Source organism: Erpetoichthys calabaricus, chromosome 6 (genome assembly GCF_900747795.2).
Source record: "Erpetoichthys calabaricus chromosome 6, fErpCal1.3, whole genome shotgun sequence".
NCBI classification, from domain to species: Eukaryota; Metazoa; Chordata; class Cladistia; order Polypteriformes; family Polypteridae; genus Erpetoichthys; species Erpetoichthys calabaricus.
In genome coordinates this window covers 160,963,174-161,035,262 of record NC_041399.2, presented here as the reverse complement: position 1 = coordinate 161,035,262, position 72,089 = coordinate 160,963,174, and positions in this window count along the sequence as shown.

Genomic DNA, 72,089 nt, shown 5'->3' with positions numbered 1-72,089 from the left:
TTCGCCTTGTGATACACCATATACAGTAAATCTGCAATCTGTTATACTTTTAAACCACATAAAAGAATGCATTCTATTGTTTCAGCTGTAATGTCAAAGGATGGATATCCAGGGCTGGTAACTTAGCCTAGTCACTTTCACCAGTTCTTCGATGTTTTCAAAAATAGTTTCATCGATATTTTAGTCTAAAAGGGCCGACAACATTGTAATTTCATCTAATAAATTTTCAGTTTTCTCTCTAAAATACGTGATTACTTCGACAGAATACATTTAATTGGCAGTAGTAAGCATTTTTCTAATGCTTCTAATTTTTTCATTTACTACCATCTCCCGCACTAACATATTGAATTAGGCATGGGCAATCTACAGGAGACTCAAAACACAGTATATGCTAGAGCCCACCCTCTCAACTTTGACGAGTGAAAATGACAGTTTTATTTCAAGCAGTATTTCACGAAGCATTTGGAGGAATATTTCGGATAAAATTAAATAAATAAGCAACAAAAAACATCTTTTGTGACACATTTATTTATTTATGCTCATATTTCATGACACATTTATTTATTTTTGCTCACATTTCATGACATATTTATTTATTTATGCTCACATTTCATGCAGTTTTTATTTGCACATTTATTTTTTAAGTTAATTAATTTTGTCTGAAATATTCCTTCATAGACCAGAACCAAAGAAAGCTAATTTGACCTATATACTTTAGTCATCAATCTGTCTATTTTCATATCCTGCAGTTTAATATTAAAAGGTCTCAAGGAGCCAGCAGCTATATGGACAGCAACACCCTCAAGGCAGGAACAATTCGGTCAGTATATTACAAAACAGTGAACTGCGTATGTTTGTTCTCACCCCAACTTAGAGTCAGCAATTAACCGAATGTCCACATCTTTGGGAAGTGGAAGGTAACCAAAATCTACAGAGAAAACCAATACATAGAGGAGAATGAGAAAACTCCACATTGACAGTGACCAGCATTGGAACACCAGGTCCTCCGAAGTGAGACAGCAGCATTAAAAATGGTTCCACCATAGTATGATGTGTAAGTGACACTACTGTGACAAAGTTTGCCTGTGAGTATAGCTGTTTATGGATTTAATGGTTGGTGTAAATAGTTACACGAGGTGGCGCTAACCATGATGGGTTGAAAGGTGGTGCTGTTAGAGCTCCAGTTTTCGGGGAACTGTGAGGCTGCTGCACGGGGTGCCCACGTTTGAGGCAGTGTGATGCCAGCTCGCAGTGTGCTACATGGGTCAGCCACTCCTGGACAGGAGGAGACATTCTGGTGCAACGTACCGAGCTGCAAGCAAAAGAATAAGAAATACTGAAGCTGTTTCTGTGTGAGTTAGGGGCCCAATAATTAGAAAGAAGAAGCTACTTACTGAAAAGTAACTGTTACAGAGTCCGTGTCTGTACACGTGTGCCCAAACATAGATTTTTGAAGGCTTCCTTCCAAGTTGCAACATGTACACCAACCTATCTGGTGGTGTGCTAGGTGATTGGAAGAGGCTACGTGAGACATCCAATTAAATTGGAGGAAGGGGTCCTATGGTGCATGTAATAGAGGGGAATGGACAACAGAGGTGGTTAGTTCATCTTTGTGAGTGGCATGGTGTCTGTCTCTAGTGGAGGGATGCACTGCAGTACTCTTGAGTAGTAATTTTAATTAAATAATCATAGCCAAGCGTGTACAGGTTCAGAATCGGGTGCAGGTGTGCGCAAACGCTTTTCGTTCTGGGGACAGTTGGAGTGCCTGGCTGCAAATGCTAGCGTCAGTCAGGTGTCTCATTATTGCCTTGGAGAGAGAGGCACAATCACACCTGCTTCCAATTGGGCAGGCGATATAAGAGGAGCCTGCATGGCAGGAGGAGAGGAGACTGAAAAAGAAAAAGAAGGGGGAGGTTAAAAGATGGAGAAAAAAGAAGAAACAAGTCAGGAAAGAAAGTGAAGAACAGACAGAGAGATGGAGTTTAAGGATGCTAGAAGAAGGCAGGAATGGGATAGAGCTAGTAGTGTGTGTGAGAAGAGGTAGGCAGCCAGGAGGAGAGTCCCTTGTGGGAGCATGAGGCCAAAGCTTAGTGGCAGAAGTGGATAGCTCCAGTTTAGAGGCTTAGGGAGCCAGAATGACCCACTGGCGCAGTCGGGAAGGTTTGGCGTGGTGCCCTTTCAGTGCCATAGATGGCTGCAGGAACCAGAACCTGGCAGAGAAGGTTGGTTGTACCAGTCAGTTAGGTGACTCCTCTGCAGCACGGTCCCATGTGGGGAAAGCTGAGGGGATGTCAGTTTTAGATGAATGCCACAGGGCTAATGAATTTTAAAGGACAGATTCCTGCCTGTGTTTTAAAAACTAATTTTTAATGGATTATTTATGGATATTAAACAATGTCTGCACAGCACTTTGGACACTGCTTGGTTTTTGTATTTTAATTAAAGCACTACTCACTTCTGAACCTACACCTTGCTGTAAGTGTGCATTCTAATTTTGCCTGCCTCATCTCAGTTATGACTATTGACAGTGGTCGGTTCGATATGCTCCCAGAATACAGCAAGGAGCATGGAGCCAACCAACACCATCCTGAGAGAAGTGCACATACTGTTGGTTTATCTCCTAGAATATGATTATTCAATTACAAATTCAGTTGGGCCAGATTTTCAAACCAAGAAATTTAGCTGGGCCAGACATTTTCAGCAGTCGCTAAGCAGCAGGTAATTACAAATTTTAAACCAACATGAATGTAGTGAGAAACAAATAATGTTTATTCATTGATTCCCTTTTAAATTTGGTCACATCTGACACCGGCACAACAAAAAGTACATAACAATACAATTAAAAATCTATAACTGAACAGAATCTGAGGTAGTAGTAATACTTTTCCACTTCTGAAATAAAAAGTAATCATTTTGGTCATATCTGACCTAGTCATTTATATAGCGCTTTACTCACTACAAACTTTATGCATGGAGGACCCAGGATGCAAACCCAGCATCTCTATTGCAAAGGCAGCAGCGCTACCATTACACCACCTGCATAGGCATATTGTACTGCATATTATTGTGTTTCCATCCATCCATCCATTCATGCTCTTCCGCTTATCCGAGGTCGGGCTGCGGGGGCAGCAGCTTGAGCAGAGATGCCCAGACTTCCCTCTCCCCGGCCACTTCTTCTAGCTCTTCCGGGAGAATCCTAAGGCGTTCCCAGGCCAGCCGAGAGACATAGTCCCTCCAGCGTGTCCTGGGTCTTCCCCGGGGCCTCCTCCCGGTTAGACGTGCCCGGAACACCTCACCAGGGAGGCATCCAGGAGGCATCCTGATCAGATGCCCGAGCCACCTCATCTGACTCCTCTCGATGCAGAGGAGCAGCGGCTTTACTCTGAGCCCCTCCCGGATGACTGAGCTTCTCACCCTATCTTTAAGGGAAAGCCCAGACACCCTGCGGAGGAAACTTATTTCAGCGTCTTGTATTCGCGCTCATTCTTTCGGTCACTACCCATAGCTCATGACAATAGGTGAGGGTAGGAACATAGATCGACTGGTAAATTGAGAGCTTCGCCTTGCGGCTCAGCTCCTTTTTCACCACGACAGACCGATGCAACGCCCGCATTACTGCGGATGCCGCACCGATCCGCCTGTCGATCTCATGCTTCATTCTTCCCTCACTCGTGAACAAGACACCGAGATACTTGAACTCCTCCACGTCCCAAGAGCCAGCTTCTGTAGCCGAGGATCGGACCGCCAAGGTCCCCGCCTTCGGCCACCACCCGACCTCCTTGGCCCCTCTCATAGGTGGTGAGCCCATGGGAATCACTGTGTTTCATAGTTTAGAATTACAAATATAAAATTTCCAGACTCAAAGAATATTAACCACAGAATAATAACGAGCTCTACATTCTATAAAAAGTTATGTAGTCCCGCAAAGCAATTAGTGCGTAATTTGAGTTTTAAAGAAAATTCCAAACTTCTTGCATGTTTTCATCAAATACAGTTGTTCTAATTCATGCTTTGCTTTGAGTGTCAATGACTGATCATCATCCTCGTATCACACATGAATCCCCAGGATTGAAGCGTGTGATTGGAGGGACAAACAATCATATGAAGAGAAGTGCGGAAACAGTACTTGTCAGTAATGTGGCACTCATTAGAGTAATAATTAGATTCATTTGTGAAAAGTCAAGTTCGCGCTCACTTGATGAAACTGGAATAAAACTAAGACTGAGCACACAATTGATTATAAGAATCATTTAATATGTAGTCGATGCCACGAACAGCTATCATGGCCAAGGTGCCAGTATAATGTTTTGCTGCATACCATAACAAAAAAAAATCACTGCATCATAGACTACTACCACCACTTCCAGACATGCGCATGCATTGTGGGTTGAATGTTGCTAGGCTACGCAAAGTGTTACATTTATGTACATTTATTAACTGTTCTTATCAGTTTAATATCTGATACGTCCTGATAATGTAAATACATCTGATAATGTAAATATTATTTACATTTAATAACAGTTACATGGGAGTAGATTCATACCTAGTGGCATGGATCGTGGACTATCTTACAAACAGACCTCAGTATGTGCGTCTCGGGAACTGCAGGTCTGATATTGTGGTCAGCAACACAGGAGCGCCACAGGGGACTGTACTTTCTCCAGTCCTGTTCAGCCTATATACATCGGACTTCCAACACAACTCAGAGTCCTGCCATGTGCAAAGGTTCGCTGACTACACTGCTATCGTGGGCTGCATCAGGAGTAGGCAGGAGGAGGAATATAGGAACCTCATCAAGGACTTTGTTAAATGGTGCGACTCAAACCATCTACACCTGAACACCAGCAAAACCAAGGAGCTGGTGGTGGATTTTAGGAGGCCCAGGCCCCTCATGGACCCCGTGATCATCAGAGGTGACAGTGTGCAGAGGGTACAGACCTATAAATACCTGGGAGTGCAGCTGGATGATAAATTGGACCGGACTGCCAATACTGATTCTCTGTGCAAGAGAGGACAGAGCCGGCTATACTTCCTTAGAAGACTGGCGTCCTTCAACATCTGCAATAAGATGCTGCAGATGTTCTATCAGACGGTTGTGGCGAGCGTCCTCTTCTATGCGGTGGTGTGCTGGGGAGGCAGCATTAAGAAGAAGGACACCTCACACCTCACATCTATCTATCTATCTATCTATCTATCTATCTATCTATCTATCTATCTATCTATCTATCTATCTATCTATCTATCTATCTATCTATCTATCTATCTATCTATCTATCTATCTATCTATCTATCTATCTATCTATCTATCTATCTATCTATCTATCTATCTATCTATCTATCTATCTATCTATCTATCTATCTGTACACTCTGTACTACTGCCGGAATTTATTTAGGAATTTCTGAAGGATCGCAAAATACATTTTTCTCACTTATTCTCTGCGTATCTGACAGGACTACAGGCTGGGCCCGTGGGCCACTCAGAGGTTGCTTGTGGGCTGCCATTTGAATAGGCAGGCCCTAGACCTTATCAGAGTGGAGATAAACGTGGTAAGACATGGGTTCATTTGATTTATTTTTATTTGTATAAAGAGCCTTTATTTCACTTGAACAACCTGGGAATAGGGATGAGGAAAAAAGCCTGAGATTAGTTTTGTGTTACTTTGATTTAGAAAGTCCTTCTTGCCCTTTGAACAGCCTGAACAAGGATGGAGGGAAAAGGACAGGAATTTCTGTGCTTTTTTTTTCCTGTTTTGTTTTTTGTTTTTATTTTTTTATCTTTATTTAAATATGTGAGAACTGTGAAATGAATGGCCTTGATTTTGTGATTTTTTTCACAACGTTAACATTACCATTATATTGTCTGTTTTTAATAAAGAACTTTATTTTTGTAACATCATGTCTATGTGTCTCTCACTCACTCTGATTTATCCTCGTTACAACTACTTGATGACCCATAGTTGGGATTGTTTTAAGGTACATAGTGGATACAGGGCATTACAAGCCAAACGTTCAGTTTTTCTTTTTACATTTACGTTTACTATGGAGATGATTTCCTCAGGCTTCCTTCCATATTGGCATTTTTTTTTGAAGAGAGACAGATTAGATGTGATTTGGCAGGGATGAAAAGATCCTATAATTTTATACGCCTCTGTCACTTGCAGTACGCATTCAATCTGCCAACACCCATAAGATACCCATCCTCCGCCAGTGAGAGTCACAGATGGAATTCACAAATCTGAAAATACGAGCAGCTTTCTGCATTTTTATGTTTTTGCACTTCATTCTTTGCAGAAAATGCTTGAACGAACTGTGTCTGAATTCATATTCAAAATGATATTGTGCATGACTAATAATTCAATTTTTCTCGCCTGCTAGATTTTAAAAATTTTAATCTGGTAATTACATATATGGATTATGCATCTGACTCCAAGAATTTGGTAATAAACTCAGTATGGGGGGGGTTATTCATATTTTTTATGATATGCAGCACTGTGTTATGTGCTAAATCTGATATAATCACATTCTTAAAGTAGCAACGCATGAATATCATTGACCAGTATTGTTGCTAATACAATGAAGGCAAACCCCTATTTTAAGTTATTCAAAAAATTTTAGTTACTTTGTGATTTTTTTAATAGATCTTTAAAGCAATATACAGTACTGCATGTGTGGCAGTGATGGTGCAATATTTCAGAGGGCCTCTTGTCCAAAATAGAGCAAAAACTATATTTTGCTTTTATAAATACAATACTTGTTTCTTTATCTCCTGCCCCGCCCAAGGTTTCATCTCTTTCTTCCCAGACATATAATACTGCTCGTGTTGTGAAGGGTGTTGTGGCTGAACGTACGCTAAGGATATGCCTTTGGATCATTTGCTGTCTTTTTGCTGCTTGCTAGCTGCCTCTTCTGCCTGTGACATGTCGTTTTAAGAGCTCGGAGCACATGATGCTTGCCTATCAAAAGCAATCCAACAACTGCTAGCTTAGAGGTCTGTTGACTTGTTTTAAATGATGGCTCACTGCCTGGTCTCGCGTGACGCTGTAAAAGCAATACCTGTCTTTTATTTCTGGCCGCGGGCGTGGCTGAATTCTTTCTTGCAGGATGTATAACGCTGCTCGCGTTCGGTTGGGGTAGCTGCTGTCGCGCTTTTTAAAGCCTGTACAGCCACTGTCCTTTTTGCTACGGCCCTTGGACAATCTCTTGGCACCAAGTCCCATGTTTATGGTCCCCGCGAGATGCACCGTGGGAAGTCTCCTTGGTTTCGCGGGTCTTTAAAATGTCTTTCGAGATTATCACGTATCGTAGCCTTGCATTTGCTTTCCATTCCAGGATTTTCTTTTATATATAGAGATAGATTGAATAAGTATCAGTTCAGTACTTAGAAGATGTACCTGTGGCAGCAACTTCAGCATTGAGTCTGTGTAGACAGGTCTCTCTCTATCAGCTTTGAACATTTGGACACTTAACATTTTTTCCCCATTCATCTTTGCAAAACTGCACAAGCTCTGTCAGGTTGTATGGGGATTGTTATTGAACAGCCTTTTTTAAAATTCAGCCACACATTCTCAGCTGGATTGAGATCTGGACTCAGACTCAGACATTCCAGGACATTAGCCCTGTTTTAAGGTCATTCTTATGTAGCTTTGGGTTAAAGTTGGGGTTGTTGTCTTGATGAAAAACAAAATCATCTCCCAGGGAACATGTTTCTTGCACACTGCATTAGTTTGTCTTTTAGAATTTCCCTATATTTTCCTACATTTATTTCACTGGGGTCTGCTAAAGAAAAGCATCCCCACAGCATGATACTGCTACCACCATGCCTCAAGGTGGATATTGGGTGTTTCTGATAATGTGCAGTGTTTGGCTTACAACAAACATTGACAAATAATCTCAATTTTGGTCTCCTCAAACCATACAAAAGTTTTCCAGCTGACTTCAGATTCTCCTATGTGCATTCTGCTGAGATGTCTTGTATGTTTTTCTAAAATGGGATTTCTCTTTGCCAGTCTCCCATAAGGTTGTGACTGATAAAACATGCGGGCAACAGTTGTCTGCAAAGTCTCTCCAATTTCAGACAGTGTAGCTTGTAACGCCTTCTGAGTTGTCAGAGGTCTTTTGGTGTCCTCCCTCACTACTCATCTTTTTGCATGATCACTCAGGCAGATGTACAGCTATGCCATACTATTTCCATTTCTTAATGGTTGATTTAAATGGACTTCAAGGGATATTCAGTGACTTAGATATCTTCTTGTGTCCATCCCCTGACTAGTGCTTTTCAATCACCTTTTCATGGAGTTGCTTAGAGTGTTCTTTTGTCTTCTTCAAATAAGTTAGACCACGATACTGACTCATCACAAGCTGGACCTTCCAGTTACAGGTTCACTTATACTACAATGAATCGAAACCCCTTGACCACAGACAGGTGTTCCCCATTTAACAAATTATGTGACTTCTAAAACCAACTGGCTGCAACAGTAATGAGTTATGTATGTCGTATTACATATACCTATGAATGTGTATACTTATGCAATCATTTTGTGTTTTAATTTTGTAATTAATTTGGACCACTTTGCAGAGATCTGTTTTCTCTTTTTCTGTTGCTCAGTGTCAATAAAGTTGATTTAAATCCTCTATGATTCAGTTTTGCATAACAACAAAATGTGAAAACTTACAAGAGGTAAATACTAGTTATAGGCACTGTACATTATTAATACCAGTTCTTTCATCCTTCACTTTTCTAGGACCTTGACTCTGCATTGTGCCACCTGTTCTGTTTTCCCTCTCCCCATTCACTGAGTCATCCATCACATATGTCTTCATTATGTGAATTATTATATCTATTATTGTATGATCTGCCAGGTACCTTTAAATTTGTACTTGAAGGGCCTTGTACTTGTGTCTATTACATTTCCACAAAGATATTAAAAACATTATATTTGTTTTAGTCTATGTTCAACATGTTGAATAGGACAAAGCTTTACATTAGATTTAAAAACAGATGGCCTTGGGCCATGTATCTTATAAAGCATAGCCAAATAAGAACACTGTGGTGCACTCTGGCAACTTGCCCAAGTGCTTCATAATAAGAAATGTGACAGAAGGGTTAGACGATTATTGGTAATGGCATGCTGCATAAAGGAAATGTTTCTTAAAATCACAAAAGTAATATAGGTTTTATCTAACAGTTAATTACTAAATTATAATTTGTTTCAAGTTTAACTTAATTACATTTATTATCATCACACTACTAAAGTGTTAATATAAGATGGAAAACAGGTTTATATTCACCAGTTTTACAAAATCGTCAAATGCAACTGGATTCTTCCATTTTTTTCTGAAAATCTGTAATGTCCATTCACTTATTCATTATATTTTACATAACAACTGCTAACCTATTGTGACAAGCCAACTTTGGCAAAGACACAAGTCAGTGTCACTTTACAGTAGCGCATACTATATATGAGATACTACACAATGGGATTCAGTCAGTGTGCCAAAATTTTTCTTCCTCTCTGAAAGGAGACTTAAAAGTTATCCATTCACACAGAGTATTTAAGTCCTGTTGAGGAACAATGTGTTGAGCTTCCACAACACACTTGCTTTTCAGATCTTTTTTTAAAATTGATTTACCTTTGATAAAACACTGTACCTATTTTTTCCATTCATCTTTTATTATTTGGCTTGCTAATTTGGAAACAAAGCGGGTATTTTTCTCTTACAAGCACAGGCCAAAAAGCTGGTATTATCCCTTTTATTATCTGCTAGTCATTTCCTTCTCTCAATAAACCTTTAATGGAATCTGCCAAATGCTTTGCCAATCTCTTCATTCTCCCCAATTGAATAAAGAAGCCTACTATTCCTTATCAACCTACACATCTCTCTTGTAAGTGCACCCTCATTTCCTGCCGGTCTTTAAATTGGTACTGTTAAAACAAACCAGTACATTTTAAATATTGTAATTTTAAAGTATAAATTCCAGACTTCTTTGAATACCCTGAAATACAGACTTGCTCGGCCGTACTATAAAGCTCTTTTTCCACCACTTGCTCATGAATACTATGGAGGATTATCCATGCCAAAAGTAAATGAATTCCAACATGTGAAATACACCAAGACGCAATGAATGTTCATGTCATGCATTTGATTTTGGTACAATTGTTTGTGCCATAATTAAAAAGAAATCTTTCAAAACATTCATTGGCTTATCACAATGTGATTCAATATTCAAGCAGATTTAAAACCAGTATTAAGGGACATTTATTTTAATTGATGTCCATCAGAATGCTCACTGAACCTGCTTATAATAGTATCAATGATTATCACTGTCTAGTCAGTTGAGTCTGAAAATCAAAAGGAGTGTTGCCAAACAATCAGCAATAATGGTTTGTCATAAGCTAGAAATGCCAGATCAGTAAAATTCTTTGGGAGACTTTTTTCATTTTTTGCATTTAATTTAATTCAAAATACTGAGTAATGTGTGGAGATGTTTTAAGGCTTCCAAAAGCTCTGGTTTAGCTGCAGCCACCCTAAAATCATTTTTACACAATCAAAACTGGTTTATTGATCTTATTCTTCATGTACAATTTTGATCTATCTACTAAAACTATTACGACAGACGTTACATTTTTGCAGTGGTACTTTATGAAAAAATGCAATTTCAAGTTGGGCTCATTGTTTTACAACATTCCAAAGATGACTTCACTAACTTTTAGGTTCTTCTTGAATTCTTAAGATTTTCAGGGCATAATAATATATACTAGCTGGCCTGTTATGAAAGGGTTATATTTTTTGCAGATTTTTTCTGTTTTGTTTATTCATTATGTTTTGCATTTTGGGTTCAAATTTTGCATGGTTTTTCAACTAAAAAAATGGTGAGAGCATTTGTTTCATTGTTGCCTGGGAAATGAGTCAGTAGTGACTTGACCGTGATGTCATCGCAGAGATGGATTAAAAGGTCCCTGTATTATGAATTAGAGTTACAAGGCACTCAAGTCCCAAAAAAATGCAAAAGCACTTCCAATATTGCCCACTAGAGGAAGGTATACTTCCAAATGTCAGCTAGAGAAACAGGCAAACAAGGATACATTGCAAAAATAAAAAGGTTTTCTTCTTCATAAAAAATGTTCTGTCACACAGCAAAGCTCCATGGAGCATAAATGACAAAATGAAATAGCATCAAAACACAAAGCAATCCAAGGTAAACACAGTCACAATATAGAAATCCCAAGAATAGTAGAAAAACAGAGCAGACATCAAAATATCCAGTAGATCACAATAACCACAAGGCAAAGCAAAAACACAAAATTCACCAAAACCCCCTAATGGATTCTAAATAAACTGCCAGGAACTATGGGAGACCCTCCGGCGGTGATTTACAGGTGACCCAATTCTTTGAGGACCACCTATAAAACACACAGAACATTATCCAGGCAGCTTACATACATAGACACAACCAAAAATGAAGAATAATACAAACAATCAACAAACGTAACATTAACATAAATAAAAAAATAAAAAATGAACAAAACAGACCTAAAACATGAATTTGAACTCCAACCAGGGGGTATACCCTAGTTGAAACAAGAGACCACATTGGCATCTCTTCCCCATCAGAGATTGCAGATAAAACCTTGACCCAGTATGTGATAATGAAAATACGCCTGTTAAACAGACCTCTGTGGTTACAATATTTTTGATTACATGGTTACATGTTTTCAACCCTTGCTTTCATTTTCTGATCTTGTCTTGACTTCTGGTCATGGCCTTTGTTTTTGTGTAATTTCCAGTAATTACCACAAAACTGGCCCAGTTCACAATACATCGCTGACTATTAGTCTAGAGCTTAAATCTGACAGCAGTAGCATCACCTAATTGAAATTAATTTATCAGAGTATAACTTCAGTCCATAATGCCTACAACATCACTCACAACACTCTCACCCATGGGCACCACTCCCAAAATGTCTATTCCAAGGTGTTTGTTGCACGTACTAGTAAAGCCAGTCAGTCATTTTCCAACCTGCTATATCCTAACACAGGGTTACAGGGGTCTGCTGGAACGAATCCCAGCCAGCACAGGGCACAAAGCAGGAATAAACCCCGGGCAGGGCGCCAGTACTAGTAAAGTGCACTGCATTTTTTATTTCAACAAATAGAATATACAACCAACACTATAGTCTAGTAAAGGAAATTTATAAATGGAAATAAATGTTGGGTAAGAATAAAGGCTGATAGAGGGAGTTCTCAAACACTGCTCCTGAAAGACCAACATGCCCATTTTTAGCTGTTAATGGAATTTTCTTTTTTTTTATTTACACAATTTATTTAACTTCTCTTATTTGGGACATTAATGAGGGCAGACCACCTGAATGTTTAGATAGATAGATAGATAGATAGATAGATAGATAGATAGATAGATAGATAGATAGATAGATAGATAGATAGATAGATAGATAGATAGATAGATAGATAGATAGATAGATAGATAGATAGATAGATAGATAGATAGATAGATAGATAGATAGATAGATAGATAGATAGATAGATACTTTATTAATCCCAAAGGGAAATTCAAGGACATGAATGAATCAGCACTCCCTCTGTCATTCTTTTTTATTTTCTATATTTGTTTGCATTTAAATTTTCTTTTATCAAGTTATAATGTCAGCTTGTCTTTTGCCTCATCTATGCTGAATTTGGTATATGACTCTCAACAGCAATGCCAATGTTTGTGATGTGCCATCTGTTGGAATGTATGTGTGCAGTGTATTTTAATGCTACATGAATTAAAATGTACATTCTATCAGAAGGTTGATCACAAACATTAACACTAAATACATTCTTGTTCCTCCTGGACAAATAGAAATCAGCCTTATACAATATAGATGCCACAGTAAGGGGATGCTAATTTTACACAATGTCTCTTGTTACAACTGTTTGAAATTTCCTTAAATTTTATAGCTATTTTTTTGAATATGAAATTGTAAAACACATCCATCCATCCATCCATTGTCCACTGCTTATCCGAAGTCGGGTCGCGGGGGCAACAGCCTAAGCAGGAAAGCCCAGACCTCCCTCTCCCTGGCCACCTCCTCTGGGGGGACCCCGAGGTGTTCCTAGGCCAGCCGGGAGATATAATCCCTCCAGCGTGTCCTGGGTCTGCCCCGTGGCCTTCTCCTAGTGGGACCCCCCTAGGGAGGCGTCCAGAGAGCATCCTGACCAGATGCCCGAACCACTTCAACTGGCTCCTCTCAATGCGGAGGAGCAGCGACTCTACTCCTAGTCTCTCCCGGATAACTGAACTCCTCACCCTATCTCTAAGGGAAAGTCCAGCCACCCTGCGGAGAAAACTCATTTCGGCCGCTTGTATCCACGATCTTGCTCTTTCGGTCGCTACCCAAAGCTTGTGGCCATAGACGAGGGTAGGAACGTTGGTCAACTGGTAAATCAACAACCTCGCCTTTTGGCTCAGCTGTCTCTTCACCACGACGGACCGTTGCAGAGCCTGCATTACTGCAGATGCCGCACCGATCTGTCTGTCAACCTCCCGCTTCATTCTTCCCTTAATCGTGAACAAGACCCCAAGATACTTGAACTCCTCCACTTGAGGCAGTAATGTGTTTCCAGCCCGGAGAGAGCATTCCACCCTTTTCTGGCAGTGAACCATGGCCCCGGATTTAGAGGTGCTGACTCTCATCCCTGCCATTTCACACTCGGTTGCGAACCGCTCCAATGAGAGCTGAAGGTCACTGTCCAATGAAGCCAACAGAACCACGTCATCCGCAAATAGCAGAGACGAGATTCTGAAGTCACCAAACCAGACCCTCTCCGCTCCTTGGCTGCGCCTAGAAATTCTGTCCATAAAACTTATGAACAGAATCAGTGACAAAGGGCAGCCCTGGCGGAGTCCAATCTCAACAGGAAACAAGCTTCACTTATTACCGGCAATGCAGACCAAGCTCCTGCTCCTCCTGTACAGGGACTGAATGGCTCGTAACAACGAGCCTTGCACCCCGTACTCTTGGAGCACACTCCACAGGGTGCTTCGAGGGACACGGTGGAATGCCTTCTCCAAATCCACAAAACACATGTGGACTGGTTGGGCAAACTCCCATGCCCCCTCCAGGATCCTGGCCAGGGTGTAGAGCTGGTCCAGTGTTCCACAGCCAGGATGGAATCCGCATTGTTCCTCTTGAATCTGAACTTCGACTATCGACCGAACTCTCTTCTCCAGCACCCCTGAATAGACCTTACAGGGGAGGCTGAGGAGTGTGATCCCCCTATAGTTGGAGCACATCCTCCTGTCACCCTTCTTAAAAAAAACATTAGAAACCTTAATTGTGGAGGATGTACAATATGCACTATTCTCAAAAATATACACTTACTCAAGCACATAAACATGTAAAGCGTCTGCTGCTGATCTTTGAAAGCTGCTGGGCACGTTCAATACGAACACATATTTGAAACTTTATTTATGCATCAGTCATCCTACTGACTTCTTATACTCTGCTGCTTCATCATTACTAATCATTCATTTTTATTTTTGAGGGTTCAGCTGTCTCATAAAAACCGCTGACATAATGGAATACCATGCTTCAGTATTTAGAAACGTTTAATACTAGGGGGCTCCACCCCCTGCTCGCTTCGCTTGCCATCCCCGGTATGGTCCTGTTGAAATACAATTTAAAGTGTTTTTTGTTTTTCATGGGAATTGTTACATATGTATTATGTTCACTTTTTATTTTAAAACTTCAGTAAAAACAATATTTGGAATGAACTTTCTTCAAGATCGCATTGAATTTTGATTCCTTGTTTGGTTTTACAGCGTTATAATGCAACATATAACTGGCCATTAGTGAATATCATTTCTTTGTCTCTTGTAAATAAACCGACTTTTTCAAATGATTGTCCTTGTGATTTGTTAATTGTCATTGCAAAAGCTATTCTCACGGGAAACTAAACGTTTTAATACGAATGGCATATCAAGATCTCCGTTTTGCCCGAACACCGTTTCAAGTTCATTCAATAAAAATAAGACTTTCCGATAAAACAATCTACTTACGGATGTGGGAATATCCAGAGCCGATGTAGCTGGTGGCATTGTTCTCAAGAAGCTGCAGTTTTCTGGCCCTTGTGGATTGCACGTCATTGATTCGATTTAATAAAGAAGAGACAATTAGCTTCGACTTTTACATACGCATTAATAATGTAATATTGCGATAGACATTGAGATGATAGAAGTGGGTTAAATACATGGGAACGTATCACTAATTTTGACCCGAAATATTGTGTGTGTTATGCGTTTTTCTGAATGCGTGTTTCATATTGTATGACTATCCTGTTTCGCCATCTGGGAAAAGCAAAGGAAAGAGTAAAGGTTCGGCATGGGGCGATGTATTTGACATAAATGACGAATCATGCTTTGCCTTTGGATATACACAAATATCTACTCTGTCTTTGATATCTGTTTTTCAAAATTATTATCGCTGACGGTATATGTGGGTTTATTATAAATGCAACTGTGATCTGTCGGATTCATATAGAAATCCAAGAAAATTTCTTTGTCCGTGTTTTGCTGATACATTTCGTGTAAAGTGCGATACTTTGGGACGTATGGATTTGTATCCATTATTGGCTGTATAATTACATCCGATCATTTAACTCTTTCGATTCTGTGTTCCATCGTTTCTCCGTGATCATAAATATATACCTGACCAAATTGTGTTTTTTCGAAATTAAACTTGTCGTAGCTTTACTTGTTAAGGGAACACAGAATCTCATATCGTATGGTCCATTGTTGTGTAAATCAACGTTTTGTGCATTTAATGATGTTAACGCGAAAAGATTATTGTAGATGCATATATTTTGCCTGTAGTGTTTGTGGATTTCACTTTCACCAAAGAACAAAGCTTTTAATTCTTGCGGAAATGCTTCTTCATTGGGAAGCAGCAGTACTTTTCCCTGATGGCAACACGAATTAGACGATCTACAAGTCTCCGACTTAAACTTTAAAGCCTTACAATATCTACATACTTCTGACATATCACCTATGTCCATATATTCAATCTCTTTTTGCTGTTACGTTATTACACCTAGTAATAATTTCCGTTTGTTTGCACGAATGCGATCTGTACTCTCTTTTTTTTGACACTTTAGAATTTTAGCAGTGTCATATTTTTGAACTTACTCTACATGTGCATCGTGCCAACATTTTTTTTGAGCCTTTTGAATTCCACTGCTTTCATAATCTCTAACCTGCTCTGCATGTGTATCACGCCAATGTGTTTGAACGTCTTTATGAAGTTGTACTGTGTCTTTTACTTTGTCTTTTACTTCTGACCCCATTTGGATCTCCAAAGTTTTCAATTCCATTTGTTAAGGGCTGATTACTACTTTCCGGTCACCGTCTCAAGGAAACATGCTTCCAATGGATGTCAGTTTGACGTGACTTGACAGTGTCACGGGAAGTGAAAGTGTCTCTGCCTCTATGAAGTGTCTCTCTGTCTCTCTTCAGAAGATCACGTCTCGTCGCAATTTTTTTTTTTTATAATAGAGAGATGAGTCCGTACTCTGTTAAATATTGTGAGTTTGTACAAATCACCATCTGGTTTATTCGTACAGAACAGAAGATAGAAATATTCTGTATAATTTCAGAGCACTTGAATCATGATCCCCTGATATAGTGTCGTTATTCATAAACTAAAAAACAGTAAAGAAGTAATCTCAAAAGAAGAAACCTTCCCATTAGACTTAATAAAATACTAACAAAGTGTGGTAGATCTTGGTTATGATTACCTGCTCCATTTAACAATTTTATGAACCTGCTTAATACAGTTTATAGAGGTGAGATAATTTAGAACTGTTCATCTTTTCAAGCTTTAACGTAAAATCTGCACAACCAGTGAAAGGCATAAGTAAAGACCAGCCTCCTTCTGCCACAATGTTTAGGATTGCCTTTGACTCAAGACTTTGCTAGATGACTCTTTTTACTTTACTATTAGCTGTCTTTAGTTTCTCAGTAAATCTTAATTTATTTATCACTCACTTTGACATTATCCCTGGTAGAATCTCTTCTTTCAATGATCAGTCATTTATTAGCTTGCTGTCTAATTTTACTTATCTGAAAGAATTCTTGTCCATCAATGATTACTGATGGTTTAGTGATGAAAGTAAAAAGAACGTAAATGAGCAGGGAATTAACTATATTCTGCAAAATATGGCAGTCCTTCTGGAACATTCTGTAGCTCTTCTTTATCAACTTTATCAACCTTAGACACTTTTGTCCTGTCTTCTGCATCATTATTTGTAATTTATTATGGAGAATATAGAATATTGAACACAAGTTTAAAAAAATCTCTTAAAGTCAAATAATTGTAATTTAAAGAAATGATCAAAACAGGAGAAATAAAGAATTAGTAGAAATAATTGAAAATAGAAAAAAAATACAATTTATAACAATACTATTTAGACCCATATAAATAAGGGGAGAATGTGCAAACTAAACATAGGCAATGACCAAGCCAGGATTCAGAACCTGTCTTCTCGAGAAGTAAGGCAGAGACCACCTAGGCATTTGATTAGCAATTAAATAAAACTGTAACTTTAGTTATCTGAGATGGAAAAAAGTAGAAAAGTGCAAACACCAGTCACAAATGTGCCCCATTCAATTTTACCCACTGACTTGACTCTACAACACAGAGCTAATCACTTTTTAATCTTTCATAAAAATAAAACATTTCATAAAATAATTTCTACATCTATACAGTACATATCACATTGGCTCTGCAATAGCTTAATTTTGGATCTAGCAACATTTAAAACCACTTAATCCAACTCAGGGTCACATGGATTAAAGCCAATCCCAGAAAAATTGAGAATGGCAGGACAAACCTGAATTGAGCACCATCACATTGCATATCCAACCACTGGCACAATTTAAGAGTTGCAAACTAACCTAACATTTTGCATCTTTGGAAGGAATAAATGATAAATAATGATAAAACTTAAGTAATGTAAATCTTGCACCACTAATTATTTAAATCTTGATTTTTAAATTAGGCCATTTAGAAATACTTTTCTATTAAAACAAACTTACTATAGAGCATTTATAAGTGAAATGCTACTTGCCTAATAAATTAACAACCTGAAAGTAAAGGCTACTTGATCGAAACATCTTGTGAATTCACAAGACACGAGTGCATAGGTTTGGGGTATCAGACCGGATTGCCCCATTTAACAATGGAAAATAGCCTAGTTGGATGAGTATTGGATCTAAAAGTGATGACCTCCCCTTGTAGGGAACCAGGGTTTGGTTGGAGTTGCAGATAAAGCAGTAGGTATGGTTAGCAACAGTGCCCTCTCTTGCGTTGGAGTGGTATTGGCTAGCTTATCTGAGCCTTCTGGGTGGTCCCCGTATGTGATCATTTTTATGGATAGAAGACACAGGTTTGAAATGTAAATCTAGTAAACATCAAACATCTAGAACCTCCCTTCCATCCAAAAAATCATGTGGAAATAATTATTATAAATACACTAATCAGCAGAAATTGAAGATTTAAAGAAACATCTCCTATATGGCACCTGTGACAACATTTAATTAAATTGCTAGCTTCCAACTTCAAAGATTTTGCAACAGCCTTCATTCCTAATTCTCTCAATTTTTTCCTGCTAAGTTTGCTATCAGAAACAATTATATTTTTACAGGTCAGAGACTAGAAAAATCTCACTCTTTGGATAATTTATAATAACACACAATGGTATGAAACTGTGACACATGAAATAAGCTGGATATAAACGGAATTTAATAAATTGGGGTGAGGATGAAGTTCAGTAGCACACATAATGCTGCAGTGTAGCTGCTGTGTAACAATAATGCAGATGCAACATTATAAAAATGTTTGCGGACAGTGAGATGCTATTAAAAACCACACTCTTTAATGGTTTGTTCTACTTCGCCTCTCATCTTCCTGCTGTTTTCTTATTTCTGTTTTTATGAGCCACTTTCCCTTAGTATTCAATTAAATGTTATTCAGTTTAAATTGAAAAAATGGGATGCAGTCTCTCAGCGGTGAGTCCTTTCACTTGCTCTTGGTATATACTGTGTTAAATGCTATTTTTATCCTCCACTGGAATATAATAGGTCTGACTCATGGATTTATTATCCATTTGAAATCTGGTGACAGGACCTCCTTTGCTTAGATTCAGATACTAAGTGAATAGAAAGTGTGTCCTTAAATTAGAAAATGAAGAAAAAGTAATTAACATGGTCATTTAAAATCTATTATATGAAGTTTCTAACAATGACCTTGGAGCCTTTCTTGGGATAACTAATTGACCTTAAACTGCTTGGTTTTTCAATTACCATCTTTATATACGTTTTTAGCAATTTATGGTGACTGGTACTTACAAAGCTAAAACGTGTTCCTCATGCATAACAATCTGCAATATTTCTTTGCGAATGGCAGAACAAAATAGTTTAAAGTGTTTAGTTACATAAAGAGACTGGTGCATTGCACTTTCAATTATGTGGCGTCATCGGTTTCAATCAGTTCTATGAGGAGCTCGACCTTTAGGGGATGAAGAGCACTTTGTGAGTTAGACATCCATCTGTTCATTTGATGAACCCATTTAGTTTGGGTCACAGGGGACGAGAGCCCATCCTAGAAGTGTCATTTACAGGACAACAACTAACCTCGCAAGGGGAACCAGTGTATCTCAGACAGCTGTCAACAATAAGAGAAATACAGTGGCTATAAAAAGTATTCACCAACTTAGAAGATTTCACATTTACTGTATTGTTATACCAGCCATGTTACCCAGCTTCACCCAAGAAATTTCCTAAGACAATGGTGATACACTGGCCCTTGTACTTTATAATTTCGCATGAACTTCCCTTTGATTATTCTGCTTGCACTACATGATGTCATTTGAAATGTACTATTATATTTTCTTATAGCATTAAGAAAATCTTCTGTGTCTGGGTGAAAACCAAATACTAAACTTCTAACAGGCCTTCAAAAGGTGATAATTTCATTTTGCCACTTTTGTAACACAAGTGGTTTATCACTCCATTTCAACCATGTGGATATTAACATTCATGCACCCTATAATAGTTTATTTATTAGATTCATAATCAATGTGTGAATTAAAATTAAACCCATCACTGCAATTTATGAGCCAAGGCAAATATCTTTTTGATTTGCATGTCAAACAGAAGTTTCTCCGTTAATATCACTATGTTTTGAGGTATGTTTAGTAACAGCACTATAATTTTCTAGATGTTTAAGGGAGTATTTAGCAACCGCTACTTTGTTCACTTTAGGATTTTTTGTGCATATTTAGAAGCTGCAAGTCTGTTCAGGTTATTTTTCTGCATATTTAGCTTCAGGGTTTTTTTTTAATCAATTTCATCTGACATTGTATGTATATCTAGTATGGCACTTACATTTTCCTGTTTTATTTATACTGTTTTGAAATAATCTGGTGACATCAGATAAGCAAGAGAATGTGATGTAATTTTGAGACTGAGCAAAATCAATAGTAGTAATAAGTTTGTAAACATCAAAATGACCTCTGCATAAAGCTCTTGAGATGAGCAAGCTTTTAACTAGTTGATTGTTTACCCCAAATTTAGCAAATGATACACCATTTCTAATCACTTCACTTCTACACATGTGAAAATTTCTGATGCAACTAACAATTCACCCCTCCTCGAACCGCCACCTTATCGTGGTGGAGGGGTTTGCGTGTCCCAATGATCCTAGGAGCTCTGTTGTCCGGGGCTTTATGCCCCTGGTAGGGCCACCCAAGGCAAACTGGTCCTAGGTGAGGGATGAGACAAAGTGCGGATCACCATAACTTCCTATGATGAATAAAAAATTTGGACGGCGTTTTCCCTCGCCCGGACGCGGGTCACCGGGGCACCCCTCTGGAGCCAGGCATGGAGGTGGGGCTTGATGGTGAGCGCCTGGTGGCTGGGCTTGTACCCATGGGGTTCAGCCGGGCACAGCCCGAAGAGGCAACGTGGGTCCCCCTTCCCATGGGCTCACCACCTATGGGAGGGGCCAAGGAGGTCGAGTGCAGTGTGAGTTGGGTGGTGGCCGAAGGCGGGGACCTTGGCGGTCCGATCCTCGGCTACAGAAGCTGGCTCTTGGGATGTGGAATGTCACCTCTCTGAAGGGGAAGGAGCCTGAGCTTATGCGCGAGGTTGAGAGGTTCCGGCTAGATATAGTCGGGCTCACCTTGACGCACAGCTTAGACTCTGGAGCCAATCTCCTTCAGAGGGGCTGGACTCTGTACCACTCTGGAGTTGCCCCCGGTGAGAGGCGCCGAGCGGGTGTGGGCATACTTATTGCCCCCCTACTTGGAGCCTGTACATTGGGGTTTACCCCGGTGGACGAGAGGGTAGCTTCAACTCCCACCTCCAGCAGAACTTCGACTACATCCAGGGAGGTGGGGGACATTGAGTCCGAATGGGCCATGTTCCGTGCCTCTATTGTTGAATCGGCTGACCGGAGCTGTGGCCGTAAGGTGGTCAGTGCCTGTCGTGGTGGCAATTGGTGGACACCAGTGGTGAGGGATGCTGTCAAGCTGAAGAAGGAGTCCTACTGGTCCCTTTTGTCCTGTGGGACTCTGGAGGCAGCTGATAGGTACCGGCAGGCCAAGCGGAATGCAGCTTTGGTGGTTGCTGAGGCAAAAATTTGGGCATGGGAGGAATTTGGGGAAACCATGGAGAACGACTTTCGGACGGCTTCGAGGAGATTCTGGTCCACCGTCCGGTGTCTCAGGAGGGGGAAGCAGTGCAGTGTCAACACTGTATATGGTGGGGCTGGTGCGCTGCTGACCTCGACTCGGGACGTTGTGGGTCAGTGGGGGGAGTACTTCGAAGACCTCCTCAATCCCACTAACATGCTTTCCAATGAGGAAGTAGAGCCTGGGGACTCGGAGGTGGGCTCCCCCATCTCTGGGACTGAGGTCACCAAGGTGGTCAAAAAACTCCTTGGTGGCAGGGACCCGGGGGTGGATGAGATATGCCCGGAGTTCCTCAAGGCTCTGGATGTTGTAGGACTGTCTTGGTTGACACGTCTCTGCAACATCGCATGGACATCAGGGACAATGCCTCTGGATTGGCAGGCCGGGGTGGTGGTCCCCCCCTTTAAGAAGGGGGACCAGAGGGTGTGTTCCAACTACAGAGGGATCACACTCCTCAGCCTCCCTGGAAAAGTCTATTCGGGGGTTCTATCCGTCGGATAGTCGAACCTCGGATTCAGGAGGAACAGTGTGGTTTTCGTCCTGGTTGCGGAACAGTGGACCAGCTCTATTCCCTTAGCAGAGTCCTGGAGGGTGCATGGGAGTTCGCCCAACCAGTCTACATGTGTTTTGTGGACTTGGAAAAGGTGTTTGACCATGTTCCTCGGGGAATCCTGTGGGGGGTGCTCCGGGAGTATGGGGTACCGGACCCCCTGATAAGGGCTGTTCGGTCCCTGTACAACAGGTGTCAGAGCTTGGTCCGCATTGCCGGCAGTAAGTCGAACCCATTTCCAGTGAGAGTTGGACTCTGCCAGGGCTGCCCTTTGTCACCGATTCTGTTCATAACTTTTATGGACAGAATTTCTAGGCGCAGCCAGGTTGTTGAGGGGGTCTGGTTTGGTGGACTCAGGATTGGGTCACTGCTTTTTGCAGATGATGTTGTCCTGTTTGCTTCATCAGGCCGTGATCTTCAGCTCTCTCTGGATCGGTTCGCAGCCGAGTGTGAAGCGGCTGGGATGAGAATCAGCACCTCCAAATCCGAGACCATGGTCCTCAGCCGGAAAAGGGTGGAGTGCCCTCTCAGGGTTGGGAGTAAGATCCTGCCTCAAGCGGAGGAGTTCAAGTATCTCGGAGTCTTGTTCATGAGTGAGGGAAGAATGGAGCGTGAGATCGACAGGCGGATCGGTGCGGCGTCCGCAGTGATGCGGGCTCTGCATCTGTCTGTCGTGGTGAAAAAGGAGCTGAGCCATAAGGCAAAGCTCTCAATTTACCAGTTGATATATGTTCCTACCCTCACCTATGGTCATGAGCTATGGGTAGTGATCGAAAGAACGAGATTGCGAATACAAGCGGCTGAAATGAGTTTCCTCCGCAGGGTGTCTGGGCTCTCCCTTAAAGATAGGGTGAGAAGCTCAGTCATCCAGGAGGGGCTCAGAGTAGAGCCGCTGCTCCTCCACATCGAGAGGAGTCAGATGAGGTGGCTCGGGCATCTGATCAGGATGCCTCCTGGATACCTCCCTGGTGAGGTGTTCCGGACACGTCCAACCGGGAGGAGGCCCCGGGGAAAACCCAGGACACGCTGGAGGGACTATGTCTCCCAGCTGGCCTGGGAACGCCTCGGGATTCTCCCGGAAGAGCTAGAAGAAGTGGCCGGGGAGAGGGAAGTCTGGGTATCTCTGCTCAAGCTGCTGCCCCCCGCGACCCAACCTCGGATAAGCGGAAGAGGATGGATGGATGGAACTAACAATTCACAAGTGGTAACATAGGTTGAGGGATTTTGCACATCATTCCTATCTATTACAACATCGTTGAAATTGTTGCCATCTGTGTTGCAAGAGAAAACTTGGTATCGCTTCTACTTTCTCACTTCCATTTGGACAATTTGATACTGAATTTTCAAACCTACAGTACTACATCCATAGAGTACTATATTCACACAAATAAGCAATTTCCATCCACCTTTGCATGTTGCATGTACTGTATTATAGCGTGCAGAATTGGTACAATATCAATCAAAAGGGATTCCATTTTAATTGATCAAAACCAATATAACTTGAAACGTGTTGTGTATGGAAACAAGTTTTTTATATTTTTATTTTATTAATTTTCATTGTAATCATTCCATACAAACAGATCAATTTATAACCCAACAGATTTGAAGACTAATCAAACCCCACCCCTGAGAAGGAGAGCTTAGCTAAAGGAAAATTGCTTAAGGCTTTTTAATAAGGCAACATTAAACAAAAGAAAGGGAGAAGTAAATATCTATGTAAATAAGAGATGGAGAAGGGAGTTAAATGCGGTAATAGTTATTTCTCTTATTCTAAAATAATATTGATTAAATCCTGCCATGTTTTGAAAAAATTTTGTACAGATCCTCTAACTGAGAATTAGATTTTTTCCAATTTCAAATAATATAAAACATCGGATTCCCACTGACTTATAAGAGGAGAATTAGGATTCTTCCAATTTCACAAAATAAGTCTGCGTGCCAAAAGTGTAGTGAATGCAATCACCGTTTGCTTGTCCTTCTCCAATTCAAGTCCATCTGGAAGAACACTGAACACAGCTGTTAATGGGTTAGGAGGGATTGTGATACTAAGGCTGTCTGAGAGGCACTTAAAAATTTTTGTCCAAAATGATGTTATTTTGGTGCAGGCCCAAAACATGTGACCCAGTGAGGCAGGAGCTTGGTTGCAGCGTTCGCAGGTTGGATCTTGCCCTGGAAACATTTTGGACAGTTTTAAGCGAGACAGATGGGCTCGATATATAATTTTTAGTTGAATAATTCTATGCTTTGCGCATATAGAACTCGAGTGAATTCTCTGCTTTGCTACCTTCCAGTCCTTTTCTGATATATTGATTAAGAGATCTTCTTCCCAATGTCCTCTTGGATCTTTGAAAGGTAGGGACTCTAATAAGATTTTATATATTGTGGAAATAGTGTTTATTTCCTCAAAATTGAGCAGTATTTTTTCCAGCATTGTGGAGGGTGCAAGGTGGGGGAAATCGGGCAATTTCTGTTTAACAAAATTTCTAATTTGAAGATAGTAAAAGAAATGTGTAGCTGGGAGGTTGAATTTTGAACGTAATTGTTCAAAAGATGTAAATATGTTGTCTATATAAAGATCTCTGAGCATTTTAATCCCAAAACTTTTCCAGGTATTAAAAACTGGATATACTTGCGAAGGTTGAAAGAGGTGGTTCTCTTGCAGAGGTGCCACTGATAAAAGATTTTCCATCTTAAAATGCTTTCTAATTTGGTTCCATATTCTGAGTGAGTAAAGCACAATTGGGTTATTAGTATATTTGCGATAACTTGCATTTATTGGAAAGCAGAGCAAGGAGTATAAAGAAGTACTACAGGATTTTACTTCTATTGCGGACCAAGCCTGTGTATGTTCATTTATTTGTGTCCAGGTTTTTATGGCTTGTATGTTTGCTGCCCAGTAATAAAACTGAAAATTAGGTAAAGCCATGCCACCTTCTGCCTGAGGTCTTTGTAGGGTCGCTCTTCAGATACGTGGGTGTTTTGAGTTCCAAATGAATGAGGTTATTGTTGAATCTAACTGTTTAAAAAACGATTTATTGATATATATTGGAATGTTTTGAAATAAAAAGAGAAGTTTAGGAAGGATATTCATCTTAACAATGTTAATTCTTCCGGCTAGAGTGAGATGAAGGGTTGACCATCTATGCAAGTCTTGCTTAATTTTTTCCATACAGACGCCAAAATTTTGTTGATAAAGAGCTTTATGTTTACTTGTGATATTTACCCCTAGGTATTTAAACTGTTCTGCTATGGTAAAAGGTAGGGTGTCTAATCTAATATTATATGCTTGTGAATTCACTGGAAAGAGTATACTTTTATTCAGATTAATTCTAAGACCAGATATCTTTTGAAATTCTGTTAGTGCTGTTAAAACAGCGGGGACAGTGTTTTCTGGGTCTGATATATATAAGACCATATCATCTGCATATAGAGAAATTTTCTGTTCCAGTCCTTCTCTGACAATCCCCTTTATCTGATAAGAATTTCGGCAGTGAACTGCCAGTGGCTCAATAGCGATTGCAAACAACAGTGGCGACAAGGGACATCCTTGTCTGGTACCACGTTCTAGTTTAAAGTAGTCTGAGCAAAGTTTTTTAGCAAAACTTTCCTCCTTATTACGACTTTACAGTTCCATCTGCAAGGCACATGTCAATCCCATGTCTTTTTCCTGCGCAAGACACCTCCACTTCTTCAGTCATCATTATTTAGTAGTACTGTTTGTACTACTACTTTATTTCAATTGATTTCAGTATAAAGAGAGAGCTGCAGAGATTAGAGAGACACTATGAACAGGAGATCTTTTAAAACTGAGGATATTGATGGGAAGAGCAGTAAACAGTGAGGAAAGCAATAGGCCTAGGTAACTCTAAAGAAGTAAAGTCTTCCATGGTTTCCAGAGAGGTGTGACTTTCATACAAATGACAACTAACAGAAAAGTTCACATCGTGTCCAATATGCCATTAATGTAACATCAAACATAAATTAAAAAGAATATTTTCAGTTGACTGCCAAGAAAAAATTAAGTTTTTTGAAATTGTACTAAAAACAAAACATAAATATTATATATGCCTAGATAAAACTTATGCAAACAGCTTTGCTGTAATTTGTTTCAATAGATATGAGAAACAATATATGATCACAATAAGCAGTGCAAGAATGCAATTGACTTATTAAGAGAAAAGTGCAGTACATGTTGTACAAGGGCACTCCCTGTTAGCAGTGACAACAGAAGAAACTGAAAGAACTAACCATTCTTAACTTTTTTGATTTAAGCATATGTACAGTATGTATTCTAAGCTTCAACACATTGAGTAAAAAGCCCATAACAGCCGCATTCCATTTTAAATAATAATCAATCAAGTACAGTGGAACCTCAGTTCACGACCATAATTCGTTCCAAAACTCTGAAGCAATTTCCCCCATAGGATTGTATGTAAATTCAATTAATCTGTTCCAGACCATACGAACTGTACGTAAATATATATATTTTTTAAGTTTTTAAGCACAAATATAGTTAATTAAACCATAGAATGCACAGCATAATAGTAAACTAAATGTAAAAAACATTGAATAACACTGAGAAAACCTTGAACAACAGAGAAAACTAACACTGCAATAGTTTGCGCTATAGCGCTACCAACCACTGACTAAAAACACTTTTTTCTAAATGAGTTTTAAACACAGGGAAAAAAATGAACATTTGAAAAAATCCGTAATTTAATAAACCACCAAGAAAAGTAACATTGCAACAATGCACGCTACGAACCGATTGCTGTAAACAGAAGTGAAAACAAAATCAAGCTCAGTGCATTCTTTAACTGCCTTCCTACCTTATGTGTCCAGCTCTCTCTCTCGCGCTGCCTGTGTGTGTGCGCGTCTCTCTCTCACGCTGCCTATGTGTGTGCATCTGGCTCTCTCTCGCGCTGCCTGTGTGTGTGTGCGGCTCTCTCTCGCGCTGCCTGTGTGTGTGCGTCTGGCTCTCTCTCGCGCTGCCTGTGTGTGTGTGCGGCTGTCTCTCGCGCTGCCTGTGTGTGTGTGTGTGTGTGTGTGCACAGGGAGAGACTGAACATGTACAAACCGAAAGGGAAACTGGCTTGTTCGTATACCAAGTGTGTGGTCGTGAACCGAGGCAAAAGTTTGGCGAACTTTTTGGTCATAAACCGATTTGTATGTGTACTGAGACATTCGTGAACCGAGGTTCCACTGTATAGGTCAAATTTGACTTTAGACAAGTTTCTCTATTTTCCAATTCTCTGTCCTTTCATAATCTCTTTTATTCAATCTGAACTAAAGATTACGAGTTTGGTTTCATTATCCTCATATGTTTCTCAGTGATCTGTCACTACATACCCCATATATTTATTTCTATTGGCTAAGTAAAACATAAATAAGCAAAACAAAGTTTTAAAGATATGAAAAATGATAACATGTATTTTGTCTCAATTTTCACCAATATAAGTACTTCTCTTCTGCCAAAATATTCTTTACCCAAAACAATTTGTCAGATAAGGGTGCTAATGGTTGGGGTGCCAAGCCAGCAACATCCCTATTTAACAGCAGAAATAGGATAATAGGCTTTCCAAAAAGGCAGAACCAAAAGCTTTTCAGTACTTCTCAAATTCATGACTTTGAGTTTCAGAGAGCTCCGTCTCTTCTGCTGGTTCAGGTCGAAAGATGCCCTCCTACATTAGGCTTCAAGTTAATATCCACCAGGGCCTAGAAGGGGCAGGGGAGGGGTTAGGCATCATCTGCTTGTGATAAGTCTATGCTGTAGACGGAACAACATATACTATTAGCAACAGGTCTACATCTTGCCTGAACTACCTGAACCAAAACAGGTTGAAAACAAAGGTACAAACAAAAGGATTCAGTCTTCTCTTGGGTGCATCAATACTCAGGTGGGAGCTCCACTCATCAGTCTGCTCTCTCCAGAATGAGAACAGCCATGCCGGGAGTGTCTTTTTTTTATAGCAGAGGAACCGGAAGGGATGGAGTCAATTTCCTTCCATGGGCAGTATCTCAGTGCTGTGAGAAAAAAAGGAAATGATATGGACAGCAACAGCGCTCCTCGGATAAGCCTGGAGAAGAACCTCAGTTGCACATGCATGACACAGTATTCACTTCCGTGAATACTTCAATATTTTGTAGATGCTCCTTTGGCAGCCATGACAGTTTGTGTACACAGGTCACTGTTAGCTTTGTAAATCATGACACTGCAATATTTTCCCCATTCCATCTTTACAAAACTGCTCAAGCTCTGTCAGGCTGCATGGATCCAGATCATGGATAAGGCATGAGAGGGATGACTAAGTCGTTGAAATCCTTTTGTAATAGGGACCGGGGCTTGCCATTGATATCCACAAATAAGGAATTTGAAGTAAGTGCAGGTCATAAGCTTGCACTGAGTATGTCCCTGCCCTTTCTACACACCTCCCATCACTACTGCTAATTGGATGGTTTAGTGAGGTGCTCAGATCATTCCTACTGAGGTCACTTGTAGCCTCAAAGACAATTGAACTTGACTATATAGGAAGTAAAAGTCATAAAAATCTTTCCATAGTAAAAACTCTAGAAGGATCATCACTGAGCCTCAGGCGCAAGAGCAGAGGGCTGACCCATTCGCCTGACCTTGCCCTCTCCGCTTGGTCCTACCAGCCGGAACCTAGCCCCATTTTTTCCATTGGATCAATGCTTCAGTACAGTATTTATAATATCCATCCATACTGCTAAACTTTTACTTTGCTGTTCTTATTGTTGGTATGACAGTCTAAGAGAACATGTGCTATAATAAAACTGTGCTGCAGCCCTTTTCACATCAATTACTTTGTTTGGAGGCACTGCTTTAAGGCCTCCAGGTTATACAGTGGTCAGTTATCCAGAGGTTAGCCCAACTGCCTCTCAGATCCAAAACATGTTGTTTGAATTATGGTCTGGTCACTGCATAGAGAGAAGATTTCATATTCTCCTGGTGTCAACCTAAAGTTTCTCCAGATTCTCCACTTTCCCCACAACCTATAAAAAGGGCTGTTTTAACATATGTGCACAATGGCATAGGGGCATTGGGGACCACAATATTTCTGATGCCTATGTATGTTTCTGTTTTGCTATAAACAGGGGCCCCAGAACACTACTTTGCCCGGGGGCCTATGATGCTGTTAAGACGGTCCTGCCCATAAATGCACTGTATATGCTGGTTTGACTGTAGTCTGTAAATTGGCAGTATATGATAAGCATGAGTGTCTGGTGAATTGAACGGTCAGCTTATCACGGTTTGATTCGTGTTGGCTTCCTAGAAACCTGCAGTGAAATAAGTAAATTCTGAGAAGGATGGATGGATGGATGGATGGATGGATGGATGGATGGATGGATGGATGGATGGAATGAATAACCATAAATCATTTCACAACTTTTTAAAACAGTAATCTTCATTTATTCTATGACAGAGAGAGTAATAATTGTTTCTTATCCTAAAAATCTGGCAGTAGTATGTTTAACAAAGCATGCCATATGCAACGTTAGCGACTAAAGCAAAGGCTGGCAACCTGCCATATGCTACACTAATTACTCCAGGTGAATCACAGCACATAACATTTTAATTTAAGTTATTCAATCATTTGTAAAAAAAAAAAAAAAAGTAAACAGCATTAATGTCTGCCAGTTATTGCAGGATACACCAAGATGGTTTCTTGAGAAACTGAACGATGAGACAATTTACATAATAGTGTTCTGAGAAATAATAATTATTTTGTTAAACTGATTGTCTGTTCATTAAAAAAATCTAAATGTAGCTTTTTCCCTGCGGCTAATCAGCTATTTAACACAAATTTGTTTTTCTTAATAATAAGAACGTCTAATGGGTGAAAAAGAAATCTCGTTATTTTTAGCAAGGCAGAAAGATGGTTGGTGTACACAGTATAGCCATTATATTAAGCTTAATGTCACAGTTCTTTTTACAATATCTATATGTGCTGTGCTCTGTCCACTTTCACAGGAAAGGCTGTCCACATACTGTGTTCTGAGCATTGAACAACTTATCAAAAAGTCAACCTGGTGTGACCTTCAGGGGCACCACCACAACCCACAGCCACACTAAGACAGTCCTGGGTGCAAATAAATGTTTTTCTATTCAAAAATACCTCTTTCACAGTCCACTCCATAATCTTCAATTCACAATATCTCATTCTCCTCCTTCAGGTGAGTGGAAGGCCCACAAAACAGGAAGGCATTCTCCCTGCAGTGCCCTCTGTTGGCACAAAGGTCATTGACAGGATTGTCCCTCAGGACTATGAATCCTATCATGTGGGTGTCCATACTGGGCCCACACTAGAGGAGCACTGGCATTTACTGTACTGGGAAGGAACTGCTCTTGACAAACAACCTCCCCCAGTCCATCCATTAAACGTTCACCCCGACTGGGATAATACTCAAGCCCCATCTCATTCCATGCCTCCTCTCATGTTGTCCTTCCATTATGGTGTCATGTCCAGGCAAAGATCCACCTTCCATCCCAGTAGGAATGCCAGTCCATCCACTATTGCACATACTGGCTAGCTAACTTTTACCAGACAGGATTAACTAGCTACCGATGGAAATTTTTTATGCTTGGTATACTGCATAATCATCTGCGAAAAGAAAAGGACAAGTTTCTTTTTTGTCAGTTGGACAAATATAAATGTCAAAAGCAAAATTTATAAAGCTAGTACTCCAGATACTAAATTCCAGATGTGTCAGCTATGCTAACTTATGGTGCTGAATGACAGCTTTTTGAATGATGCTATGTTGTGAATATATGTTATATATGTACCATTTTTATGTGTGTTTCTTTGTATTCCTTTTGTTCAAATCAAAGTAAAAGTAGTATTTTGTTCACACTGTACAGTTGTGAATGATGCAGATTCTCCATATTTTTGTGAGGATTGGAGGCAAAGGAATGTTACTTCCAGTTCATAAGTTTTTCATTACATTCTTTTGCTTCAAATGTTGAAATATTTTATTTATATTTGCTCTCAGTAGTATTGTCTTGTTGGTTTGTGAATGATGAAATAAAAGCCAGGTACATAAGTAGTAGCAGAGTTAAAGATTGCACTTGGTTTTGTTCAATAAACAATCCTGTTCAGGGTTAAGCTCAGCATCTCTGTGTGCTTACCAATCCTCTCTTAACATTGTGATGTACCCCATCATTTTATGTAATCCACTTATCCACTACAGGGTCTTTGAGATGCTGGAGCCTATACCAAATTCATAATCAAACAATGTATTTTCTTGTAAAACCCATTCAGTATGTCTTTATTTTGTTTCACTGCATAGTACAATACAATGTCACAGTACAGGGTAAACATTTTTCTCTGTTACTTGGAAACATACTTGCCGCGTTTATCAACTACTGTGTTTTCCAGGTCTAAAATCTTTAAGACATTACATTGTCTGGAAAATCATCAGTCAACTAAGATTGAGAATTTAACAGAAAAGCCCAATGTATGTTCAAATTATGTCTGCCATGTTGCTTCAAGTTAACATAGCAATTAATAAGTCAACAACTACAATGCATTTGTCAGTGTGAACATTTAAACTATGAAAGTGACTAAATTTATCCATTTCTCTGAACTTGGTTTCACCACCAACTATTGTTTGCTTAATGGAAATGCTAGGAAGACAAAACCAAAAGCAAGTGTGCTTCTGAAGAATAGACTCAGCAAGGGAACTGCAGTTACATGCCTCCCGCATGTTGTTACTGGCTTGAACTGACCCTGCCACCTTTGAAAAGTGACAATGTCTTGGACAGAAAACTTCAAAAAGATAGCCTCACTACATATTGCATATATTCTCCAGCATTTTGCAGGCTTTAAGTTTTGGTTTTTCTCACTTCCCAGGTTTCTGAGAAACCTCGTGGATACAGAAACCATATATTTTTTTTTTTTTTTATCTTATTAAACTTTTTTAATCCCGAAGGAAATTACTTAATTTTTTCACATACCCCTTGGGGTCAGAGCGCAGGGTCAGCCATTGTACAGCGCCCCTGGAGTAATTGAAGGTTAAGGGCCTTGCTCAAGGGCCCAGCAGAGTAGCATCTCTTTTGGCAGTGACGGGGAAATTCGAACCTTCGGGATACCTGCGCAGATCCTTAGCCTCAGAGCCACCACTTCGTCCGAAAAAGTATTAAGAAATTCTTTGTAACAGTCCTCTCAAATCATAACACACAAAATAAAAAATGAAAATATTAACAAGTTTGGAGTTTTATTTAGAACAATTCAGAACCTTAAAACAGTATTTTAGGGCTGTCTCTCTTAAATGTGTTAATTTATAGAAACCTTTAGGAAGTTACAAACTTTTAAATGTATTCTTTCAAATGGCTCCTGGACTTGTTTGAAATTCCACTCCACATCCTTGATACACTTGCCCATTTTTTCACAATTGGTCTCCATATTATATATATATGATACTGTATATACAGTGGTGCCTCGGATTGCGAGCATAATTCGTTCCGGAAACGTGCTTGTAATCCAAAGCACTTGTATATCAAAATTAATTTCCCCATAAGAAATAATGGAAACTCAGATGATTCGTTCTACAACCCAAAAATATTCATATAAAAATGATTAATACAAAATATAAAGTAAAAATACGTAAAACAAATTAACCTGCACTTTATCTTTGAAAAGAATCGTGGCTGGTGTGAGGGAGATTAGAGAGAGGAGAGGAGGAGGAGGAGAGTTATTGTGTAGGACAACTTTCACTCTAACTAACGGAATCATTGCTATCTGTTGGCTCAGTGGAATCTTTTTCTTTTTTTGCGACTTTAACAAGAAAACCTATACAATGACAGTTGCTTTTGCCTGAAGAGTCACTACACTTGGACACAAAATTTAAAAAAATGCTTTATGCACTGTAAGGTTTCTAAACTCTTTTGGGATTCTCCCCCAATGGGACGACACGCGGAAGAGTGTCCCGAAGCAGCCGTAGGCTCCCAGCGCATCAGCGAATCAGAAAAGATTGCGGTCATGCTATAAGTGCCTGCCATCGATGGGTGATGCAAGGAACATTATAAAAGCAAGAGGTCAGTATTACTTAGCCACTAACCTGGTCACGACCCTGCCTGATTGCTGTGTCTCTGTATAGGAGTGCGGTAGATCCCGCTACAATAAATAACCATGCTGTTCTTGTTTCACGCTGAATAAGGCTGGTTTTGCTAAAGTACTTTAGCATGACAGAGACTCGCACGTTACAGCACACACACGTGGTCACCACACTATAGTAAACAGTATACGCTCATATGGATGTTGACTATATGAGTGAGGAACACCGAATGAGACAGAGTATGGGAGACAATTACCCACAATCCCACAGTGAGATGACGTTGTGATCACGTGACGCTCAGCAGACAAAGCGTATACTTACTACTCATATTGCAAGACCTCGCTCCTTTATCAAGTTAAAATATATTAAAAATTTTAGCTCGTTTTGCAAAACACTCATAGACCAAGTTACTCACAATCTAAGGTTTTACTGTATATATATATATATATATATATATATATATATATATATATATATATATATATATATATATACAGTGGAACCCCAGGTCATGAACATCTCGGACCATGTACAAATCGGGTTACGACCAAAAAGTTCACCAAACTTTTGCATCTGTTCACGACCACACACTCAGGTGACGAACAAGCCAGTTTCCCTTCAGTTCGTATACGCCGATGATTTCCGCACGTGTTCAGTCCATCCCTGTGCACTCCCTGTGCAGCGAGCGCGCGCGAGAGAGAGAGCGAGCGAGAGAGTAAGCGAGAGAGCTCACTCGCACTAGAACGCGAGCGAGAGAGTGCGAGAGCGCTAAAACGCGAGTGAGCGAGAGAGAGAAAGAGAGAGCAAGAACGAGAGAGAGAGAGCGAGAGCAAGAGAGAGAGAGAGCGTGAGAGAGAGAGGGCGAGAAGGCAAGAGCGCAAGTGAGCGAGAGAGAGAGAGCGAGAGCGCGAGTGAGTGAGAGAGAGAGAGAGCCCAAGCAGGGGTGTTTTGGCCGACACTCAGTGGGGGAGAAGGAAGCGGTCGCTCCAGCTGAGCAATCAAGGAGCTGGAGTGACCAGAAATAATAAGTAAACATTTAGTTTACTATTACACTGTGCATTCTATGGTATAATTAACTATTTTTGTGCTTAAAAATCTTTAAAAAATATATATTTACATATAGCTCGTACCGTCCAGAACGGATTCATTGTATTTGCATACAATCCTATGGGGGAAATTACTTCAGGTCTCTGGTTGCAGAGTTTTGGAATGAATTACGGCCATGACCCGAGGTTCCACTGTATATATATACTAGCCATCCCCCGCAGCTTCGCCCGCATACTAGTGAAACAGGACAGTGAGGAGGGCCTGCCTAGCTCTCTACTCCTGATGTCACTCTTCCCCCTCTCCTCAGCCCACAGCCTCTGTCTCGGATTAGTGCAAATATATCGCTCCTGCAAGTGATCTATGATTCTTAGCGCAATGAGAGAAGTCGCAAAATCAAAATGCCCGATGAGTCTCTCTCGGATTCACACTAATAAATCAGTACTACAACCGAACTATGATACTTAGCGAAATGAGAAAGTTGCAAAATCAACGGAATGTTTGAGCAAATTATAGAAAAAAACAAGAGCATGGAGGAGACAGCAGGAATCAGACCATTACACAAGGAGAGCTGTACATTACTGTCAAAGGGCAACAATGCAGCAGCAGGATCAGTATGTGCTCTTTTGTGCGAGGAGTAACAGGAGGAGCACTGCCAGATGTGACATGTGACAGATGTGAAAGAGACTGAAGATGCCATGGTGAACATTATGCAGCCTGCAATATCATTGAGCATGACCAATTTAGCTTTGAGTCAGTGATGATCTGAGGAGGCATATCCTTGGAGGGCCACACAGACCTCTGTGTGCCAGGCAATGGTACCCCAACTGTTGTTAGGTACTGGGATGAAATCCTCAGAGCCATTGTCAGACCTTACACTAGTTCAGTGGGCCCTGGGTTCTTCCTGGTGCAGGAAAATGCCTGGCCTCATGTGGCCAGAGTGTGTATGCAGTTCCTGAATTACAAAGGCATTGATGCCATTAACTGGCCCACACATTCAACAGACCTGAATCCAATTGTGAACCACTGGTACATTATGTATCGGTGCATCCAATGCCACCAAGTAGTGCCACAGACTGTCCAGGAGCTCACTGTTGCCATGATCCATGTCTGTTAGGACATCTCCCAGGACACCACCCACCCTCTCATCAGCAGCTTCTCCAGATGTTGCTGAGAGTGTATACAGGTGCGTGGAGGCCATACACACTACTGAGTCACATTATGAGTTGCTGTGATGAAATTCACACAAGTTGGATCAGCCTGTGATTTCAATGTTTAACTTTGAGTTTCGGTGTGATGATTTTTGTTTACATTGCCCACTATTAAATCATTTTGTTCTCAATGAATTACACAGTATTACTCAGTAAAGATTTTCCACTTGAATATTTTGTTCATCAAGATCCAATGTGTGGTTTAAGTGTTCCCTTAATTTTTTTGAGCAGTGTATATAATCTGTTCACAATTACAAAATGCAGCTTTTTCCTTCCAATGTCAAGCCCAATTTCCAGCCTCCTCCACTTTTGTGGTTAAAATGGGAAGGCAGAAATCACCCTAGTTTTACTAAATATTATTAGACATCTTTCCCACATTTCAAACCAAAAGTAATGTATCTATAATGGACCATTTGGTATTTTTTTGTAGATTATTATAATATACTTCAGCTGTGTTGCTGAATGCTTCATATTTTGGGTTTTGCCATGAAGAATAGCAAATCTTATATTAAATCAAATTAATTAACTTGAAAAAAGTTCAGTGTTGTCTTTACAATCCTTTTGGATTATTTATTAGATATGGAAACTTTTTAAAAACCTATTTAAATGCTGCAGATTGTGTCTAGATGTGACCTTCAGAGTTTCAAAGACAAAATGCAGAATGTCATTCTATTAAGCTCTAATAAATAATTGAGCACATTAAAATGATTATTTCAGAAAATTTCACAAAATAAAAACAGTTCCTTCAAACAGCACAATAAAACAGTACAGTAAGCAACAAGGGCATCAGACTGATGAAGATCTTGTTGAATCAGAAGCAGAATTAATGCATGTGTGAGGAAAAAGGAGAATACTTCACAACATACCTTATTTTAGTAATATAAAAACAGAAAAATGCATTAATGTAGTTTATTTTTTAAACTGTCTGTTTTAAAATATGCAAACAAAGAATAATGTTTTAAACATATAGCTATAGATAATACTTTATTTTTTTGAAGGAGGAAATTAAAAGTTTTTCTGAAGCCTAATACAAAAAATAAATATTATAATAAGCAACAACAACCTGCCTAAAATACAAACCAGAATTCCTAAAAGAAAAAAAACTTCTAATTAATACAAAAAGAGCACTCACAATCACACAGATGAATTATGCAGGCTTATTGCCATTGGTATAAAGGAGCCCCAGTAGCATTTCTTAGCAGAGTCTTGCTGAGTAATTCATTGGCTAACGGTACTTAATTGCTAGTGTATCACAGAGACGATAATGACAGGTTGTAGAGGCTCTCTGGAGTAGTGGAAGTCAATAACCAGTTCCTTGGTTTTGATGATGTTAATTTGCAGACAATTCTCTTTGAACCAAGAAACACAGTTCTCTACTTAACTCCTATCTTCTTTCTCATCTCCCTTGTCAATACATGCCATTAGTGCAGCTGAGAATTCTGCAAGTCATATGACCTGACATGACAAATATACAGTAAATGGAACAACAGTAAAATACACTGCATGATTTTTAGAGGGAATTAGGAATGACACTTGTTGATTTTACATCCTAGATTTATATTTTGGCATTATGCTACATTTTTATTAGTGGTTAAGGTTAAAGCTGCGTTAGTGTTAGCTGAAACCTTGCAATATTATAACTATGGAATAACATCTTTTTCAGAAGAACGAGTGAGCAGTATTGTAACAGATACTAATTTAAGCAGTGCCTTGAGCGTTTACAAAATGAACTTTTTTAAAATCAAGACATGACACAATTTCACATATTCCATTACTGTAGCATTACCAGTGAAATACCATTATATGGTGTCACACTCCATCAAGGTTAATATCATAAATCATTTTTATAACTTTTCCAGGGTTTATGTCCACATTGGGTTATAACTGAAAGGCACTTTCTGAACCTTTTTGCACTCATCTTATGTGAAAAATATACGTAAGTATAATTTCTTTGTATTTCTTAAGAGTTTAATCATTAATCAGCTAACTATCAATGTACATTTTTTAGAACAGACTGACATTATCCATTCTGTTGCTATGGTTAGAACGCAGATCCTGGCTTAAAAGTCAGGGCGAGATACACTAATTGCCAGCTACAAAGTCTCAGTCCCTCGCCAAAATGCAGCTTTGCACCTTATATGGTAAGATGATCAATAACAACCTTTGTAACATCACAGAAATGTCTCTTGGAGGTACCAGCTGGGTGCCCAAGTTCCAAACAAAGGCCCCATAATTTAAGAACTGACAACCTTGAGGGGCTGAACTTTGCACCAGTTGTTACCCAAAAGATGGACTTATGTGCAACCATGAAGCCAAAGGCATGCAAGACCCATATTCCTTCCATTAAAATATCAATCACAGCTTTTTTTAATCAAGCTACAACTCAACCTGGCTAACTTTGGCTACCCATAGCCAGTAACCATAGCTGATAGGATGTGGCTACAACAGAGGCTAAAGTACTTCCTTTATTCCTGAGGGCAACTGCACGTGGAAAAGCACGGGAGAAAATATAAGAATTTCAGCGAATACCAAGTGGAGGCAAAGTGGAGTTGGTTTAAACAGTGATATAATCAACAAAAGAAAGTTGATCGAGTGACAGAGTGTCGGAAAAACTCGAAAGATCAAATTCACAAAGTCGCACAGTGCCTGAAATAAAAAAGAAATCACATATCAAAGTCGCCGTGAAAAGGCGAGTCGTAGCCCACCGTCTGAGTGTCATATGAAAGCTTATTAGGGTACAGAGAAAAAAAATAGGCACACAGTGGGAAAAAAGCACGAAATGTCAACTTTAATATCGAAATTTCCACTTTAGTCACGTACAGTAGTTTATTTTGTCATTAAAGTAAAACATCATAAATTTCATCTTAAAATCGTTTATTTTACTAGTTTCTCAAGTAGCATGTTAAATGCTTTGTTCTGTGTTTGATCTTCTATGTGCTTTATGTGTGTGAATCACTACATGCTTCCATTCTTTCTCTTTCTCCGACAGGACACAGAATCCATTACATTCGTGATATTACAGCTCTCTGAATAATTAAAATACTGAGATGTATACGTGATATCTTTTTCATGATGACAGGAATGAAAGCATGTTATTAAACATGGGAACACGGTGGCGCAGTGATTGTTCATATCTCACGCAAGAGGCTTGCTGAGCCATGTGTGACCTTCGATGAAATAATTTATTACAGAAGTACTGTCTCTTTCAAACGTACTAACCTCCAATTCCTGTCCATACTTTTCTTTCTCCAAATACCCAATCGCCACACAATCAGCTCTGTAATAGATGTTAAGCCATCTGTAAGCTTAGAACGCCGATTCTTCAAAACTTTTAAGGAGCATTGAAATATCTTCGTAGTACATGTTTAATTATTCTATCCGTCTATCCTTCCAGTGTTGCTTCAGCACCAGCAATAACACAGCGCAAGGCAGGAGCTATCCGTGAACTAGTTAGCGCTGCGGCACCGTGTCCTCACATGTTTAATTATTAACGATACAGATTATTTAAACAAAGTTAAAGTTTTATCTGTATACTATAAGCAACATATTTTGCTGCATTTCATCTTAAAAATGATATCGTCATCATACGCGCTTTATAAAGTGGCACAGGTTGTGCAATATTATAACTGTTGTGCAAGTTTACAGTGGGGTAATTGTACTTATAAGTACAAACAGTTCTACAAGGAGCACTTGATGGACTGATTGAGTGCGTTTATAATTCTTGGGATGAAACTGTTTCTGAAACGCGAGGTCCGTACAGGAAAGGCTTTGACGCGTTGTGGCTGAGGTAGTGTGTGCTTGAAACTGTATACCGATAATTCTCTTTCCGATCAGCTGCTGCTGTGATTCCCCACTCAGATACAGTGATATAAATACTCTGATTGGTGCAGTGAGAGTAATATGGAAAAAGATAATCCGCTGTAGCAACCCTTAACGGGGGCAGCTGAAAGAAAAAGAAGATGCAGTGAGCGTAACAATGCTAAAGCAGTTATGGTATTTGGAATACTATGGCTATTCCCTGGACCATTATATTTCTACAGGTTAATTACAATCAGATGCATTACACTAATAAACAATATGCAGTTAATTTCAGTGTATTTATAAAGCCATGTCAGGAATGTGGGTCTAAGAAAGAAAGGGTGACCACACAGGAACAGTAACACTGCTTTGATGCTGGGTGCCGCCAGTCTGCAAAACCGAGCGGAGAAATTGCATACGCCATGTTATGAGGTACCGTGGAAATGTGCCTGGCTTTACGCCAAGTTTAGGTTTTATACATCGCGATTTGAGCGTGGAAACGTTCGTACGCAACATTTCTGTGCGTATGCACCGTTTATACATGAGGCCCCAGGAGTGCACCTGCAGCCTCAACCTGACTCAAACAGGCAACGACACCAGTTCAGTCCAACACAAAGCCTTTTATTCAGGGAAAGGCACCCCGACCTGGAGCAGTGTTCAAGGAATGATACCAGCAGTCACAAACACAGTAAAACTCCGTACCTTTCCTCCAGAGCCTTGCCACCTCCTTCCTTCTCCACAGACAAGCTTCAGAAGATTTGTTCTCCACCTCCTGAATCTGGCCCCTAATTGGAGTGAGGCAGTCTCTTTTATAGAGCACTTTCTCTCTCACATTGTCTCTTTTTTTTGCTCCAGGTGTTCCACAATCATCTTCCGGCCGCACTTCTGGGTGTGGCAGCAGCCCTACAGAGGAAGGCTCAGCTGTTCTCCATGCACCCCCTGGTGATGGTCACAGGCCCCAGCAGGGTTGAGCGTCCATGCTCCAAACCTATGGCACTATAGCAAGCCAGGGGGGCTGCCCTCTGTCGCTCTGGGGGAGGTATTGTCCCTTGCAAGCTCCTTCACCAGGTTTTTCCGTTACGGAGGCATCGGATTGGGGTGATGTATAACAATAATAATAAAACTCACATTTTTTTAATTGCAAAAAATAAAGAGTATAAAGAGCAAAGAGCAAAATAAAAACTGCATAACACACTGCTTTTTACATTTGGATTTAAGACTGATTGGCCAACAGAAAATGAAATTGGTTGGTTTAAGGATAAAAAGAGCTGTCATTAAGTAGACAGGCGTTTTGTTAAATATTACTCACAATAGCCTAGTACCAAATCCAAAAATGCTACTCAGAACTGATAACCAAAAACCAAAATAAATCATAACCAAACTGATCTTTGAGTATTTTTTTATTTTTCTTAAGTCACTCTATCTTAATGTTATTGTAGATCGCTGTTTTAAATAATCCAAAGTGTGGACATGAGTTTTTGCAAACTTTCATCTTTTATAGCAGCAACAGGATGATATCATATGTTCGTCAGCATTATCCCTTGCCACAGTAGCACCTATTAAAATAACACACAAAATGCTATGATGATATCACAAAATTAAAATTAAAAAAATTATGAAACAATAAAAACTCCAAAAGTAAACTAAAATGAAATACTTTTGAATTTGAAATTCTCAAACAAGTTTCTGGTAAGTAACAACAAAACAAAAAACAATGGCAACCATACAATAAAATAATCCAGAATGTCCACTAATGACTGTTAAGATTCTGTTACAAATATAATTATTGCTCTTCTATCAATCTTCCTTTTTTCACATAAAATTTATTTAGCATAGTTTAAATATTTTTATGACATTTTGTCACCATTTTATTTCTGAAGGGCACCACTATTTTGTGCTACTGGACAAGCAACGACATCATCGCCCTGTAGGTATAAAGGTCATGACTTTCACTATCCAACCAAGTATAAACAGAAATAACAAGATTAGCATGTGTTTATTTACTTTATAGTTCTTCATAATGTTCTCTGCTCTATGAATTTTCTACAACGATTTTTAAGATTTTGATTTTTGTCTTGACAAAAGTGTGCACTTGACTTTCCGGTTACAAATCTTTGTGTTCTGTATCTCGTCTCTTCTCCTGGTCCCTTATCTAAACATTTTCTGTCAGCCCCTTCTGTGGCAGAATAATGACACCCTCATAATATAAAATGCTTAAATTTTATTTAAACAAATCTATCTTATTGAAAATAATAAGAAAAATATACAGTATGTTACCTTCCTTTTATCCCGTAAAATTTCAGCAAAACACACTAAGATAGACAGTTTACTGCTTCATAAAAACTAATCAAAATGTTCACTGCCTAGCAATATTTTCCATGGAAATACACAATGTGTAGTATTTATCATTACTACTATTCTATTTTTAGGATGGTAGGATCTGTAAAAGGTGCTATATTACAATAAAGACTGATTCAGTTGATAAATGAAACTCTAATGTGAATAATATTTTAAAAACTGAATAGTTTTAAGCACAAAGAAAACCCTCTATCTCTCTCTCTTTCTCTCTCTCATTGTCTCTTTTTTTTCTCGCTCTGCCAGTTTAAGAGTTATATTTTGGATTTACCCTGGTTGACAGGCAAAAAAATCTAAACCGTCTGGCAGATTTTTTTCTAATATTAGTAACAATAGATAAATGGATTTCTTTAAAAATAATCTAGACAGCACAAGACTGCATAATGAGCACTCAGCTTCCAATCTGGTAATACTGGATCAGAAAATGTAAATCTTTAAGCAGGCTACATTTGCAAATTTAAGTCAACAGAACAGAAATTTTATTTCTAAAATTAAACCAGCCACCTGTCACAAAGATCCCGTTACAAGTGCATTGTTGCACCTCTTGAAAAGCCTATACTGAATTTAACGAGTATATTTTTACTGGCCAGCCTACTCCCAGATTCCATTCAAGTGTTAGACCTTCATCAAGAAATACAATTTACATCTGGCTGTTCTTAAGAATTATACACTGCTTTCAGATTTTGTATTTCCTTCTAAAGATAACAGCAAAGAAATATCCTTAACTTTCTCTGTATATTCTAATTATCACTGCTACATATTAACCATTCTATTACTCAGATTTCTGAATTTGGTCAGACAGTCAGATATTGATCTTATCTGGTTTACGTCATACTTATAAAATTCAATTCTGCATGTGAAGAAGACCCATGATGATATTTTCTCATTTCTATCTGCAGTTAAACTTGGATTCTGTCAGGCTAAGACCTAGGATACATTGTCTTTACATAGATATGTAATTTGGAAGCATGATATTAATTACTATTCAAATGCTAATGAAACTCCATTTGTATTTATCTGTACAACTGAATGATTTTTTAACAAACAAAAATTACTTGTCCTTAAATAAACAGAAGTTATTGAATGGTTATTCTGCTCATATTCATACAGCAATAACAATTCCAAATTCAAAGGGATTCAGTTTGGTTGAATCGGTATGGAATATAGGTGTTATGTAGTCATTACATTTTAATGCTATGCTTTCTCCAGCTTAGTAACATTGTAAAATCAAGGCTATTTTTTTGAATGCAGAAGAATTATATGCAGTAAGTCATTTTTGTCAAGCATCATTGAATTTTATAGCATTCCACCACTAGACTCTTCCAATTGTGTTATCACTTTTCTATTAAGTCTGCCTATTGCATCAAACTATCACTAGCTCTGCAAATTATATCCATACATTTTAATTCCAGTTCTTGTGTCTTTATACTTGCTTCCAGGTAAGTACAGAATTAGTTTTAAAATCTCCTCCCGAAAAATATAAAATTATGAATAGCTGTGTCCTTCTTCACTTTATGCCACTTATTAATGGCCATAATTATATATACTTTTATAATGCAAAACAAACACTTTTTAAACTTTTTTACTACAGTTTTAACAAAATCTCACTTCTGGTCTTAGAATCTAAGGATCTTAGATTGCTTGAGAAAAAAACAAAACATTGACAGTGAAATATTCAGTGTCACTTTATTACTGTGCTTCACCAAAATCATGAACATCTACCTATACTACAGCCCATTTTATGTCCAGGCAAGGGCAGGGGAGGAGGTTAGGTAGCCTTGGTCATATACAGTGGTGTGAAAAACTATTTGCCCCCTTCCTGATTTCTTATTCTTTTGCATGTTTGTCACACAAAATGTTTCTGATCATCAAACACATTTAACCATTAGTCAAATATAACACAAGTAAACACAAAATGCAGTTTTTAAATGATGGTTTTTATTATTTAGGGAGAAAAAAAAATCCAAACCTACAAGGCCCTGTGTGAAAAAGTAATTGCCCCCTTGTTAAAAAATAACCTAACTGTGGTGTATCACACCTGAGTTCAATTTCCGCAGCCACCCCCAGGCCTGATTACTGCCACACCTGTTTCAATCAAGAAATCACTTAAATAGGAGCTGCCTGACACAGAGAAGTAGACCAAAAGCACCTCAAAAGCTAGACATCATGCCAAGATCCAAAGAAATTCAGGAACAAATGAGAACAGAAGTAATTGAGATCTATCAGTCTGGTAAAGGTTATAAAGCCATTTCTAAAGCTTTGGGACTCCAGCGAACCACAGTGAGAGCCATTATCCACAAATGGCAAAAACATGGAACAGTGGTGAACCTTCCCAGGAGTGGCCGGCCGACCAAAATTACCCCAAGAGTGCAGAGACGACTCATCCGAGAGGTCACAAAAGACCCCAGGACAACATCTAAAGAACTGCAGGCCTCACTTGCCTCAATTAAGGTCAGTGTTCATGACTCCACCATAAGAAAGAGACTGGGCAAAAACGGCCTGCATGGCAGATTTCCAAGACGCAAACCACTGTTAAGCAAAAAGAACATTAGGGCTCGTCTCAATTTTGCTAAGAAACATCTCAATGATTGCCAAGACTTTTGGGAAAATACCTTGTGGACTGATGAGACAAAAGTTGAACTTTTTGGAAGGCAAATGTCCCGTTACATCTGGCATAAAAGGAACACAGCATTTCAGAAAAAGAACATCATACCAACAGTAAAATATGGTGGTGGTAGTGTGATGGTCTGGGGTTGATTTGCTGCTTCAGGACCTGGAAGGCTTGCTGTGATAGATGGAACCATGAATTCTACTGTCTACCAAAAAATCCTGAAGGAGAATGTCCGGCCATCTGTTCGTCAACTCAAGCTGAAGCGATCTTGGGTGCTGCAACAGGACAATGACCCAAAACACACCAGCAAATCCACCTCTGAATGGCTGAAGAAAAACAAAATGAAGACTTTGGAGTGGCCTAGTCAAAGTCCTGACCTGAATCCAATTGAGATGCTATGGCATGACCTTAAAAAGGTGGTTCATGCTAGAAAACCCTCAAATAAAGCTGAATTACAACAATTTTGCAAAGATGAGTGGGCCAAAATTCCTCCAGAGCGCTGTAAAAGACTCATTGCAAGTTATCGCAAACGCTTGATTGCAGTTATTGCTGCTAAGGGTGGCCCAACCAGTTATTAGGTTCAGGGGGCAATTACTTTTTCACACAGGGCCATGTAGGTTTGGATTTTTTTTTCTCCCTAAATAATAAAAACCACCATTTACAAACTGCATTTTGTGTTTACTTGTGCTATATTTGACTAATGGTTAAATGTGTTTGATGATCAGAAACATTTTGTGTGACAAACATGCAAAAGAATAAGAAATCAGGAAGGGGACAAATAGTTTTTCACACCACTGTAAACCTTCACTAGATGTTTTCCTAATGACTGTAGACCACAGAGGTTTATTATCTCTTAGATCTATGTAGACATGTTGTCTTGTTTACTTCTCCTCCACTATTGCTGTATATCTGCCAGGGTTCCCCCCTGGCTAGGGTTCAAATGCCATTTTGATGTATTTCTTATTCATTTTTATTCCTTTGTTTATGTTAATAGATAGATAGATACTTTATTAATCCCAAGGGGAAATTCACATACTCCAGCAGCAGCAAATTTCCCCTTGGGATTAATAAAGTATCTATCTATCTATTAACATAAACAAAGGAATAAAAATGAATACTGTTGGTCACTTAGATTCTATCTATTTACAGTTAGGTCCATAAATATTTGGACAGAGACAACTTTTTTCTAATTTTGGTTCTGTACATTACCACAATGAATTTTAAACGAAAGAACTCAGATGCAGTTGAAGTGCAGACTTTCAGCTTTAATTCAGTGGGGTGAACAAAACGATTGCATAAAAATGTGAGGCAAATAAAGAATTTTTTTTAACACAATCCCTTCATTTCAGGGGCTCAAAAGTAATTAGACAATTGACTCAAAGGCTATTTTATGGGCAGGTGTGGGCAAGTCCATCGTTATGTCATTATCAATTAAGCAGATACAAGGCCTGGAGTTGATTTGAGGTGTGGTGCTTGCATGTGGAAGATTTTGCTGTGAACAGACAACATGTGGTCAAAGGAGCTCTCCATGAAGGTGAAAGAAGCCATCCTTAAGCTGCGAAAACAGAAAAAAACCATCCAAGAAATTGTTACAATATTACGAGTGGCAAAATCTACAGTTTGGTACATCCTGAGAAAGAAAGCAAGCACTGGTGAACTCAGCAACGCAAAAAGACCTGGACGGAAGACAACAATGGTGGATGATCTCAGAATCATTTCCACGGTGAAGAGAAACCCCTACACAACAGCCAACCAAGTGAACAACACTGTCCAGGGGGTAGGCGTATCGATATCCAAGTCTACCATAAAGAGAAGACTGCATGAAAGTAAATACAGAGGATGCACTGCAAGGTGCAAGCCACTCATAAGCTTCAAGAATAGAAAGGCTAGATTGGACTTTGCTAAAGAACATCTAAAAAAGCCAGCACAGTTCTGGAACAACATTCTTTGGACAGATGAAACCAAGATCAACCTCTACCAGAATGATGGCAAGAAAAATGTATGGAGAAGGCATGGAACAGCTCATTATCCAAAGCATACCACATCATCTGTAAAACACGGTGGAGGTAGTGTAATGGCTTGGGCATGCATGGCTGCCAGTGGCACTGGGGCACTAGTGTTTATTGATGATGTGACACAGGATAGAAGCAGCCAAATGAATTCTGAGGTGTTCAGAGACATACTGTCTGCTCAAATCCAGCTAAATGCAGTCAAATTGATTGGGTAGTGTTTCATGATACAGATGGACAATGACCCAAAACATACAGCCAAAGCAACCCAGGAGTTTATTAAAGCAAAGAAGTGGAAAATTCTTGAATGGCCAAGTCAGTCACCTGATCTTAACCCAACTGAGCATGCATTTCACCTGTTATAGACTAAACTTCGGACAGAAAGGCCCACAAACAAACAGCAACTGGAAGCCGCTGCAGTAACGGCCTGGCAGAGCATTAAAAAGGAGGAAACCCAGCATCTGGTGATGTCCATGAGTTCAAGACTTCAGGCTGTCATTGCTAGCAAAGGGTTTTCAACCAAGTACAGTATTAGAAATGAACATTTTATTTCCAGTTATTTAATTTGTCCGATTACTTTTGAGCCCCTGAAATGAAGGGATTGTGTTAAAAAAATGCTTTAGTTGCCTCACATTTTTATGCAATCGTTTTGTTCACCCCACTGAATTAAAGCTGAAAGTCTGCACTTCAACTGCATCTGAGTTGTTTCATTTAAAATTCATTGTGGTAATGTACAGAACCAAAATTAGAAAAAAGTTGTCTCTGTCCAAATATTTATGGACCTAACTGTACATTTAGTTGGATTTTGAGTCAGTACAGTAACATGGCGCCCTCCATGGCAGACATGTTTGCTCGCTCCACTCCATGCCGTTTTTTGTTTTGTTTTTTGTTTTTGTTTTCTGCCTTCTCTACAGTGCACAAATGCCTTGCACTACTATCGTACAGCAGACAGACATTGCTGGACATTGCTAACTCACACATTCCACTGGAATTTACTGGTTTTATACTATCTGAACTACAGTTCATTGTGCAGCCAACACCACAACCACACCCAGGAAGACCGTAGCACCGAGCTCGAGTGACCAAGCTGACCCCAGGAGAGTGCTCCGGAGATGGCAACGTAAGCGAGGCAAGAGTGGGAGGGCTCCACGCTAGGCTGAAAGCCCGCGCTAGCCGACCACCGATACCCAGCCTCTTGCTCGCCAATGTGCGGTCTCTGTAAAACAAACTGGATGAGCTATGGTACAGGATTACAGCGCAGTGGGAAATAAGAGAGTGCTGCGCTCCAATTTTCGCCAAGACCTGGCTTTCAGACAAAGTCCCAGAATGCGCTGTTCAGCTACAGACTCACTCCATGCACCGAGGAGATCACACCGGAGATGTACGGACTGTTTATAAGCACTGCTCACAAGATGGGGAGTTTTTACTGCTGAAATGCTGACCCTATTATCTACCGAGGGAATTCACGGCTGTGTTTTTGGCTGCTGTTTACATCCCACCGTGAGCTAACTCCACGGCAGTGCTCAGTAAACTCCATGATGTCATCAGCGCCTTAGAGATGGCTCATCCCGATGCTGTTTTTATTGCAACTGGCGACTTTAATCAGTGCAATTTACAGACTGTACTTCCTAAATACCACCAACATGTGAACATTCCCACCCGTGAGAAGAACACACTGGATCATGTTTACAGCAACATACGCGGTGCATACAGTGCTGCACCCCGCCCCCACTTCGGACAATCAGACCATGTCACTCTGCACCTGTACCCAGCCTACAGACACAGGCTGAAACAAACAAACCCTATCATTAAGCAAGTTAAACTTTGGACCCCAGAGACTGAGAGAACCCTGCAGGACTGTTTTGCTCAGACAGACTGGGATGTGTTTAGGGTTGCAGCCACTCTAGAGGACTCTTCTATCAGCATGCAGGACTATGCTGAGTATGTGACTGGGTACATTAGCACCTGTATTGACAACATCATGTCTACAATACCAGTCAGGAAGTTCCCCAACCAGAAGCCCTGGGTAAACAGTCAGGTACGCCACATGCTGCATGCCCGCTCTCTTGCATTTAGATCAGGCACTGAGACGGAGTACAAAGCTGTGAAGTATGGACTAAGAAAAGCCATCACAGCAGCCAAGAGGCACTACAGAGAGAAGCTGGAGGGCTTCTATTCTACTGCTGACTCTGGAAGTATGTGGCAGGGCCTACAGCACATCACAGACTACAGGACCACCACCAGCACAACCAGCTCCACAGACAGGCTGCCAGATGATCTCAACCCTTTCTACACCCGCTTTGAGGCATTCAGCAACAGCATAGAGTGGAGGCACACACACACCTGGACCACACAACCCCCCCCCCCTCCCCTCCCCCAATGGTCTCTTCAGGTCAGGTACACAAAGCACTAAGGAAGATCAACCCCCGTAAGGCAGCTGGACCAGACAACATCCCTGGGCGGGCTCTCAAAGCATGTGCCAACGAGCTGGCTGATGTTCTCTGTTCCATCAACAACCTTTCCCTCAGTCAGTGCATCGTTCCGTCCTGCTTTAAGACTACGATTATCGTTCCCCCTTGCTAAAAAAAGCCCACCCACCTGCCTGAATGATTACAGGCCGGTAGCACTCACTCCAATCATCATGAAGTGTTTCGAGAGAGTGGTGCTGGCCCACATTCAGAACAGCATAGCGGACACTCTGGACCCCTGCAGTACGCCTACCAGCCCAACAGGTCCACCTCAGATGCCATCGCGGCCGTACTACATCATTCCCTCTCCCATCTGGAGAACAAAGACTCCTACATCAGGATGCTCTTATTTGACTACAGCTCCGCCTTTAACACAGTTATCCCCCATAAACTCACCCGTAAACTGTCAGCACTTGGCCTGCACCCCATCCTCTGTGACTGGCTCCTAGACTTTCTGACTGGCATGCCCCAGTCTGTCAGGATTGGTGATTTCAGCCACCATTATCACAAACATAGGCACCCCACAGGGATGCGTCCTCAGCCCCATCCCCTACACTCTGTTCACCCACGACTGTGTCGCCTCCCACAAAGATAACATCATCCTAAAGTCCGCAGACAACACCGCAGTGATAGGATGCATCACTGGTGGGGATGAAGCAGCCTACAGGAGGGAGGTGGACAGTCTGGCGTCATGGTGTGAGGACAACAACCTTACCCTCAACACAAACAAGACAAAGGAGATGATAGTGGACACGAGGAAGGAGAGGAGATCTCACCGGCCACTGTTCATCCGAAGGCTTGAAGTGGAGAGGGTGAGCAGCATTAAATACCTGGGCATCTACATCAGTGAGGACCTCACTTGGACACTTAACACCACACAGCTGGTCAAGAGGGCTCAACAGCGGCTGTACTTTCTGAGGAGGCTGAGGAAGTTTAGTATGTCAACTAAGATCCTCTGCAACATTTACAGCTGCATTGTTGAGAGCGTCTTGACCAGCTGCATCACCGTTTGGTATGGCAACACTACTGCTATGGACCGCAAACGCCTGCAGAGAGTGGTAAAGACTGCTGAGAAGATCACCAGGATCCCACTGCCCTCTCTGCAGAGCATCTATGCAACTGCAGAGTCCGCAGGAGAACTGCCTCGATCCTCAGGGACCCCACCAACCCCCAACACGAACTGTTCACACTTCTACCCTCAGGCAGGAGGTATAGAAGTATGAAATGCAGGACTAAAAGAACTCTTTCTTTCCCAAGGCCATTAGACTCCTAAATAACTGACTGGAGTTTATAACCATGGTTCACCTCATTCTATCTACCTCACACAACTGTAACTGTATTTGACTTGTCCATCACACACCTACCTGCACATTACACTTTATATTTCTATTCTGTTTTTATACTTTATGCTGCCTCTGTTACTTATTATCTATCTGCTACTTATTATTTATGTTTATCTTTATACGTTGGTTTTGTCATTTGGTGTGGACAGCAAAGAAAGAATTTAATTGTACAGGGAAACGTGTTTCCTTACTGTGCACATGACAATAAACTTTGAACTGAACTTAACTGAACTAACCCAAACAATTGTTTCCAACTCTGATTCCACAAACCTGGAGGGGAGACCACCAAGAAGGGAACTGAGACCTCTTGATGCCTCAAAAATTATTCAAAGCCAATTCAATCCAATAAAGTTGTAAACATGAAAGAAAGAACTGGAACAGGTAGTCCTGTGACCCCTGTGGAAAATAAAAGAAACATGGAAAGGACAGAAGCAAGTTTGCTTATGGTGGGACGTATGGGGGTGTAAACCTTTTATATTAGGATACTACTGATATACAGTAAGAGACCTAATTTGCTAACTGGGGAACTAAACATTTGACTTGTCTTAAAGGTGTATTTTTGTTTCAAGTCAACCTATTTTTTGAGTTCTGTTAAATTTTAAGCTTTCAGCAAGGCATAGGTTACAAATTATAAACCAACTCTTTTATATTGATTTTCTGAGCAAACGCAACAAAATATATACAAATAAACTGAAGACTACTGTTACCTTGGGGAATTCTCATTTCATTTTGGCATAACCAAAAACTAAAGGATAATCTTTTTCTAGTCTGGAAAACAAGTCTCTGAAAACAGTTTTCTGCTTTTGGTGTTTGAAAATAAGTCTAAACAATAAAAGGTTGTTCATTAATAAAAATGAGCCAAGAATTCATTTGAAGCCTTTTTAAGCTACTCTAGGTGCCAGACATTCATTATCATTAGTGTCTGGCTTATCTTTAAGCAGAATGCTTTATTTGTATCTGACATTTTCAAACAATCCTCTTAATGTTCTGTGCCTGGCTACTGTTTCCATTTGAGAGCAATGTACTGTATGATCTGGGCACTGAAAATCCACCTCATCATTTAAGGTGAGAGTATTATTACTGTACATAATTTATGAGTTGCAGGATATGTTTACTGTTCTTGAAAAGTATTTTTCAAGGGATGTGCACCTACAAATAACCAGAGAGTTTTTTATAATCTTGTATTTTTTAATTCTATTGCCAAGTTTCTAAGTTTCTATCTTTACACTTATTTCTACATTTTGTAGCTCAATCATACATTATCATGAATAAATCATCAATAATTATTTCCATACCACGAAATAACTTTTAAATCTGACCTTCTTTTTTTGAGTCCTTTGTATACCAAGCAGTTGAACATGCATAGTGACCTTTGCTATTTTGTGTTCATAAGTATTACTTCAGAATGCTTTAAAATCACTTCAGTTGTTTTTTTTTTTTTTTTTGTCTGGAGCCTCCTGACTCACCAGTATGAGAAAAAAACCCATATATAATATACCATTCAACACATCTTGATGTCTACTTATGCAAGACATCAAGCTTTATGAGGTTCCATCCTATTGTTGACACTTTAGATCCCTCATTTCTAAGCCATTTTTTAACTATAATTTAGGCTTACACTAATTCAGACATTTTTATTCAACTAGGGGGCTTCGTCCCTTGCTTGCTTCGCTCGCCAACCCCCGTGTTTGGTTTTCCAGATACACACTTTTAAGATTTTTTTTTCTTTGAATTGTTGCTATTTCATTAGTTTCATTTTTATTTCAGAACTTATGTAAAAACAATATTTGGAATCTTTTGAGTCCCAATATGCTGAATCTTTTAAATGAGGTCAGTGAGACATGTGTTTAAGGACTTTGTACTATAATTCAGGATAGGTTTCTCTGTTTGGAATTTCAGCACAGACAAAGCGATCTACATCATCGGCAGTTAATAATTTTTTTTGCAAAGTAACCAATAAATGCATGTGAGGTAAAACACGTTTTTGAAATTCTCTGACTTAAACTTCAAAGCCTTACAATATTTACATACTTCTGACATATCACCTGTGTCTATATATTCAATCTCTATTTGCCTTTTAGTTATTTTTTCGAGTAACAATTTATCTTTTTTTTTTCCGTTAATGTGATGTTTACTTTCTTTTTTTGACACTGTCATTTTTTTCTGCTTTCATATTCTGTATCTTGCTCTGCATGTGTTTCGCACCTACGTTTTTTTTGAGACTTTTGAATTCCACTGTTTTCATTATCTCTAACCTGCTCTGCATGTGTTTGGCCCCTTTGTTTTTTAACCTCTTTATTACGTTTTACTTTGTTTTCTACTCTGTCTTTTATTTGTGACCTCACTTTGTCCTGCTTTTTTTTCAATGACACCTGGGGCCTCATGTATAAACGGTGCGTACGCACAGAAATGTTGCGTACGAACCTATCCACGCTCAAATCGCGATGTATAAAACCTAAACTTGGCGTAAAGCCACGCACATTTCCACGGTAACTCATTCCTTGGCGTACGCAATTTATCCGCCCGGTTTTGCAGACTGGCGGCACCCAGCGTCAAAGCAGTGCTACTGTTCCTGTGTGGTTACCCTTTCTTAGATCCACATCCACGGCGGCGGCTTTATCAAATACACTGAAATTAACCGCATATCGTTCATAAATTTAATGCATCTGATTGTAATTAACCTGTAACAATATAATGGTCCACAGAATGGTCAAACTACTGTTCCTGTGTGCTCATCCTTTCTTTCTTAGCTCCACATTCCTGACGCGGCTTTATAAATACACTGAAATTAAATGCATATTGTTTATTAGTGTAATGCATCTGATTGTAATTAACCTGCTGCAATATAATGGGCCAGGGAATAGCCATAGTATTCCAAATACCAGAACTGCTTTAGCGTTGTTACGCTCACTGCATCTTGTTCTTCTTTTTGCTGTTCCCGTTAAGGGTTGCCACTGCGGATCATCTTTTTCCATATTACTCTCACTGCACCACTTGGAGTATTTATATCACTGTATCTGAGTGTGAATCACAGCAGCAGATGATCGGAAAGAGAATTATCGGTATACAGTTTCAAGTACACACTACCTCAACCACGGCAAAAAGCGTCAAACCCTTTCCTGTACGGACCTCGCGTTTCAGAAACAGTTTCATCCCAAGAACTATAAACGCACTCAATCACCTCACTGTAAACTTGCACTACAGTTATAATATTGCACAACCTGCGCTACTTTATAAAGCACGTATGATGACAATATCATTTTTAAGATGAAATGCAGCAAAATATGTTGCTTATAGTATACAGATAAAACTTTAACTTCATTTAAATAATCTGCATTGTTAATAATTAAACATGTGAGGACACGGTGCCGCAGCGTATAGCTAGTTGAAGGATAGCTCCTGCCTTGCGCTGTATTCTTGCTGGTGCTGACGCGACACTGGAAGGATAGACGAATAGAATAATTAAGCATGCACTACGAAGATATTTCAATGTTCCTTAAAAGTTTTGAAGAATCGGCGTTCTAAGCTTACAAATGGCTTAACATCTATTACAGAGCTGATTGTGTGGCGATTGGAGAAAGAAAAGTATGGACAGGAATTGGAGGTTAGTACATTTGAAAGAGACAGTACTTCTGTAATAAATTATTTCATCGAAGGTCACACATGGTGCAGCAAGCCTCTTGCGTGAGATATGAACAATCACTGCGCCACCGTGTTCCCATGTTTAATAACATGCTTTCATTCCTATCATCATGAAAATGATATCACGTATACATCTCAGTATTTTAATTATTCAGAGAGCTGTAATATCTCGAATGTAAGGCATTCTGTGTCCTGTCGGAGAAAGAGAAAGAACGGAAGCACGTAGTGATTCACACACATAGAGCACATAGAAGATCAAACACAGAAAAAAGCATTTAACATGCTACTTGAGAAACTAGTAAAATAAACGATTTTAAGATGAAGTTTATGGTGTTCTACTTTAATGGCAAAATAAACTACGTGATTAAAGTGGAAATTTCGAGATTAAAGTTGACATTTCGTGCTTTTTTCCCACTGTGTGCCTATGTTTTTTGTCTGTACCCTAATACGCTTTCATATGACACTCAGACGGTGGGCTACGACTCGCCTTTTCACGGCGACTTTGATATGTGATTTCTTTTTTATTTCAGGCACTGTGCGACTTTGTGAATTTGATCTTTCGAGTTTTTCCGACACTCTGTCACTCGATCAACTTTCTTTTGTTGATTATATCACTGTTTAAACCAACTCCACTTTGCCTCCACTTGGTATTCGCTGAAATTCTTTTATTTTCTCCCGTGCTTTTCCCATTGTCTTTTCACAGAAGGCTATTTATATTGATTTGCATATTCAAAGAGGCGTAATTCTGGGAGGAGTTGGGGCGGGACAGAAGGCGCGTGCACGTGCGTTACTTTTCATGCAAATCGGGATTTATGTAGTGGAAGAACGTGAAAGTATGCGTGCGCACAGATTCCTGCATCTGGATTTTTCTGTGCGTATGCACAATCCCGCTTTTGTGCTTACGCCATGTTATAGTGTGAGTTCTACGCACGGCGTTATACATGAGGCCCCTGGTCCATGGTGATTTTATTCCCTTTTTCGAGTAATAATTTCCGTTTGTTTGCACCACTGCGATCTTTACTTTCTTTTTTTTATACTTTATAATTTTCCTACTTTCATATTCTTTAACTTTCTCCACATTTGTATCGTGCAAACTTTTTTTTTTTTTTGAGCCTTTCGAATTCTACTACTTTCATAATCTGCTCTGCATGTGTATAGCACCAATGTTTGTGAACGTGTTTATGAAGTTGTACTTTGTCTTTTACTCTGTCTTTTAATTCTGAGCCTGATTGGACATGCTTTGTTTCAATTACACTTGTTACGGGCTGATAATTACTTTCCTTATTTTCTGAATTTGCACCTAGATTATTTTTTCTTCCATCCATCCATTATCCAACCCGCTATATCCTAATTACAGGGTCACGGGGGTCTGCTGGAGCCAATCCCAGATAACACAAGGCGCAAGGCAGGAAACAAACCCTGGGCAGGGCGCCAGCCCACCACAGATTATTTTTTTCTTTTTTGCTCTTTTTTCTCTCCAACGCTTTTGAGTCTCTTTTCTCTGCACTGCTTTCTTCTTCGCTTAGTCGTCGACGTTTCATTTATAACGTATTGTCCTTATACGCTTTTTATACGCTTAGACCCTGGATCTGTGTGTGCTCAAATCCTTCACATGACTGAATGTTTTGCTGCCCCGTTGTCTTATTTGATATTGATCGTAAGTAGGGCGTGTCTTGCAAGAATCTCATGTTCTACGTCATCGGGAGACGGTCTTTGGTCAATCTCTTGGCACAATGTCTCATGTTTAAGGTCCTCGCGGGTCTTTTAACTGTCTTCCGTGATCTTAATGTGAAGATCACGTCTCGACGCCCTACTGTTTCTCTCCAGGATTTTTTTTTATAATAGAGAGATGTTTCACTAACAGCAAGAACAGGATTTTAATTCAAAAATGGTTTAAACAAAAACCTGGGTACAAGTATTTTGATTAGCTTTTTGGGAATTTAAACTAGTAGCTCTTACATTTTTATGCTTTTGTTGAATTCAACTGCACCTCTGTTTGTTAGTAAGCTGCTCAGTCTCTCTTGAAACATAATAATGAATGTTTTTCACAGAATTGTTTACATTGTATTTCTTGTTTAGATTTTTATTCGATACTTTTTTAAATGAAACATTGATCTGAAAAAAAAAACTTGTTATACTATATAGCTGATAACGTAAAATTGAGATAACACTAAATATATTTACATTAGAAAGTGTTACTTATATTTAATTTTTTTAAACAATTTTCAAGCATTTGTAAGTGTTGAATAAGTATTTACAATGAGTCAAAGGGGAATGATACATTTGGAGTAGTTTTACATCCAAGAGTAAATTCTATTGCTGTTGGTTTATATCTAGTGTGAATTTCCCATCTACTTCCACTGATAAAATATATAATCGTTTCAATGGATTTACTTAAATTTGCACTGTGCAACATGTTATTGGTGACAAAGCTAATATCATCTTTACCAAATTTGCCTTAACATTTGCAGGCTGAAGCAGTAAACGGGTAAATCTGATCTTTTGTTAGGACTTTGCGATAGTGTATTGCTTACAAATTGTTAACTCACAGATCTAGTGTTTTGGGTTTGATTAACATACAAGCTGTTGTCTGCATGTTGTTTGCACATCCTCTCTGTGCCCATTTGGGTTTACCTCTATAGTGATTCAAAACTGAGGCTAGTGTGTGTGAGTGGGCAATAGACTGGAGTTCTGTCTTCAGATGTTCCTAGACTTTGTGCCCAGTGTTGCCAAGATTGGCTCCCTCCGCACAACCCTATATTGGAATAACCGGGTTAGAGAACAAATGAGATATTGTGATTATTGCTCTTTTTCAAACAATTAATAATTTACAGCAGTCAGATAATAAAATATTAAATACAATGTGAAGAGATATGGAAACATAAAATATGTTCATTTTGCTGTTCCCTCTTTTTAACATGAACAAAAAAATAAGAAAACATTTATAAAACAAGATGACAATTCAAACTGCTCACCTGTTTTACTGCAACAAGGAAGCAGTGTTGCAATTTCAACAATAATCTCTATCAAGACATATTAAAGTAAAATATCAGGTGCTTTTTTTATTTGATGGGTGGTGGGAGCTAAATATTGAAAAAAAACAATTACATATGTACCAGTAGCTGTACAAGAATTGTCTCTTTTACCCAGGTTAGGGTGATTGAATGCACATAACTCTGCATCTGAGTTCCTGGAGTAACAGCCAGATAAGCAAAATAGCAGAGGAGAATGTGAAGAACAAAAGTGCTGTATGCAGGTTATAAATTACAGTGCATGAGCTATTTTACTAAGCAAGGAAAAAAAAACAATCACATGAACTACAAATTGTGTTATTTTTCATAAAATATTACTACATTGAACATTGTAAATTATCATGTTAGCACATTATTCATCCATCCATCCAATTTCCAACCCGCTGAATCCAAACACAGGGTCACGGGGGTCTGCTGGAGCCAATCCCAGCCAACACAGGGCACAAGGCAGGAACCAATCCCGGGCAGGGTGCCAACCCATCGCAGGACACACACAAACACACCAAGCACACACTAGGGCCAATTTAGAATCGCCAATCCACCTAACCTGCATGTCTTTGGACTGTGGGAGGAAACCCACGCAGACACGGGAAGAACTTGCAAACTCCATACAGGGAGGACCCGGGAAGCGAACCCGGGTCTCCTAATTGTGAGGCAGCAGCGCTACCACTGCGCCACCGTGCCGCCCATTATTCATCCTTCTATCATAAAATCAGCTTAATTCAGTTCAAAATCATGTGGTATTCCATCAGCATCAGGCAGAAACAAGCAGCCAGGCTTGAACAGGGAGCCAGACTATGGTAGTACACACTAACACATTTATGAAGGGTCACTGATTAACTTAACTTGTATGATTACAACTAGAGAACATGGACAAAGACATAACTCAATGTTGAAACTCCACCTACACAAGTAAATGGGTTGCAGACAACTTCAGAGTAACATTCTGTACCTACAGCAGAATAATATTAAGTAAGAAACGTACTAAACATGGAGCATTTATTACAAAAAACACACAAAGAATACATATAAGGCAGAATGCGAAATGACAGAGAAAACAAAATAAAAGTTAAACCCTGCTCCCTCTTCCTACAGAGGTGTGAGATCCATGCCTGTTAGATGTGGTAGTTTTCTCTTCTGACCTCCTATTAAATGTCACCAAGCACACTCACTCTCACCAACTCATTCTATCTGTATCAAATGACACCTGCCTCTTTATCTCACCAGAGTGCCATCACTCTGAATTTTCCTCTCAACTTCAGTCAATTTGTGCTTTGTGGCAGCTTCAAACCCTCTCCTGGGATGAGTTTGCACAACCAGAATAGAACTTCATATAAGCAAGTTAAGGTGCCCATTAAACCAGCCTTCATGTCCATTCTTTTAAAGAGACTACCCTATGCTGCCTTCTGGCGGGTGGATAGAAGAGTATTGGTGTCCTACCATTCAAAACTAAATTTGATATTGAATGAGCTCAGTCCAAGCTTCCTGCCTCATGGACATGGAAAGAGGTCTTTGAGCCTCTTGTCAGTCTTTAGTGGTCTTGGATATTCTCTAAGACGAGTTTAAAGTTTTTTTTCTCGTGACCTATTTTGCCCTTCCTAAGCCCAGTTCATGATGACCAAGGGGAATCCCTCTTGGAGAATTGCCAACGATAGTCAGGTGGGGGTTACCCTTGTAGGCAGTCATGGCAGCAATGTTGATTGCTTTAACAACCCCATGGTAACCCACTTTGCAAACTGTGTGCAATTCATTTCCATTAAATACATCAGTGAGTTGTGATCCTGCACAACCCAACATTAGTAACTACTAGGGGGCTCCGCCCCCTGCTCGCTTCGCTCGCCAACCCCTGGCGTTGGGGCATGACAAAGAGTGAGATGTATGAATGAGATATAGAATAGTGTGGAGGTGTGGATGATGCATATAGAAAGCAAAAAATACAGTATTTGGCACAGAGTAATGGTTTATTGGAATATTTGTTTGTACGCAACATTAGTAGTAAAGATGGTGTCTTGTCCTTGAATGAGTCTTCCTTGGCATGGAGCATTTATAACTCTAACTTTAACGTCAGATGAACGTCGAACACGTGAGAAGGCAACATAAAGTTGTCCATGTCCAAAAACGGGCTCAGAGAGGTAGATGCCAACCTTGTCCATGGTTTGCCCTTGTGATTTGTTGATGGTCATGGCAAATGCACGTTTAATGGGGAACTGTCGGTGTTTCAATGTAAAAGGTAATTCTAGGTCAGAACTCGTAAGGTCAATTCTAGGAATGAGAACAGTATTGTTAGCATGTGATCCTGTAAGAACTGTTGCTTGAATAACATCGTGTGTTATGGTGTTGACGACTAAACGTGTGCCATTGCATAAAACCTGTTTAGTGTAAAGGTTTCTTAATAGCATGATTATTGTTCCGTTTTTAAGGCTAAGATTGTGTTGTGGTAATCCGGCCGGGTTAATAGTGTTCAAATATTCTAAGGGGAAATTCAGATGTTCGTTGTCGTCATCAGAGTCAACTTTGTCAGAGCTTAGAAAGAGCCGTGTCTCTCCAGGAAGTAATGAAATGACCTGGTTATTAATGTGATCAACATTAATATTTTTTGGACATAATATAGTGCGTTGTGTTAAAAGGGGTATTTGGTCCAATGAGATTGCTGTTCCAAATATCTCTGTAACTAAGTTGTCGCAGATAAAGGATTGGGGAATTGTAATAATATTTGGGTGAAGTCCATCTGTATTGGTGAGTGTACCATTTCCCAGTTGTAATAGCCAATTGTTATATTCTGGATCTGGACATCGCATGTTTTGTACTAACTGTATTGTTTGAAAGCAATGCCAATTGTGTGCGTATTTTAAGGTGGACTGAACAATAGCTGAGCGCATGGCATGTGGAACAATAGCCAAGCATTGTCTAAAATCACCTCCTAATAAAAGTACTTTTCCTCCAAAGGGAATATTATTATTCATCAATGTTTGTAGAAGTTTATCAATGGTGTTGAGTAAGTGACTGGATGCCATTGTACATTCATCAATAATTAACAGTTTCGCAAGACGGATGTCATATTTGTCCACATATGCGAAAGCAGTATGGGCCATTGCCTTTTGGTGGCCTGATATGTACTCCGGTAGATGCAAAAGCAAATGAACTATTGTAGGATCTAATGCAGTTCATAAAGTTTTTACTTTCAGGCACATCGTTAGTTAGAAGCTTCTGTAGATATTCAGGATATGAATGTAAAGGAGGCAGTCTAATCTGACCCTTTTGCCAACAACGTGTAAATTCATTATTTGTATTGCCAGTTGTTTCTTCAGGGAAGTTAAGTGAATGACAATGATTGCAAATGACATTCATTAATCCCAATGAATTTTCCTCAATAGTGGACTCATTATTGAACGCGTTGTCAGCCAAGTGGCGCAAGCGTTTAGCAGGGGTCTGGCGTTGATGTCCGCGACGGGCAGGTTTTGCTTGTGGCGTTTGAGAGGCGCGTTGTTGCATGTCCAGTATTTGGGACGCGCTATTTTGGAGGTGCAATCGATTCGCCTGTGCTGTGCGAAAAGTCCGTTTCAGTCTACGTCGTGCATTGTTTGTATCGAGCCTTGTCCGTTTTTGTATGTCGGTCAGTTGAGCTTTCTGTTTTTGGAGCCTTGCGTGCTTGTTTTCTGTCAGTTCATATGCACGTTGTAGACGTCTGCGTTCATTTATGCTGTCTCTTCGCTCCCGTTTTTGTATGTCTGAGACGCGAGGTCTTTCGGTTTGAACTCATGCCTGTTTCGATGCAGCACTTTGAGACGCGCGCTGTATGCGTCTACATTCATTGTGTCTGTCCATTTGGGCACGTCTCTGTAACGGGGTTAGTTGAGCTTTGCGTTTTTGGAGCCGCGAAATTTTTTGCTCCCTGAGTTTCAGAAGCGCGTTGTATGCGCCGCCGTGTATTTTGTTTTTTCATGCGGGTTCGTGTGTTTGGTCCCGTTATCCGAGCCGAATCGTTTTGTACCTGTGAGCGTGTATTCATGACTTGTTTGTTCCTCAGTGTGCGAAATATGGATAAGTAATAAGGAGGATCGCACTCACTGTTAATATAGAGCCTTTTCTGCAGTTGAACGGTTAATAGTGGTTTATTGTAAGGAGATCCACGTATGCTGCATAGTGTGAAGGTGTTGAGATGACGTATGTTTAATATGGACGGTTCCTTTACAAATGGGGCTTTGGGTGTCACTTCTTATTGATGTTAGTTTGTTTGTGGGTCTGATTCGTCGTTGTTGTGAACGTGTCGTGTGCCATGTCTCGTCTCTAATGGGCTTGGCGTGGCGGTCACGGCTTCTTTTTTTTGGTGCGTTAGGAGCTTGTTAAATCCTCCTCTTTGTGTGGGTCCCCTTTCGTGTGCAATGGGATTCGTGCGGCGCTGTGTGGTTTTCCGGCGTCTGAGGAGGGGGGGGGGAAGGATTGGTGGGGCGCGAGCGTCTTCTTTCTTTTTGTGTGCCAGGGGCTTGTTGAATCCTCCTATTTGTGTGTGTCCCGTCCCTTGCTTGTAGGGTGGGCGGGGTGGTTTTGGGTTCTTTTTTTTTGTGTGCCAGGGGGCTTGTTGAATCGTCCTCTTTGTGTGTGTCCCGATCGGTGCTTGTAGGGGGGGTGGGTGCTTGCAGGTGGGCGCGAGCGGCTTCTTTTTTTTGTGTGCTAGTTTCGTGTGCAATGGGTTTCGTGCAGCGCTGTGTGCGTCGCCTGCGTTTGACTCCTTTTTTCTTTGCTGACTCCTTTTTTATGTGGTCGCGGCGCCTGATTTCTTTGACTCCTTTTTTCTGTGCTCACTCCTTTTTTCTATGGTTGCGCCCGCCTCTCGTGGCGCCTCATTTCTTGGGGCGCCTGCGCAGTACGTCTTTTTGCGGCTACGGCCCATGGCCGGATGTCCCTGCGTCCATCCGGTTTAGCATTCTCGGTTAGTAATATGGATTAATTAAACTGAAAGTTTAACAAACTGTGCTCTAAGGAAAGGATCTGTCATACTAGGTCACCTGGCCTCTAGTGTTCTAGAGAGTTATTACATGAAACTCTCTATCCCCTTCTGTCTCTCTTTTAAACTGGTTCCCTTAGATGTTCCCCTTCTGGAGCACTGGGTGAAGATACAAGGCTTACCACAGACCCCATCTTCCCACATTGTCATGTCAAGTTGCTCTCTTCTTGCCTCTTGCTGCCTTTGCACATAGCTTTGCACTCCCTTAAAATATAAGTAAATAAGTTGATATCTCAGTTATTCCTTGTGCTAGTCATAACTTCCATCTATCCATTCATCCATTCATCTTCCAAACCTTACCACTTATCCAGAGCAAGGTCATGGGGCAGCTGGAGCCAATTGCAACAAGCATTGGGCATAATGCAGCACATTGTAGGGTTAACACACACACACACACACACACACACACACACACACACACACACACTAGGGCCAATTTACCACTTTTTCAATTCACCTAAACTGCATGTCTTTGGACAGTGGGAGGAAAGCAGAGTACCCAGAGGACATGGACATGGGGAAATTGTGCAAATTCCATGCTGGAAGCACCCAGGATGGGAACCCTGGTTTCTTTACTGAGAGGTAGCAGTGCTACCACTGTGATACTTTTATGACATCCTTGACTAAGAAATATAAACTACAAGATTTTAATACAAAATCATCTGTGGATGTAAAATACCTGTATAGACACAATCTGTTTCATCTCTGATTGTTACACATAAAATTTCTTCTTTGGCAATATTTCTTTTAATCCCCAGAGTTCACACATATGCTCACCTCCTCATTTTAAGCATATTACATTTTTTTAAACTGTGACCCCATTTTATACCCTTGCCTCTGAGTTACCCTAGGTTAATTATCTCGTAAACTAAGGAAGCATTCATGTTTTTCCTAATAGCACCAAATCTATCCAATAATCCTGCCACCTGGGTTCAAAGAGCTGCCATAATCATGAACACATTATTTTATTATATGTTATGTCTAGGTTGTTATATATCCAGGTAATGCGAAAATCCTGCTGCCTCTACTCTGCAATTAGCAGTTACTACACAACTTATCTTGGTTCTTACTATCCCCAGTGGCAGAGAGGAAAGCTCTAAATGCATTATCAGTGAAAGTAGTAAGTTTGTTCTCTGTGATAGCAAAAAAAAATAAATAATCCTCTTAGTATTTCTGTGCATTAGGAATCTAATGACACATCAACTTGACATTATTGAATGCACGTGATGTTTGCCACTGCCTAGAAATTCCATGTTGAACAAATTAGGTATTTTGTCAGTGTCCACTTATCTTTTTTATTTTCAGTCCCTGCAAAATTAAAGATAATGAATGATAAGTGGAAATTGAAGAAATACACAAGATTAAAAATGTACACAATATTAACAGAATGTGAGATTACTCTGTTAAAATGAAAAAGTCAATCAAACAAGCTAAAGTTGCTCAATGAAATCTCTGATCTGCATAATTTTTATGTTCATATGCACCTCACCATGCACGCTAGTAATTTCTTGCTGAGCTTCAATGCTTTGATGAAATCAGTCAGTTCATTTATGTCAGCTCATGTAAAAAATCACCTCTCCATTGCTGTTTGAGTAGCAAATAATGTCTTTTTTGAAAGAAAATGATTTAATGCGTGTGAAATAGACTGCCTATCTATATTGATGTGAATAAAGCCTACATCTTATACTTTATATACAATAAAAAAATGAAATACAAATTGAAATGAAGACAAATAATTGAATGTTTCAGTTACGCTCCAGTATTAACCTTTACAGAAATACATACAGCTGTACATGCCACAGAGTTTAAGATTATACAATATATTATATTCTGATAATGCATTCTGACTAAAGTGACTTGCAAACTAACAATAACAGAAAACATTTCAAGATTAGCTATCTCTAATAAATATTTTAACAATGTGTTAAACAATGTACTTGATACAAGATAAAAAGAGCATTGAAAAAAATGTAAAATACAGTGTATGACAGCTAGAGAAACCCTTTCCTATAATTTAATTTGGTATATTTGCATTTCTACAGTAGATCCATAAAAAAAGACTTATGGAAAATGTTTTATGCAAATTATATTCAAAATCAGCACAGCATCACATTTTGTTGTTCCTGTATTATTTTACTATTCAAATAGTTCCTGCTGAAACCTGCAGTGTCAACCGAGACTTTAGATGGTTAAAGTCTAGTTACACTGATAGCTAATAAGTCACGTGTGATTATTAGAGTCAAGCCATGGCCCCAAACTAACAAAACCCATCTTAAAGCACATGGTGCACATAGGTTGTCACTATAAAGGTGGGATTGCTTGATTACATCTTGCCTGAAGAAGGGGCCTGAGTTGCCTCGAAAGCTTGCATATTGTAATCTTTCTAGTTAGCCAATAAAAGGTGTCATTTTGCTTGGCTTTTCTCTAGAATGAATGAGAAACACAAAGAACTTCAAGCTCATGTTGCACACAAGTATGGCACTTAAGGTGATTAAGCTGTAACTATTCCAAAATACACTAGGTAATGCATTAAAATGCTAGGTAAAAGGATGGTTAGCACCAATAGAAGACAAGGCTCCAGGAACTTTCAAAGAGAGTTGACTGTTCAATTATTTGGCAAGAGGTTCAGTGATGAAGGCCTTTCATCATGTTTTATATTTATGCTTAACAAGTCTTTTACAGGAGACCCAGCTTTTGTTCAGAGACAGTGCCGGTCGAAGCCCATGTAGAGCCCTACACAAAGTTCATCCCTGGAAACCCCCCCCCCCCTAAAAAAAAGGGCCAAACCCAAATAATCGCATATACAATGGATGTAAAAACATAGATGCATTTGTTTAATACATTAGACCAAAGTAATGGCAACTACACGCAAAGTACATGTAAGGTAATTGCTAATGAATATCTTAAACAGCTGCTTTCAGGCAAATGCACAGTTAAAAATATATGAATGTGAGAATAAATTAAAGAGCATAAGTATTTCTGTAACTATATACATTATACATTATTATTGTGGTGTGAAATTTTACATATAAGTTGATAAATATTTTGTATGTGTTTATTTGTAATTTAAAACACTAATGTCTATCATTGATAAGAACAGCAATGGTTTGATGATTAAGCACCAGTCCTTTGTAATTTGTAACGACAGGGTTGGGGGAAGTGCCTCAAAAAAGTTTGGCAAGTGATTCTCTGCAGGACTCCCTCAGTCAACCCCCACAGGAAAGCCAGACTGCCTAGCTGGCAAACATCAGCTCAACAAATGGTTTTGGGAGCAGGTGTGAAAGTTATTATGTGCCCCATTGGTCTAAAGTTGCCTGAAGCCATTAAGTACCATGATGCCCTATTGGCTATAGGGTTTGGATAGATAATCTATAAATTTGCTTGCTTTACCCCTCCCTCTCTCTCTTTCAAACATCACAAAGAAGAAGCATCTCTTTGTCACACCATTCCCATGAGGAGCACAACTCGGCAGCCATATTGAGACAGGCATGCAGCCTGCTCTGAAGAAAGCTGACCAAAAATGAACTGAAGGCATTTAAAGTAACTATAAGTCTATGTGCCGCCTGAAACTACACATCAGCATTTATATGGTTGTATGGTTTCCAGTATTCACTTGTACTTTGCATATTGTTATTACTTACGAATATTATCAATAATACCATCCATCCATCCATCCATTTTCCAACCCGCTGAATCCGAACACAGGGTCACGGGGGTCTGCTGGAGCCAATCCCAGCCAACACAGGGCACAAGGCAGGAACCAATCCTGGGCAGGGTGCCAACCCACCGCAGTATCAATAATACATTATTTAAATTGTAACTTAGCTCCTGCTTGTCTTTTACTACACCTAATTGCCTGAGGTTATAAATATAGAAGGGAAGGTGGGAGAACAGTGGGAAATAGTGGTAAGTCTGTGAGATTTGAGGCATTCTGACAAAAGCTACATATTAAAAATACAAAAGGGGAAAATAAAGTAATATATCACTCCACTGAGACAAAATAATTATATAACCTAAACATCTATATAGCAAAACGCTAAGGACTCTGTGTGAGTTGGGTTCCTCCAGGCAGTCTGATTAGTCAGTTCGACTTTGGTGTGATTGGTCAGTTTGGCTTTGGTGATGTGATCGAAAATGAAAGTGCAGGTGTGAAACATGTGAATAGGTGTTAAGCTGTAGGAGGCATGCTGACAGTCGCCTTCAAAGAAGGAAAATATAAACAAATAATAAATAATAAAAAAGAATATGAGAAGCAGGCTTTATGGGAATACATTCGAGTGAGGAAGCACTGGTCAAGAAAGTTTCAAACGTACAAAGACACCAATTAAAGGCGCTGAAGGTACACATACGACAATACATATGAAATAGTTTTAAATGTATTTTATTACATTTCTTTGCCAGGGAACGCGGCTGGTAACAAATCTACAATTGACATGTAACAAAATTTAAGGACTGACATGACAATGAGAATTTTTCTGTTGCTAGTTTAACCTTCCTGGACTTTCTTCCTGCAAAGTCCTCTATGACACTGTCATATGAAATATGACCAGCAACCTCATGGTTGATACTCATTACAACCTACTTTAGTAATAGGATCAATTATTATGACATTACAATAACTTCAAACTGAATATGTAGTCTTTTCCTTAAAACCTTTCTGACCAACACAGAGTTATGCACAATGGTGGAAATTAGTAAGGATGGGGACCCTTTGCTTGAACCAACTAGGCGTTCTAAAGGAACCACTGAAACATTAGTATGTAATATCAAAGCTTAGGAGTTGCGTAAACTTGAATAAACAGTACAGAAGAACAGCGTATGTAGTATGTAATATGTGAGCGGATAGCAGGAAAAAAACACAAAAACAGCATCTGAGATTATCAGTGAGGGGATTGAAATGAGGGACAGAGTATGCAGCGCCAAGGGTTAGAATTAAACTTGATAGTGATCAGAACACTTTAGGCCATGTCAGGTATATAAAACAAAGAGAGTCTGATCCATTGACTATTTTTAGAGATTAAGAGCCAGAGAAGGAGAAAGGGAGAAAAAATGTTTAAAAACATTATTCGGGAACCAAGTTTTTTTACATTATCAGGTATTTAACTTTTAGCTTAAGATATAAAAAACATTAAGATAAAAGTATAAATTAATTAATTAATAAATAAATAAGCAGGTTTAGTTTTTCACTAGTTTTCACACTTTTAGCAATTTTGTCCAGCTACCAATAAACTTTATCAGTTGTTCAGTATACAGAGATAGGGCCAGCTGCATGAATGTATGAGGTACAGTTTAAGGTTTGTCAACAACATTCTGCTGATGTACAGTATATAAATTGTAGAGAAGGATTTTATTTTCAAAACGGATTTCTCACTACTATGCAAAGTGACGGTAAGTTGTCAATAAAATACAAACACCTGACAAGTAAGCTGAAATGTTTTTTACTCATGACTCACATCCAGATGGTCCATATGGTGTTTTAAGTAAAGGTTTTGATGAGTGGTACATTTCAGTGTCAGATTTTTGAATTATCACATATAGTAAGTGCAAAGAAAACTAGTAACTCATCATGACTGACATCAAAGCAGATGAGCACCCTGGAATGTTGTTTTAATGTTAAGTACTGGACGAGTTTCTGCACAATTCTATTCAGTCAAATTCACTCAAAATTACATCTAACTGCTGTGACTTATGAAATGATTTAAATTCAGTAAGGGATCATCTGCACATAATACATCTGCCTTTCACTTAAAGAGATCAGTGAATGGCAGCTTTGAAATATCCACTAAGCTCTTTATAAATCACACTGAAATTTAGATGTGGCATCAAAATTTGAAGTTTGTAAAAAATCATCACCTTATGATTCACCATCACTAGAACTATACTATAATGCAATCACTATTATAACACGACAAATAAATTTCTTCATGCTCTGAGAGCCGTTTTCAGCTCTTCCACCACCGCAAATGCTATTCAATAGCCATCCTCCATCACCGCCTGCAGTTCATTGGAAACTTATTAACTTGGGAATGATGGTGTGTGCATGACTAGCATTGGACAATTTATCTCAGGGATAATGGTAAAGGATTTAAAAAGGGCTGGATGTGCCCACATAGCAATAGGAACATTTCTTTGAAAAACAAAGAACAAATGTTTATTTATACATCTTGGTTAAAGAAGGTGCATGCTTTTAAGGGTGCAAGGAGCATGTAGAGCCATGGTTTTCCAACTTTTTTGAACAAGTACCACTCCGCGAGGACCAGTAAACTGAAGTACCACTGTCAATGAATCGTTAATTTACGCCCGTGTTGTTTTGAAGAAAAAGTCACTATAATCACTATAATGACTATAATTGTGATGTTAAAGTGATATTAAACTAATTAAGGAAATGGGTGCCCGCACTAATAAAAGCCAGCTTGGAGTCTTCCACACATTTACAGTAGTATACTTATACTATATATGATTATATGCAACATATTGGCATTTTAGCAACATCGATTCATGGAAAATAAAGGACCACACGAGTACCACTTGGCATGACTTGAAGTATCACCAGTGGTAGGCGTACCACAGTTTGAAAACCGTGGATGTAGAGAACAGTATGCATCATCCCAGACAAGGTGCAATTAGCTTGATAAATCTTTGCCCCCCAAAGATGGCCACCTGTGTCACCTAATGGGTTGACTGACACTGTCTAGAGATGTACATCATATTAGGAAAAAGCATTTGCCTTGTCTTGCATCCAGTCCAAAAAATATGGTGTGGCCAAACTCTTATGATGTTAATTGCCAATTAAACTACCTGGATCAGGTTTTGACAGCAAGTGTTAGTTTTGCTATTTCCTAATTGAACTCATTGGAGGGAAAAATCACTCTGTGTGAAAACTATGCTCCCACCCCTTACCAACATTTCTTTTTCCTTCTCTTACTAAAAAACTCCTAAGCCTAACTCCTAACAGTTATGAGCCTATTCTTGGCAATGAATGCAAATGCCTAGATGAACCCATTATTAGGTAAAATGGCTCCCCACTGCAACAACATACTCCTCAGTTAGCGGTGCCTGATAAAACAATCTCAATTTTCTCATGAAAATTTTTTTTTCAATATTGATGATAAGATTAGGATATAAAATTTGATAAAACTTTTATTTCTGTCTAATGTATACAGAAATAGACAAGACTTGTGCCCTATAATGTATAACACAGGTGAAACGTCAGTACAGCAGCCAATCACCTGAATTTGCAGTATCACATGTATCCATGAAAATGGACAAACATTAATTATTAATAACATGGTCATTAGTGTGAGGAGAATTGGTGTGCAACGACAAACACCTGGCGAGTGAAGCTGAGCTGGAAAGTGTGTCATCTGGTCTTGAACAGATAATACTAAAGAAAGAACACAATTCATCAAAAGTTTGGAAGTGGTTCAGTTATCACAAATCAGACCAAACATAGATAAACACAGTATGCAAGACATGCTGCTGTTAAATACCTACAAATACAACAAATCTATTTCACCACTTCAAAAGATACCATCCGATTGAATATAAAGATTGCCAAAAAGAACACTCAAGTGATGTGTCTAATTAGAACATTACAAATGCAGTGAACTACTTCATAGTGGTAGACGTGATGCCAGTGAGTGTTGTTGAAAAAGAAGGCTTCAGGAAAGTTTTAAAAGTCTTCAACTTGAGGAATAAACTTCCTGGTCATAAATTTTTTTCTGGGACTATGTGCAGCTTTATGATAAGTATTGGGTAAAGCTGGACTCGAGATACTTTGCCAATGCCACAGATTTATGGTCGAGTAGGACATTGGAACCATACATAACACTGTATTGATTCAGAAAGGAGTTTACATGCAAACCCTTGCAAACTGCATATTTTCCAAAATTTCAAACAGCAGAAACTCTCTCAATGTTGTTCTAAAATGCCCTGTCATCCTGTGGGTTTAGAGAGTGCCGCCAGGTCTGTATAACAACGGACAGTGGAGCAAACATTGTCAAGGCTGTGTCACTGAAAATACAGTATGGACTCACCAGTAGTGCTTTGGACACAGACTGCACCATGTGATCAGTAAGTGAATAAACATTTTAAAACATGTCAGTTGCTCTACTTCCACATGATAGATAGATAGATAGATAGATAGATAGATAGATAGATAGATAGATAGATAGATAGATAGATAGATAGATAGATAGATAGATAGATAGATAGATAGATAGATAGATAGATAGATAGATAGATACTTTATGTAGGCAGTACATCTGTGAATGGCCCTGATAATGGTAATTTTAATTAATAATAATAAATATCATAAATACATCATATAACTTATATAGTATATAATTTATTAGTAATATAGCAGTAGTTTACTAATAATATATGACTATAATGTGGTTTTGTTATAACAACAGAGAGTAGGAAGAGACAGCAGAATTGCTAGAGCCAAAGCTGTGTATAAGAAAGTGTCAGAAATTTTTCTTTCTCTTGGAAAAAAACAGAGAGATCTGGCAGCAGCTCAAGAGTTCTTTAATCTGCCCAAGCAGATAATGATTACTGAATTCCATACTAAATGGGGTCCCATCAAAATATGGTAGGAGAATGCTGGAGCAGGAGAAGGCCATTTCAAAAGTAGTATGTGCTGACAAAAAAAGACACTTTGTGATCATATGGCAAGACATTGATATTGATTCTGTCCACAAGGCACTAAATCCTCTGGTCGTTTTAGGAAATACTGCTATGTGGATCTTCCACCATTCCAGTGGACTGGTTTCACTGTCCACACAAGGAACTAGGAGGTAATTATCATGTTCTGCTTTGATAGATTGCTGATCTGCGGGTTCAGCTGCTGTGACAGAATGAGGTCTCTTGAAAAAGCTGACATGGTCTTCCTCTGTTTTTTTGGCTATTGCCAGTGTTTCTCCTTCACCTCTTGCTGTAGCGACAGAACTATGAGGTCCAGCTGCTAATGTGTTGTGGTTTTCTGTTGTGATGTGAGATTTTACATATAACTTGATAAATACTTTGTATGTCTTTATTTGTAATTTTGGCAAAGCAATGTAATTTAGTGTTTACAGAGCCCCCCACCCCCCTTTACGACTGAGGTCTGTTTGAATATTTTGACAGGATTTGGGGGATGTTGTCTTAAACCAGTTTGCCAAGTGTTTCTTTGCTAAAGTCATTTCTACACCACCCCCCACCCCCCCCCCCCCCCCGCAAGTTGGCTAAGGTGTACTTTAACATATGGTTTGGGGGCATGTGTTAAGATGTTCTATTCCCCCATTGGTCTGAGGTATGGCTGTTTGGAATTGGCTTGTCTCAGAGGCCTTTAAGTACCATGATGTCCTATTGGCTGTAGGGGTTGGACAGAACATCTATAAATGTACGTGTTTAACCTCACAATCTCTCTCTTGCTAACCTGTGATGATGTAGAAGTATCTCTCTCTTACTAACCAACATCTGAAAGAAGCATCTCTCTCTTGCTAGCCTGTGATGATGTAGAAGTATCCCTCTCTTACCAACCAACATATGATGAAGTATCTCTCTCTTGCTAACCTGTGATGATGAAGACAACACAATGAAGAGCACAGCTCAGCAGCCATTTTGAACAGACATGTGGCTGAAAGCAGAGCACCAATGATGCCTTAACTAGAGACATTTAAGTAACTACAAGTCTGTGTGTCGCCTGAACTACATATCATCATTTAATCAGGTTATATGGTTGCCAATATTCAAATATACTTTGCATTTTGTTATTATTTATGAATATTATCAGTAATACATTATTTTATGTGTAACTTAACTTCTGCTTGTCTTTTTACTACATCTAATTGCCTGAGGTTATAGATATAGAAGGGAAGGTGGGGATAAGTTATATACAATAATACCTTATAAACAGTGGTAAGTCTGTGAGATTAGGCATTCTAAGGCTACATATTAATAATACAATAGGGGAAAGTACAGCAATATATATTACTCTACCAAGACAAAACACCTTCTTACATCATTTCAGCAACAGCTTTGGCTTCAATGATATGAAATTTTTCATGTTTTATATAGTGGGTTTAGAACCAAGGATCAAGGAAGGATGCTATGTCTACAAGGTCATCAGTAGCAGACATTAACTCTGCATTCCTGCCATCAGTTCACTCTCAAAAAGGGTTTTTACAACAGAAGGTAGCATGTAAGAGAGTGTCAA